At 38.5% G+C, this 72,089-nt stretch overlaps 1 protein-coding gene across 1 annotated transcript; it reads left to right on the top strand.

Annotated features, from left to right (window-relative positions):
- The first annotated feature begins 604 nt into the window (after nucleotides 1-604).
- Nucleotides 605-43,430, top strand: LOC110366412 (major histocompatibility complex class I-related gene protein). Its single transcript, XM_036134351.1, has 6 exons — nucleotides 605-730; nucleotides 14,131-14,406; nucleotides 16,731-17,030; nucleotides 40,790-40,894; nucleotides 41,518-41,587; nucleotides 43,065-43,430. The coding sequence occupies exons 1-5, from the start codon at nucleotides 682-684 to the stop codon at nucleotides 41,565-41,567; spliced, it is 780 nt and encodes a 259-aa protein (XP_035990244.1). The 5' UTR covers nucleotides 605-681; the 3' UTR covers nucleotides 41,568-41,587; nucleotides 43,065-43,430.
- The last annotated feature ends 28,659 nt before the right edge of the window (nucleotides 43,431-72,089 follow it).

Raw genomic sequence — 72,089 nt, forward strand, 5'->3', positions numbered from 1 at the left:
CAAGGAGTCAGAGTTCTGCCCTCAGCACGTCCAGGAGCGGCCAGTCGCAGAGTGCGAGCCGAACCAGGGGCCGAGCCGCAGCGTCAAAATAAAGACTGATATTATTTTTGTACTCACTTGTTTTCGGGTATTTCTTGGGTCCTCCTAAATTCATCACAGTGCATTAATTTTGAAATTCCACATCAGATGTTGTTGAACTTTGGCAAGCAACATCTGGAGGTGTTCTACTGTCATTCTGTTGTGAATGCAGTAACCGGAACCATTTTTGTTTAAATAATTATGGGAAATAAAGGAAAAGTAAATGAATGAATAAATTCTCAGAAAAGGAACATCCAAATGACCACATAAAACAGTAATAAAAATAAAATATTATCTTTTGTACATACCCATATTCACATGCCATATTGTAAAAATACATAAAAAAATATTTTTAGAACATAGAAGGGCAATAATGAAATCAACTTACTCCAGTCAAGAGATCTAAAACGTTTTGCTTTTATTGTGAAAGGTCAAATCAAGCCGTAATTCATGGTGTTTGAGTCACTTAAAAAAGCCCAGTGTGGGATGGCTTCACTTTCGTTTTGGAAGTGGAGGCTGACCTGACGGCACCAGCAGAACCGCACTCTGTCACGGACAAACTGGGATTAACAAACTCATCGGCTGCTGTGTCCACAGAACAAGATGATTAAGCTGTTATTGCTTTACCTCTTCTGTAAGGCATCATCAGCAGGTAACATCAGACTTTTTAAGATCTTACTGCCTAACACTGTTTTTGAACAGTAGTGTTTGTCATCAGGAATTTGGAAGTAGGCGTTATGATGTACAAAAGCGAGTGATTTAATGGTATTTCATGTCTCCAAAGAGAACCACGCTCTGAAGATTTTCATCACCTTTACTTCGGACCTCTTGAACTTCTCGGAGTTTCAATATTTAGTGATGCTTGATAATAATCCGATCGTTTATTGCGATGGGAGCAACAAGATACTGGATCTGAAGTATGCCTGGCTGAAGAAATTCCTCCACGACGAACCTGCGCTAAACCATGATTCCCAGTACGATTGTTTTGAACGTGGGCCGAACATAGCTAAATCCCTTGAGAGTGATTTTAAGAAGGATTTAAATCAGCCAGAAGAAGGTAATTAAAATGTATCTAATATGATTTTAAGAAACGTTTTTTTGTGCCTTTTTGAAGCACAAGATACTATATCTTATTACTGAAAGTAAAAAATGAATACATGGTTGGGTGTTTTAATTTAAATTGGGATGATGACGATTTTAGGTTATTTCTATGCAGTAGGATCCTTAGAAATAAGGAAATGATCATCATGAGTTCCCACAGCTAATCTCGCCAGCCAGATTGATAATGTGTAGCACGTGTTCCCGTGTGTGTTTGTGGATGCACAAATATGGTGATAATTCATCTGGCAGGCAGGGTTATTATAAAGCTGAGCTATGTATCAAACTTTTCTCTAGCAATGCAATTCACTGTGATTGCTCCTAATAAGACCCAATTAGTCTCATTTAAATTCTAATACAACATACTGCTTTTGTTTGTAATCAATATCACATGAAAATCCAGATAAAACAACACATAGACCCTAAAGAGGCGATTTATATGCTCATATAAATGGTCAGAGATCATGGAGTTTGTGTGTGTGTGTGTGTGTGTGTGTGTGTGTGTGTGTGTGTGTGTGTGTGTGTGTGTGTGTGTGTGTGTGTGTGTGTGTGTGTGTAAAATATCCAATTGATATTTTTAAAAATCATTATATCAAGGCAATGAAGGATTCATCACTTCAAATCTTATTTCTTACTATCTTATTAATATACTTATTTTTAGGCCCGAGTAGCTAAGCGCTGCGAAGGCCCATTGTAATTCTATTGTTTATTATTCTTTTTCTGCCCCAATAAGAAATGCCTGTTCGGAGAATTAAATACAAGCACATACAGACCTAATCAACTTGAAACTGTGTCAGAAGGCAGAGAACATGTTCGTTTTGCTTTGTTTGGAGCACAGATACTTGTTGGAGGCAGTTGTGGTAGCGGCTTGGTGAAATGCAGTGTCATCCCATAGCCATACGTTTGGTTATAAATTCCACATGGATCATTGGATCTGCACCAAAAGCTGTGTGATCGATCCTAGTCCAGCCCCACACGGGAATCCACCCAATCATTTGGTGGGCATGGCCTAATTCCTCCATAGCACCCCCTAAAAGCACTAAAACAATCACCCACACATTCATCATCAGATTTGCTTTAAACTGGATATGAATGATGTTTGTCAACCTACTAACTGTTGTATTGGATTACAATAGTATTTGGATTTATGGCGCCCCCTAGGATACTTACAAGGCTGTGGCTGTGTCTTATTCCGAATACTTCCAAGGCAAGGCAAAGGCAAGGCAAAGGCAAGGCAAATTTATTTATATAGCACAATTCAGTACAGAGACAATGCAAAGTGCTTTACATGATTAAAATATAGGAATAAAAGCAAGTAGGGATATAATGTAAAAAAAAACAAAAGAAAAAGAAAAAAAAACATTTGAAAACAGTAAAACAGTTTAACTTGAACATTCAAAGGCAATTTTAAACAAATGTGTTTTTAATCTCGATTTAAAGGAACTCAGGCTTTCAGCACTTTTACAGTTTTCTGGACGTTTGTTCCAGATAAGTGGAGCATAGGAACTAAATGCTGCTTCTCCGTGTTTGGTTTGTGTTCTAGGTATGCAGAGTAGGCTGGAGCCAGAAGACCTGAGTGGTCTGGAGGGTTTATATGCTCTGTGATGTATTTAGGTGCTAAGCCATTCAGGGATTTATAGACTAACAGAAGTATTTTAAAGTCTATTCTCTGAGATACAGGGAGCCAGTGTAATGACTTTAGAACTGGAGTGATGTGCTCTACTTTCTTAGTCTTAGTGAGGATGCAGGCAGCAGGTTCTGGATCAGCTGCAGCTGTCTGATCCACTTTTTAGGCAGACCTGTGAAAACACCGTTGCAGTAATCAATTCTACTAAAAATAAATGCATGGATTAGTTTTTCCAGATCCTGCTGAGACATTAGTCCTTTAATCCTGGAAATGTTCCTCAGGTGATAAAAAGCCGACCTTGTAATTGTCTTTAGATGCTTTTGAAGGTTCAGGTCTGAGTCCATCACTACTCCCAGATTTCGGGCCTGATTAGTGGTTTTTAGCTGAAGTGACTGAAGCTGTGTGCTAACTTTTGATCTCTCCTCCAAACATTGGTCCAAATGTTATTATTTCTGTTTTGTTTTTATTCAATTGAAGAAAATTTTGGCACATCCACGTATGGATTTCTTCTAGGCATTTACTCAGTGCTTGAACTGGTTTATAGTCACCTGGTGACATGGTGATGTAAAGCTGTGTGTCGTCTGCATAGTTATGGTAGCTGATGTTGTTATTTTTTATTATCTGAGCTAGGGGGAGCATGTAGATATTGAAGAGGAGGGGACCCAGGATGGACCCTTGGGGAACCCCACATGTGATTTTTGTCGTCTGAGATGTAAAGTTACCTACTGACACAAAAAAGTCCCTGTCCTTTAAGTAGGATTTAAACCAGTGGAGTGCTGTACCAGAGAGGCCGACCCAGTTCTCCAGGCGCTCTAACAGAATGGAGTGATCGACAGTATCAAATGCTGCACTGAGGTCCAATAATACCAGCACGGTGGTTCTTCCACAGTCTGTATTTATATGGATGTCATTAAACACCTTAATAAGGGCGGTCCCTGTACTGTGGTGAGCACGGAAGCCAGACTGGAATACGTCAAAGCGGCTGGTCGTTGTTAAGAAGGTGTTTAATTGTTGAAATACAGCTTTTTCAATAATCTTACTGATAAAGGGGAGGTTTGAGATGGGCCTGTAGTTCTGGAGTAGTAGTTTGTCTAAATTGTTATTTTTCAGCAGTGGTTTGATAATTGCTGTTTTTAGGGACTGGGGGAAAACACCTGACAGAAGGGACGTGTTTATTATCTGGGTCAAATCAGACGCTATGCCAGGTAAAACTTTTTTAAAGAGAGCTGTGGGTAGAACATCAAGGCAGCTGGAGGAGGAACTTAACTGCTGAATGATCTGCTCTAACCTTTTGTGGTTTATTTTGCTGAAATGGGACATTTTGTCAGAAATAGTTCCAGCTGAATAAAGCATTGGTTCTGGTGTTGATATGGTAGTACAAAGTGATCCTCTAATTTTTAGGATTTTTTCAGTAAAGAAGTTAGCAAATTCATTGCAGGCCCTGGTGGAGTGGAGTTCGGAAGTCACAGACACAGGAGGATTTGTTAGCCTGTCAACTGTGGAAAATAAGACACGAGCATTATTAATGTTTTTCTTGATGATCTCTGAGAAGAAAGATTCCCTAGCATTTTTCAGTTGTAAGTTATATCTGTAAAGTCTCTCTTTATAGATGTCGTAGTGAACCTGGAGTCTGTTTTTTCTCCACCTGCGCTCAGCTTTCCGACATTCCTTTTTTTCACCTCTAACTGCTGGAGCATTTCTCCAAGGAGATTTATTCTTCCCGGAAAGAACTTTTACTTTAACTGGAGCAATGCAGTCAATGATGTCTGAGACTTTAGAATGAAAGTTATCTACTAGCTCATCTACTGAGTTGCAGCCCAAGGTTGAAGTATCAGAGTAAGCTTGAATAAAAGTTTCCGCGGCATTGTCCTTAAAGGTGCGTTTTCTTACGATGTCCCTTTGGCTAAATGAGTCACTGGAAATGATGCTTTCAAAGGTAACAGAAAAGTGATCAGATAGGGCAACATCAGTTACATTGACCTGTGAAATTTTTAGACCTTTAGTGATGATCAAGTCTAAAATATGTCCCTGTTTGTGTGTTGGCTGTTTAACATGTTGACTTAAACCAAAGTTTCTAAGTGTGTCACACAGTTCTTTTGCACTTCTGTCTTCAGGGTTGTCAACGTGAAAGTTGAAGTCTCCCACAATAATTAAACAGTCATAATCAACACATATCACAGACAGCAGGTCACTAAAATCATTTAAAAAGTTTGATGTGGACTTAGGAGGCCTGTACACATTCAGAAACATAGTTCGTACCGGGCTCTTTACCTGGAGAGCCAAATGTTCAAAAGAGTCAAATTTTTCCAAAAATACCTTTTTACATTTTAGTGAATCATTAAACAATGTTGCTACTCCTCCACCTTTCCTTTGCTGTTTGCTCTAGCTGCTTCACTAAATTCATGCAGCCATGTTTCTGTTAAAAACATTACATCAAGATTATTGTCAATAATGAAGTCATTAATTAAAAGGGATTTTCCTGACAGAGATCTAATATTTAATAAACCCAGTTTATATGACTTAGTGGTTGATGATGTCTCTGTGACAGGTTGCATCTGACAGTTTATGATTTTTAAGTATTTGTTCCTGTTTATCCTTTTGTTTTTCTTATTTCTGCCACGTATTATCACAGATATTCCATAATCTCCGGCGAAAGGCCCCGGCTGATGCTGGGAACTGTCATGTCTGATAAACGTGTGGCCAGGGGCCAATCTGTATCACAGCGAAGTAATTTGGAGTTCCTCAGTACCAGAGTGTTCTGTGATATGTGGAGGAGGAGGATCTGAGGCTCTGAGGCCTTTGGAGAATCCTGGTTTATTCACAGCAGAATGGCTATGTGGAGAGGATGTCATCTGTAGGCCAATCTTAAATACTTTGTTCATGTTATGAGAAAATTCCAGAAAAGGAACTTCTGGGCTTTGTGGAGAAGAAGGGGAGGCGGGTCCAGTCTGGACCGGTGTTTGTGACGATGGAGGTTCTTGGTCCTCTCTTTGTCCTGCTGAGATCTGGGATGAATCGTCCTGTAGCTCTGACAACGCCTCATTCTGTGTCATCTTTCTGGCCATCTTTATCTTGGCTTGTTCGGGCTGCACTGGGCTTATCTTTTGTTTAGGCACTGGATGTACTTTGTTTTGGAACAAAGCTGATGACGCATGGTTCACAGAATAGAAGATGTTTGAAATCAGCCGTTTTGCACCTGACCTATTTAGAGAGAAACGATCTCTGTTGAACAGATGTCTTCTTTCCCAAAAGATGTTAAAGTTGTCTATGATGGTTACAGTTGTTTCTTTGCATGTTTTTTCCAGCCATTTGTTTAGCATCAGAATTCTGAAAAAAATCTCGTCTCCACAGTTAACGGGCGCGTGAGGCCCGCTAAGAAAAACCTTGACATTCAGGCCATCAACAATGTTCAACAAACGAATGTAATCCTCTTTTAATACTTCTGATTTTCTTATCCGGTTGACGTCCTTCAGGGCTTCAGCTTGTATTATGAGTTTTTCCAAGGTCAGACGTTTTTTCAAGTCCCTTGGAAGGTCTGTCTGAAGGATGTCTGTTAAATCAGACACCAGGCCACTGTTCAGATCGTTATAAATCAACACCTCTGTGTTTTTCTTTTCCATCAGTGCACTGCTGATGTGCACTGACCACTTACTGCTGTAGTGCCCACTTTCGACCGTTAGTAGTGTTCCAAAAGGAACACTTATGTTAAAACGCTTACCGGAAATGACGGGATCACGTGACGAACGCAACACACGTGAACGCAAATTTTCAGCCCGCCAAAAATAAATGCCGGTGTTTGTTTACAAACAACAATCGTTTAAATTCAAAGCATGTGGAAAATACATCGCCTCCGACGTCAATGCAGGATCCTCCAAATATTGGCTGAACATGAGGTATGTTCATGTATTTTACAAATACCTATGGGTTTTTGTAAAAGGGGACATGTAAGTGATGCATTAGACGAGAGGACAATGCCTCGTATTACCACCATTACTTACATGTATATGATTGCGGTGTCGCAGCTCCGGCTGTCTCGACTGAATTGTCCGCCATTATTTTCAAAATGGGAACATCTACCCGACGTCCCTAGCCCCTCCTTTTCCGCTTTGTAGTCAAGATGGCGTCCGTTTAGTGCGAGTAGTGTCCATCGTTACACACTGCATTTTGTGCCCGTTTTTAGGGGGTCATCCGGGTACCTTCAGTGCACTGACTTTTTGTGTTATCTACATTATATACTATAATTACTGCTCCCAGCCTGTTCTAAGGCCTTGCATGGATGGCGAGGATCTGGATAATAACACATTATAAAATTGGGAGATTAGATGTCTTTCCCCACCACCCGGTTTTAAAGAGTTTGTCAAATTCATTAGGTATTATATTCTCTAGAGTGAGCATGTATTTTTGGACATATGCCCTGACCTGTAGGTATATAAAATTATTGTGTTTATGGAGACCAAATTTGGCCTGAAGTTGAGAGAAAGAAGCAAAATTACCACCCATCAACAGGTCACCAATCGTCCCGATGCCTAAATCTTTCCATTGTGTATAACCTCAATCTAAAGTGAAAGGAACACATGTGGGATTATTTGCTATTGGCAATAAGGTGGATATAAATTCAATACCTAACTGTGATTTTATCTGTTTCTAAATACGTATAGTACTGTGGATAATCCGGTTATTGTTGTATGCCAAGGTATCTTTATTTGTTGGTGACAGAATAAGAGCACCAATTTCATGAGGGCTGCAATCTTCCTTTTCCTTTGTGATCCACATGGATTGTGTAAGATTACGATCTAGCCAAATTGTAATAATTCAAAGCGTACAAGAATAATAGTAAAATAAAAAATTTGGGAGGGCCAGTTTTTTGGTATTAGTATTATAGTGGCTTCTCTCATTGTAGGCGGTAGCATATTATCTGAATTTGCTTGGGTGTACATTTTTAGCAAATAAGGTGATAAAAGGTCACTAAATTCTTTATAAAATTCCCCAGGATATCCATCAGGACCCGCCATTTTCCCCCTTTTTAGTGATTTAATAGCAACCTGAATATCTATGCATGAGAGGTTTGCATTCGGAGAGCTTTTGTCATCCTGAGTTAAAGATTGGAGATTACAACTATCTAAAAACTTCTGTATAGTTAAGTTGTCTTTTTCTGCGTTGGAAGAATACAATGATTCATAAAACTGTTTAAATCTATGATTAATGTCTTTGTGTGAGGTTAAAATTTCTCCATTTTCTGATTTAATTTTATTGATTGTACGATCACTTTCCAGTTTCCTTGTAATGATTAGTGAGGAGATGAACCCTGTTTTCAGCCAAAGACAATCTTCATGCTTTTAAGGTGTTTATTGAAAGACAGGTGAGGAGAGGGGACAAGGCAGGCAAACTGAACAGGGTCCAAAAAAAGGGGTAAAGCAGACATCTAGACACTCTTGATGGGAAACAGGCGAACAGAACTGGGCAAAGCAAACAGATCAGGTTTACAAACAGGCAGGATCAAGGTGCTGGGGTCCGTTCTTCGTACGTTGCTTAAAACATCCAAGATCAAATGACACATCCAAGATGATTTCATTCGGCTAATCCTGATCCGGCTAATTGGGTTCTTCGAACACACCTGTTGTTTACGATTAGTATGGCTGGATTGAGTTATCTGAGATAACTGCACGTTCATGCGTTTGTTTAAAAGGGGAAATGTATCGATAGTAGAAACATTGATCAGCAACGCTGCTATTGGCTGTTCAGCATGGCCAAAGAACGCCCACAGTTTTATTAATGCGTAAATACTGTCCATGGTAGATGTTTCTATCACTTTCTACAGTATGAATTTTTGCATTTTAATAATCTCATATTTACTTTGTTCTTTTATGTCAGAGCCTCCACGGGACCCACTAGAACATGGGGACAACTAAAAGTGAAATACAATAATATTCTAAAAAATGGTTGTCACGTTCTGTTCTGGTTTATGTTTAAGGTATTTTGCCCTCCTTCCTTAGGTTCTCTGGTTGCTTTGAGTTTTGTCTTGTCTAGGTTCTTGTTTACTGTTAGTTTATCCTGTTTTGTCATCAGTTTTAGTCTTAGCTTTATTTTCTGTTTTAGGTTTGTACATCAGGGTTGTTTTGTTCTTTATTAGATTGTGTGTAGTTTGTTTCTGTCCACTTGTCTTGTCAGCTATTTAGATTTGTCTGTTCTTGTTTTGAGCCTCAGCACTGATGTCTGGTCTAATTACTTATTCTGCACACCTGCCTAACTCCATCCCTGCTGCAATCACTTCTCATCGGTTTCACCTGCTTCCACCTCCATATAAACTGTTGAGACCAGACATCAGTGCCAGGTCGTCTGTTTGAGTATGGGTGAGTCTCCTCCTGCAAGTTTCTGTTTATTGGTTTACTTTTGGATTTTTGACCCCTTGTCCCCAGAGATCTGAGCCACCCTGTTCCTGCCTGTTCCTGCCTTGTCTGCCCAACTGGACTGTTTGTCTCTCTGCCCTTTTTGGTTTTTGGATTTTGTTAATAAATATTATTTTACCGAACCTCTGCTGGTCTAATTGAATTCTGCGTCCTCTGCTCTGATTCATGACAATGGTAGCCTTTAATTATTATACTTTATTTTAAAAAGGCACTTGTTATGTCAAGAGATCCAAATTTCAGTGTCATTCCTTAGACACGGGAAGTAAAGGACACGTGCAAACTGGGAATTTTAACAAAAAAAAAAATCTTTATCCATAAAAAATGAAAATTTTCCTTTTCCAAGTCATCCACAGTTTACACGGTAAAACTGTATTGCTCCGTGGCTAAATAATCCATCCATAGTTTTTTCTAATACAATATATGGCTCGACAGGAAGCAAGCCTTTCAAAGTAAACTAAACTTCACAATAAAATGGCCTGAACCATTCATCTTACTGAATAGGATAAAAATAAAAAGCAAACCATCATACAAATAACTTAAATATTTTAGATTTATGGCTCCAACACCACTTTTTCCTCTTTAAAAACCAATGTTAAATGATGTTTGTCTGTTTATAACAGCCACCAAGAAAAATCTCTCTACAATTACACTGTCGCGCTGCGCTAAAGGATCCTGTCTATTGCGCAATATGCGATTAATTTGAAAAACTCTGCAAATTATTCTTGCATCTTCCGCAACAGGTTGCAGTCGTAAAAATGGACATGGCTACGGCAGACTTCTCCATCTCCTCCGCTTATACAGCCGTGATCTAATCTTGTTTACATGAAATAAGCCTGCTCTCGAGCAGGCTTAAGCTGGCGCACATGTTGCTATGACAACAAGTACAGGATGTCTTTCGAAGAACCGAACGATCCAAGATCAGGCCAAATCGTCAACAATTAAATCCTGCTAACTGAGTTAGCGACGTACGAAGAACGGACCCCTGGGAGCTCTTACTAAAAGCGTAACCGAAAACAAGAGATGCACATAGGGGAGAACAGATGACGAAGCATAAGCGAAGTCCCGTCAACAAACAGAAAACTGAAGGAGGTTTAAATAAGTGGGCGGACAGGTAAGTAGGGAGGGAATAATTAACCAAAACCAGATGGAAGTGATTAAGGGCGCAGAAAGGGGCTAGAAAATAAACCTTAGATGAAACAGAACAAAATAAAGCACATAACTAAAATCAGAACTAATCCAGGGACCAGATAACTAACCCAATAAAGAGACTAAACCAGAATCCAAAACAGAAATAAACCAAGAGGCAGAAATGAGCTACTTAAGCAAATAATAAACATAAACCAGAACAGAACATTACATTCCTTAATTGTCTAGCTAACAATTTATGAGGTTTCTTGGTGAGGGTTTCTTGTCACGCCCTGCAGAGGAGGACAGAGAGAAACCCAAACCTGCACCTAGACCTGAGAATGTGACAAGAATGCTCAGCCATATGCAGCACACACTGCTCATTGGGTCCCTTTGCCCGTATTTCAAAAGTAGAATGTGGAACTAAACTGAATTGAGGAAAACAACATAACCTGTGACTGAGCCTACAGACTGGTGCGCACCAAGGGTGCCTGTTCCGTGGAAAAATGGAAAAGTTCACATCTGTGTGGATTTAATTATATTAAATGAAGGTGTAAAGTGAGAGAGATACTTTCTCCCAACTGCAGAGGAGATCACAGCAAAATTGAGTGGGGCAATAATATTTTCATCATTAGATGCAGCCTCTGGGTTTTGGCAAATTCCTCTTCATCCAGAAAGCATTAAGTTACCCATGGAGCCTGGCCAGGCAAAGCCTAAAGAGGAGACATGGTTCCCCCTTCCAGTAGGCTCACCACCTATGGGAGGGGCCAAAGGGGTCGGGTGCAATGTGAAATGGGTGGCAGTCGAGGGCAGGGACCTTGGCATTCCGATTCTCGGCTGTAGAAGCTGGCTCATGGGACGTGGAATGTCACTTCTCTGGTGGGGAAGGAGCCTGACCTAATGTGCGTGGTTGAGAGGTTCCGACTAGAGATAGTCGGACTCACCTAGACGCGTGCCTCTGGCTCTGGAACTAGTCTTCTTGGGAGGGGTTGAATGTTCCTCCACTCTGGAGTTGCCCCTGGTGAGAGGCACCGAGCTGGAGTGGGTATACTGGTTGCCCCTCATCTCGGTGCCTGCATCTTGGGGTTCACCCCGGTGAATGAGAGGGTGGCCTTCCTCCGCATACATGTGGGGGGACGGGTTCTGACTGTTGTTTGTGCTTATGCGGCAAACAGCAGTTCGGATTACCCACCCTTTTTGGAGTCCTTGGAGGGGGTACTGGAGAGTGCCCCTCCTGGGGACTCCCTCATTTTGCTGGGCGACTTCAATGCTCACATGGGCAATGACGGTGGGACCTGGAGGGGCGTGGTTGGGAGGAACGACCCACCTGATCTGAACTCGAGAGGTGACTTTCATAGGAACAGAGGTGTTTTTGGACTTCTGTGCTCATCATGGATTGACCGTAGTTCAATGATTGACTTTGTTCTTGTTTCATCTGATCTGTGGCCGTATGTCTTGGACATTTGGGTGAAGATAGGGGCGGAGCTTTCTACCCCTGCGGGAGAGCTTTGAACACGTCCCAAGGGAGGGACATGTTCACCTCTATTGTTGAGGCGGCTAGTCGAAGCTGTTGCTGCAATGTTGTCAGTGCAGCAACCCTCAAACACGCTGGTGGACACCGGTGGTGAGGGAAGCCGTCAATAGGACTCCTGAAGAAGAAGTCCTATAGGGCTTTATTGGCCTGTGGGACTGCTTTGCGACCAGGCTGCTCGGCTGGTCGCAAAGCAAAAACTCGGGAGTGGGAAGAGTTCGGAGAGGCCATGGTGAAATACTTCCGTACGGCTTCAAAGCGATTCTGGTCCACTATCCGGCGTCTCGGGCTGGGGAAGCAGTGCAGTACCAACATTGTTTATAATGGGGGTGGTGTGCTGCTGACCTCGTCTCGGAACGTCGTGCGTCAGTGCAGAGGAGATTCCAGATGTATTAAGGGCTGACATTCTTGATCGCATACATCCGTGATTGCATACATGATGGACATCAATGTTTAATAAAGTGCCAAGCGCAGGCTAACACATCTGTATGATGGCCAGGCATCTCTTCAGAAATCAAAGTCAAAGTTCAGTCTTGTCGGTGTACCAAAAAGAACCTTTCATCTCAACTTCTCTACCAGATCCACCTTGGCAAGGACTTGTCATAGATCTGTGTGAGCACAATAAGCACACATATCTAGTAGTTTCAGACTATTTCTCTCTCAACTGCCTCACAGGTTATCTTAAAACTGAAGGCAGTGTTTGATAGGTTTGGCTGCCCAGACAAAGTCGTGTCTGACAATGGGTCCCAGTTCTCATGTCAGGAGTTTAGGGAGTTTGTGAGAGAATTGGATTTTATGCATATCACTTCAAGCCCTCATAATCCCCAAGGCAATGGACATGCAGAAAGAGGAGTTCAGACAGCAAAAAGAATCTTAAAACAGAAAGATCTTTAGTGGCCCTTATGTGTTTCCATTTAACGCCCTCCACCTACACAGGAGTAAGCCCAGTAGAGCTGGTCATGGGTCGAAAAATCAAACAACTCCTCCTACATTGGATCCAAACCTTCAGCCTAGGTGGCCGGATCTGGAAAATATCAGAACTAAGGATACTGAGGAAAAACGGAAACAGGCCTTCTATTTTAATCAGCGTCATGGTGTGAGACCCCTCCCATCATTAGAGCCAGGTGATCCTATTCTTATTAAACTGGACCATCAGAAATCCTGTTCTACACCTGCTGTTGTCACTGGAGAAAGCACCACACCTCCCTCTTACACCGTTGAGACATCCAGGGTAGAGAAACAGTGGTGCAATTGTCATTGTTTGCAACTTTTGTCTGCAGCACCAACCGTTTTGGACACTCTTGCTGATGAAGAAAGTAAGCAAGGGGATCTCAGGCAATAGACGGACTTTGCAGTCCTGTCAATCCTTGATGACAAAACAACGGTCATGCAGAAAGCACTGTTGTATACTTGGTCCGGAAGACTAAGTACACCTGTTGAAAGACTTAATCTGTGAAAGATAAATTTAAGAAATGTCACCTGTTTATTGTACTGCATTAGCTTCTCTGTTTCATTGTAATGTAAGTGTAGCCACCCATTTAGAGAATTGGGAGAATTTAGCTACGAACCATGTTTATTGGATTAAAGTTCTTAAGGTCGGATTAAAGCTCAATTGAGAAAGTTTGAGCTAATTAATGACACTGTTATCTTGAAAGGAGAAGCTGTCACATAATGTGTACTTTGAAAAGGATTACTGTGCCTTTAAGAGATTGGTTGATATTTACTGCTGTGTACACTTTACGGCAGAATGTCATGAGGATAAATGCCATGTGTTCTCAACCACTGGCTGGTTAGTAAAAGTTGTTAAAATAATAATAATAATACATTTGTGAATTCCAAATCTGTGCAAACAGTGAATTCATTATACCGCTGGTGGCGACCTGCGGAACAGCAGGTGAGTAATGAGGAGGTGCATAGGTAGCGATGCTGTTCCCTGCAGTTGTGACACAGGTCGAGGCGTTGCTGACATGCAAGGGCACTGGTGGGGTTCATTCATGTAGGTTTTGGTGAGCTAATGAACACTTGAAATAAAAAAACTCCCACATTAAACCTTCAAAGGTTTTGCAAGTTAACCTATTTATAATTTAAAAAATTTTCAATAATAGTGTTAGCCTTTCTATTTAAATAAAATGCTACATTTAGTAGTTAACAGTAAATTTATGACAGGTTCAGCAAATCACACTGAAATTTTGTAATGGTTCTGAGTGTAATTATTCACTACAATGTTGTTTATCTGTGTCAATTTCTCTCTGTTTTGTTTTCAGGAGTCCATATTTTACAAGGGATAGTTTCCTGTGTCTGGGATGAGGAGACTCAGAAGGTTTCTTTTGATTCTCTAGTAGGTTATGATGGAGAAGATTTTCTTGCTCTGGATTTGGAGACACTGACAGTGATCCCTTTACAACCACGAGCCATCCCAGTTAAACAGACATGGGAGACTTATAAAGTTGGAAAGATGATCGTTAAAATGATTGCCCTGGATATCTCTGTGGTTTTTAAGCTATTATTGGACAAAGGGAAGAGCTTTTTGCTAAGAACAGGTATGACAATATCAAATTTTTCTACAATATCCAATGGTCAAATCATGATGATGATCACTTAGGCCACGCCCCCTGACAACAGGAAGCGTCATGTTTTGCTGTAAACAGTCGCTATGTTACCCCTCTGAGCTAATCAACAGGAAACTGTGTCCAGAGACAGAAGACATGTTGGTGTGTTGTGGATTCCAGCCCCAAGTGGATTCGATGCAGCAGGGGGACGTGGCAGTGTGGCGAAGTCACCTCAAACGCAGCAGCTATAAGTTTGGCTCTGAATTCCACAGTTTTTGGCCGAGCTGCATAAAACTCACTTGGGTGCATCCTTATCTACAGGAATCCACAACAAACGTTGGTGGGCGTGACCTAATGCCTAAACGGCGCCACCTAGCAATTTTCAAAGGACCCTTTGCTATTCACTTACTTCATTGTAGAGACATGAAATTTGGTACAGTTATAGAACTCAACAAGATGCTCAGAATTTACAATTAATGTCATAGTGCAAGTATCACAGGAAGTTGGCCATTTTAGGTTGAAGGTCTGATTTTGACCCAATTTTTGACGTTTACAGCATTGATATTTGATCGAACTCCTCCTAGGGACTTTGAGTGAGCGGCTTGAAACTCGGTCAGTCTGATCATAAGGTATGCCCAATTAAAAGTTATCAAAACGGTGAGTTTTTGAGCATGCTGAAGGGGTGTTAGCAGGGGTCAAAGTTAACCTATTCGCCATTAAACACAAAACTCACAGAGGCACCAAACTTTCTGTGATTGATCATCATTGGGTGTCCTACAAAACCCAATGATCAAATTATGACATAATTTAGGCCACGCCCCCTGACAACAGTAAGTGTCATGTTTTGCTGTAAACGGTCGCTATGTTACTCCTCTGAGCTAATCAACATGAAACTGTGTCCAGAGACAGAAGACATGTTGGTGTGTTGTGGATTCCAGCCCCAAGTGATTTCGATGGAGCAGAGGGGCGTGGCAAAGTCATGTCAAACGCCTCTGCCATACGTTTGGCTCTGAATTCCACAGTTTTGGGCCGAGGTGCTTAAAACTCACTTGGATGTATCTTTATCCACCCCCGACAGGAATCCATAACAAACTTTGGTGGACGTGACCTAATTTCTCTATAGCACCACCTAGAATATTTTAAATGATCAGCCCCAAGCCGAATTCGGCCCGCCGAAGGATTTAGTCCAAATGCATTATCATTATTCAACGGCTGTATCTCTTCGCTGCATCGACCGATCTGCACCAGATTTTTTGTGAGTCATGGAGGAGCGCTGGCCAACGCGTTGGTGTGAATCGCCCCGTTGGACGGGCGGGGAAAATGCGTAACAGCTTCTGCGGTGGCGGGCGGCCAGTGGTGCGCGAACCCTAGCGGTGGCCGGAGCGGCGCTTGGCTGCGAGGGCCGATCGACGCTGCTTGCGGCTTTAATTTTATTTTATTTTTTTGTCTGCACCATCAAAACCAAGTCAAATTCCTTGTAAGTGTAAACCTACTTGGCGATTAAACTTGATTCTAAAAATTTATTTTTTACAGTGTCACTGCCTGCTTTGAACTGTAAGTGATTGCTAAAATTTGTATTTGATGTCAAGGTTTTTTAATTTATGTTTGTCAGGATTTGTCTTTGATGAACCCAGAACCACACACACAGGACTAAAGTTGAGGAGTTTTATTGACAGGTTTGATGGGATGGTGGATGATGTAACCAGTGATCCAGGAATACACAGGAACAGGGGTGCAGATGAAAGCAGGAGCTGACGCCCCGGAGTGAGAGACTAAAAGGCCCACGACATGTCCACAGCTTCTCTGAGACGACAGGCAGACTTCAGAGTTACGAGAGACAGCTGGCAGGGTACAGAGCTTTACAGAGTTAGCTGGCAGGACTAACCTTAAATGAGAAAACACAAAAGCAGGGTTCCAAAGGCACACAGGTGACTGGCATGGAGAGGGTGTAGAATGATGACGGACCGGCAAAGAAGTGACAGCAGAGTGAGGCTTAAGTAGGGAGGCTGGCAGGTGAAGCGAGTCTGGCTAATTAGTGGCTGGCAGGTGTGACTAACTACAGCGGGAGTGAAGGGAAGACTGAGTGGGAGTGGTAAGAGGAAACAGAACTAACCATAACAAAAGTCAGAACCTAACTAAACCCAGACAGGAGGAAGAACTGAAAAATAGTAAATAAAAACCCAAATCAAAACTGAACCCTGACAATGTTCATCATCATTTCCAATTATGTTCCTATCAACTGGATTTTCAAATCTGTTGCTTGTATATCAACCCTTTTTGACTCCTTCCTTATTTTCTATTTTCTCCATTCCCAGAGCAACCCTCATTGTCGCTGCTGCAGAAGTCTCCTTCCTCTCCAGTCAGCTGCCACGCTACAGGTTTCTTTCCCAGCAGAGCCCTCATGTTCTGGAGGAAGGATGGGGAAGAGATTCATGAGAATGTGGATCATGAAGAGATCCTTCCAAACGATGATGGAACATTCCAGATGAGGATTTACCTGGACATTTCCTCGATCAGTCCTGAAGACTGGAGGAGGTACGACTGTGTGTTTCAGCTTATTGGCAAAGAGGAAAAAATCATCAATCTGGATGGAGCAACTCTAAGAACCAATAGAGGTAAGCCTAAATATGTGCCTGATGCTTTTTGTTGTTTATTTTTATGTTAATGTGTCACACATTTACACACTAGGTCTGCCACATTACTCAAAAAGCAAAGTTTAGATAAATGTCTCATTTATTTCAAATCAATTCATCCAGCCACTATCTGTGCTCGCTCATCCCTGAAAGGGAGGTGCATATTGCATCCAGTAGTTATTTATTTACATGGACATAATTAATTTGAATAAAGGGCCAATCAAAAAATAAATGCATAGTCGAGCGCACACAGGACACATAAATAAGCAGTGAATGATATATATTTACTTATTTTTTAACAACACGTAAATAATGCCAGAGAGGACCCAAAATATATACTTTCACAAGTGGAGCATTACTGATTTGACTATAGTGCTCCCCTTGATATGTAAGCAAAAAAAATACTGTATATTATTTTGGGCTAATTTCAAATTCAATTGACACAGAAATGGAAAGGTAAAAGAGAAAGTAAGGCATAAATATAGCAGAGGAAAAAGAGAGTGTAAGGCAAGGCAAATTTATTTGTATAGCACATTTCGGTACAAAAACAATGCAAAGTGCTTTACATGATTAAAACATAGGAAAATAAAACAGAATGAAAGCAAGTTGGAATAAAATGTAGAAACAAAATAAAACATGGGAAAATAGAAATTAAAAGCAAATATTAAACAGTTGGACTAAAAAGTTGAACTAATGATAAACCTATAACTTCCGTCACTGTTCTGTATTTGTGAATCCTATTGTGTTTGAGGATTAAATATAATTAATTATTTCTATAGGCTTTTATTCATTAAAACAGTTTAACTAGTCGAAGGCAATCCTAAACAAATGTGTTTTTAATCTAAAATGTAAAAGTGCTGAACTTAGGCATTCAGCACTTTTACATTTTTCTGGAAGTTTGTTCCAGATCAGTGGAGCATGAGTTCTAGGTATGCAGAGTAGGCTGGAGCCAGAAGTGTGGTCTGGAGGGTCGATACACTGATAACAAGTCTGTGTTGTATTTACGTGCTAAGCCATTCAGTGATTTATAGACTAGCAAGATGATTTTAAAGTCTATTCTCTGAGATCCAGGAAGCCAGTGTAAGGACTTTAGAACTGGGGTGATGTTCTCTACTTTCTTAGTCCCCCTCTTAGGGGAGGGGGGCACTGTAACAAAGCTTGGAGTGATCTCCTCTCCTGTGGCCAGGCCAAGCTAAGAGAAACGTTGATCTGAAGTAGCCCGCTGCAACCTGCACAGGCCCTCAAATGAAGAAGCGACGGCAGGGAGACCGAGCGGAGGACCCCCTTCCCCAGCCCAACTGCACCCCCTTCCAAGAACAGTGTAAAGCTTGCCCAAGCCTTGTATCCCAAACGACGAGCATTTTCCCTTTTGGGCTAGCCGCCTGCCCGCCGTGCTAAAGGACCAGCTTCGTCCTGCTTCAACTGCTTCCAACTGGATGCCCAAAGTGAACCGAACTGGCACAGACAGGATTGGCAGAGTTTGGCAGGGAAAGTCAAATGGTTTATTCAAAAGTTTTTTAGCTGTTTTGTTTTAAGCTTTGACCGAAGTAAATTTCCTGGAGCTAACAGGCTAGCTTCTGCTAGTATTCTGGAAACCAAGTCTTGCTGATATGTTTGAGTGTGATTTACACTTATAACATGCTTTATTTCCTTAAGGGTTTTATACACTGATGGGATATTAGATAAATTAAATGTTTGTTTTGTTCAGTCTACTCATTACCACCAAATTTTACTTAAAAGTCTTTTTAAATTAGTGCCGAATGTTCGCTAGCATAGCGCTAGTTAGCCCCTCTTAATAGCTTACGGCTACCACCAAGTAAACATAACTACGGTTCGTTTTAAACATAATGCTTGTTTTAGTTTCGCTCCACCATTGTTCGATAATACTGAGCATTATTACAGCATTAATAGGGAACATTAATGTCGACTTAATGGTGCTTATGTAACGTTTGGCTTGAACTCAAGCTAATGTAAATATTGACCACAGGACGTGCCCCGACACGTCATTCCCGGTCAATCGTTATTTTGGTTGTTTAATCCTAAATTGACGATTCGAGTCTTAATCCTTTCCAGTGGAAATAATTACATTAATATAATTGAGTGTCTTGATTTTTACTGAGCAAATCATTCTTTAAAATGTTATTTTCTCGTATGTTTAACTCAGGATTTGTACAGTGAATGGGTTGAAACACATTAAATGTGATGAACCGAAACTGAGGACCCAGAATTCAGCCAGACAAACAGATATCGTAAAAGACATTTTATTGTGAGGTAAACTGCAGCTTGTCGATAAGCGGGCACAGAGTTCAAACCAGGATGTCAGAGTCAGGCAGAATGAACAAGGGGAATAATCAGAATCCGAAGTCCAGAGCAGAATCCGGGAGCAGAGTCGGGGCACAGAAACAGGTCCGGTAACAGGCAGGCAATCAGGTCCAACAGTGTTGTTTTCTTTTTCTACTCCTCCGAAGCACAAATAATTAACAAACTTCCATCTATTAGAAATTTTGCCAACTCTACTTCTCCAAGCTTCTTTTTAAACTCCCTAGACAATGCCCCCAATCCCACTTTTGTAATTTCATTTCCTTCCTTAAAATTTTGGCTTCTCTTGTTCTCTTACTTCTTTCCTGCCAACTATATAACTACTCTCATCTGAGCTGACTTGCCCAAGCTTTGTTTCCTATGATTAGAATTTAAAAAGACACTAAATTTAAAAAGCTCGACTTTAAATAAATATTAATAATAATATAATATTAATATCCCATCAGTGTTTACAACTCTTGTGGACATAAAGATTGTGATAACCATAAAACACACTCGAATTACATCGGCGATGGCATGGTATCAACATGCTAATGGGAGTGTTGTTGCTCAGCCCCTTGTGTTTAAAACACCATGTGGACACATTACACAAGCTTTCCAAACAAACTTTTTAACTCTCCCTGCTCATCCTCTGCCAAACCTGTCATTGATCCAGTAATCTGTTCTACATTAGATGTTAATAGCGGGTGATCTGTCTTGTCTGGATGATGTCACAGCTAACAGAACACCAGACCAGGTGTACCCACTATAAGGAAAAAAAGAGAGAGAGCAAAAAGTTAAAAGCAGAAAGAAAAAAAAAGCAGAAAGACAACAGTCATTTCAATGCAATGCAATGCAAAACTGGAGAACAGTAGAAGTCAGTAGATGTTATGTTGTATGCTGACACTCAGTTTCAGGCAGCAATTACAGACCAGTAGTGGGTTCAAAAAGGGTTTATTGAAAAAACAATAATAAGCAGCCAATCACAGGGGAAGGAAGTTCAGTTCCACACTAGGAGAGGGAAGAGTTGTTAGTGCACGGCTGGATTAGATTGTAGGTGGTACAGGTGGGTCTGCTTACTTGTTCCAGTAGTGAGAAAAACGTTGGAGGGTGGACAGACAGGTGACGGGTCAGAGGAGCCTTCAGAATAGCATCAGCGAGCTGGGCAGACGGAGAAGAGAAGGAGGGGCAATCCGCTGGTTCCAGCGTGCGGCCCAGATGAGGTCCAGATAAACCACTCACAAGAGGGGCAATCCACAAGGAGGAACTGTGAGAGGAAAAAGTCAAAGGGTTAGTCTTTTCAGAGGGTTGAAGCTCAATCTAAGCTCGGAGAGCACTTCAGGGGCCTGGTTACCACAGGATGTGATTAGACCATCTGGCGTCTGCTTCTTCTTCTTCTTCTTTTAGGTTTTTTTTGCGGTTGGCAAACAACTTATAGGTGCATTACCGCCACCTTCCAGACTGGAGTATAGATTAGATGTCCTATCACTATAATCTTCCCATAAAACCTGATTTCCTAAGATAACTAAAAATGCTATTAAATACTACATCTTCAGAGGACCTTTGCAGCAGATTTTTAATATCTAAAATTACTTTATTTCTTTTTAACTCTCTGACTAATATCTCTCTTTCCCGATTGTACTTATCACAATCTAGAAAAATATGCTGCACTGTTTCTAACTCTCCTCATTAATTACACAACCCTGTACTATGTTTATTAATTATTTTCAAAGTACTATTTAGCCCCGTATGCCCAAACCTTAATCTGGATATAATATCCTCTTCTTTTCTATTCCTATTACCTTCCCTACATTCCCCTACTTTTCTTTGAATGTTATAGTAAAATCTTGCCTTTTCTTCTCTATCCCATAATTCCTGCCACTTCTTTTTAAAATATATTTTACTAATATTCTTGACCTCATTTCTACTTATTTTGATATTTACCTCAACATTATCCCTTTTTGCTGCACTCTTAGCAAATTGATCCGCCAATTCATTTCCTACTATCCCAATATGAGCAGGAATCCAAATTAACTTAACCCTAGATCCATATTTTTTAATTTTAAAAATTGATTGGTTAATATTCAATATGATATCTTGTCTCGTTTCTGAGTTTTGTTCTAAGATACTTATTAATGCACTGCTTGAATCTGAACAAATCAATATTTCCTTCTTCCTTGTTTCCTCACACCACTCTAGAGCCATTAATATAGCCACTAGCTCACCTGTATAAACTGTCATTCTATCTGTTATTCTTTTATTTTTCATAATGTTTAAGTCCGGAATTATAAATGCTATTCCAATTTTATCATTTAACATTTTAGAAGCATCTGTAAATACTTGTAAATATTCAGCATATTCTTTATTTATATACTTTTCCACCTCTTTATTTTCTATTTGTCTGCCTTTTCCCAATAAGTTTAAATCAACTTCAGGTTTTCCACTTACCCAAGGTGGAGTATTTGGAATACACATCACAGGACTAATTAAATAATGATTTATTCCTAACTCACTTATCTCATTATTTATAATCCATCCAAAACTATTGATTCTCTTTTTTTTTATTTTTTCCTGACATGGTTGTAACATAACATTTGGAGGAAAGTTTTCCTTATGCCCTTTTACATTTGCCCAATAATTTATGGCTAGTTGTTTTCTTCTAAGTTCTAGTGGCATCTCCCCCATTTCAACTTGTAAAGCTGATACTGGGGTTGTTTTCATTGCTCCACAACAAGTTCTTAAAGCCTGATATTGTATTCTATCTATTTCTTTTAGTAAACTATTAGAAGCTGAATTATATACAATACATCCGTAATCAATTACTGATCTAATTAGTCCTATATATATTGTTTTTAATACCTTCCTATCAGCTCCCCAATCTTTACCTCTTAAACATCTCATTATATTTAGGATTTTTTTACTTTTCTCAATTATTTTTTTTATATGCATCTTCCACGTAAGTTTTTTGTCAAACCAAATTCCTAAATATTTAATCTGATCTATGCTTTCTACATCATTCTCATATAATTTAAGATTTACATTTGTATTTATTTTCCTATTAGTAAAAGTAATGAACTTAGATTTAGATATTGAAATTCTAAAACCCCATTCTAAAGCCCAATCTTCTACATTATGTATTGCCTCTTGCATTTTCTTATTTATAAATGTTAGATTTTTCCCCCTTTTCCAGATAAGGCCATCATCTGCAAATAATGATACTCCAAAATATTTATCTATTTTACTAAAAATATCATCAATCATTATAACAAATAACATAGGACTTATTATACTTCCTTGAGGAGTACCGTTTTCAATTTGATGTTTTGAACTTACTTCACTACCTATTTTAACTTTTATATTTCTTCCAGTTAAAAATTTTTTTATCCATCTATAAATTTTACCCCTTAAACCTATTTGTTTTATTTTAATCAATAATCCTTCTTTCCACAACATATCATATGCTTTTTCTATATCCAAAAAGATTGCTATTAAGACCTCTTTATTCACCTGTGCCCTCCTAATTTCATGTTCTAAATATAGTATAGGATCTATTGTACTTCTTCCTTTCCTAAACCCAAACTGATATGGTTTAATCTTCTCCTTGGATTCCAGAAAATATATTAATCTGTTATTTACCATCTTTTCCATCACCTTACCAATACATGATGTTAATGCTATCGGCCTGTTACCTGACTCCGCCAGATAGATTTGCTCCGCATATCCATCTGGAAACCTTCCGTTGAAGTAATTTTGGGAAGGGGCGAAAATACTGGTTAGCTGATTGGCCTATGTTGGTGATAGACGGGCCAAATAAACCAATCAGATTCGTCGTCGCTCGTAACAGAGTGACGACGAAAACACAACCACAAGCCAAGCTACTCTTGCTGCTGCAGGTAAAGGCTCGTTAGCTCAGCAAAGAAATACTCTGTAATTCCGATAAAACTTGCTCGATAGCCACGCTAACGCTAGTTTCATCGGCTGAAACCGCCATGTTCTTTAGACTGAACTGTCGCGCTTCCCGTTGCGTCACAGCTCATCCCGCCTCAAAGCCAACGCTGATTGGACGTTCATTTGGTGAACGGCTCCAAATTTTCTTTAACGGAGAGTAGCCAGACTGATCTGCGAGTGAAACCTTGAAAGCTCGCGAGATCAGGATGGTCTCACGAGGCTAATCGGCCTGTAACTCTCAGCTAAATGTGGATCTTTGCCAGGTTTACAAATGGGAATAATTATAGCTTCTTTCCATTTATCCGGTAAAATTCCTTCCTCCCATATCTTATTATACATTTCTAGTAATATCTTCTTACTTTTTTCACTAAGATTATTCAACATAATATAATTAACTTGATCCTCCCCAGGTGTTGATTTATTAGAATTTTTTAATGCTCTATTTAATTCCATTAAAGAGAATTTCATATTCATAATATTCTCATCATCTTCATCATTACACAGCAGCTCACTGTGATTTTTTAATGTCGTTTCCCGTCCTTTTTTTTCAGTATTACTAAGATTCTCCATACTATGTATCTTAGTAAATGCTCTTGCTAACAATTCAGCTTTATTCTTATTATCTATTATAGTGTTACCATTATCTTTTATTACTGGAAAGAAGTACTCTTTTGATTTACCTGACATTTTTTTAATGGTATTCCATACCCTGTCTAATGCCGTATTTTTCCCCAATGACTCGCAATATTTTCTCCAATAATCTCTCTTAGCATTTCTTATGATTTTCCTGACTTCTGCTTGTTTTCTCTTATAATTAATTAGATTTTGGAAGCAAATATATTTTTTCAGATTTTTATAGGCCTTGTTTCTTGATTTAATTGCCATTGAACACTCTAGAGTCCACCAAGGAACTATCTTCTTCTTTTTAACCCCTTTACTTCTAGGAATGACTTTTTTTGCTGCATGAACAATACTATTACTAATTTCTAAATTTAAATCATTTATTGGTTTATTTATATCTATCTTTACCATACCCCCTTCACTTATTATTTTATAATTTTCCCAATTTGTATCCCCAAATCTCCATTTCCCTTGACTTTCTACCTGCTCTTCTTCTATATCCATTTCTACTTCAACAAAAATTGGGTAATGATCACTTCCTATAGTGTTATTTTTATATACTTTCCAGCTACAACTATCTGCCAAAGATTGTGATACCAGTGTCAGATCAATGGCTGATTATTTACCTCTTATCAAATCTACCCTAGTGCCTACACCATTATTTAACACTACCATTTCTATTTCCTCAATCAATTCTTCTAAGATTCCACCATTATAATCATCTTGTTCTCCCCACAAAGTACTATGTGCATTAAAATCCCCACACCAAATTATTTTCCCTCTCCGGTGTCTAAGGATCGTTTCAAGTTTTGCTTTCTCTATTTTCTTACAAGGATTATAATAGTTTATTATTTTAATGACATCATTATTTGTCCAAACTTTAACCGCATTTAGTTCTAGATCCGTATTTATTTGCATTTGAATAAATTTTATGTTTTCCTTTATAAATATAGCACATCCTCCTCCTCCACTTCCATTTATTCTATCTTTACGTAAAACTGCATAACCATGAATACTGAATTGCAATGTTGATTTAAGCCATGTTTCTTGAATACATATTATGTCTGGTTTTGTACTTAATTTGTTAATGAACCCTTTAAATTCCTGTCCGTTAGCTATTAAACTTCGAGCGTTCCATTGTAGTATTAGAATTATGTAGTGATTTGAGGGCCTTCATTTTCAGATGGTCCTTCTCCACATCTAAGTTCATCCTGAATTTTTTCCCATGACAGATCATTGACATTAAAGAATTTTGTTGCTGCCTTTACTATAATTTTTATTTGTTCAGTCTTAGTCCTTACTTGTTCTGAACAATTAATGATATATGCTAGAAATGGAATCAGTTTTTCTAACGTGACATTTTTTTGAGTATCTTCTGTCTCCTTTCTCCTTTCTAACTTTGTTTTGTTAGCATTTCCCGTACTTTTCACCTCTTTCACTGCTTCAGCATAAGTAATTTTTTTATCAGTTTTAATTTTCTGAACTTCAGTTGCTTCTTTCCTCACCACACAACCTGCATAAGCTGCAGTATGATTACCTCCACAGTTACAACATTTAACTGGGTTCTCTCCACATTCCCCATAAGGGTGTTCACCTCCACATCTACCACACCTTTGTTTTCCTCTACATACATTTGCAATGTGACCATATCTTTGGCACTTATAGCACCTGAGAGGTGGTGGAATATAAGTTCTTACACTGAAACTCATGTATCCAATCATCACTTTATCAGGTTTAACTTCATCTTTGAATTCCAGTAACACAGATGTACTATCCACTCTTTCCCCATTTCTAAAAGCCTGTAATCGTTTTATGTCTGAAATCTCTCCTCCTTTTATTATTCTCTTTAGTTCTTCCAAGTTTTCTCCTATCGGGATCCCTGATATTACTCCTTTTGTTCCTCTTTCTTCCCCCACTACCTTCCTTTCCACCACTTCTTTTTTACACACTACTTGGAGTTTTAATGCCTTATTCTTTTGTTCAGCATTCTTACAGATTATAAGAAGGCTCCCATCCCTTAAAACTTTAGCCATTTTCATATCTCCGACAACTTTCTTTAGTCCATTTGATAAATTGATCGGACTCACCCCAATCATATCTTGTCCTGTTTTAAATTTTAATATAACCTTGAATTCTTCCATCATTTTTTTCTTCCTCACCTCAACATTTTCTTCCTCATCTTCCAAAGATCTTTTACCTATATTTAGTCCTTTTTTACTCTTGTCTCTCCCTCCTCCCCCTTTTCTATTTTCTACTAACGCCCAACCTGTATCCATATTTTCATCTTCTGAACATCCTCCACTACAACTAGCCATCTTAATCTACTCACAGTCCAGATTATGCCAAAACCGCCTTAGAATTTGACTTTTTACTCGCCAGAAATCGCTTAAACTCTTCCACTCTTAGAAATCCGCGTTCTCCAATCTCGCACACCTGCCAACACCTGGCGTCTGCTTCTTCTTCTTCTTCTTCTTTCCTTTTGTTGGCGGATTGCAAACAACTTATAGGTGCATACCGCCACCTACTGTACATGAGTGTGTAACTCTGTGGCTCAACCTACTATATTCTATTTTTTAATTTTGTGTTATGTAAAAATAAAAACAATGCTTTATTAATTACCATATTTTCCTCTATATCTCCATCTCGCCCTAATATTCCTTTAATACTCCATTCTCTCCCATTTTCCATAATTACTTTCCTCATCCTCTCTCTTTCCGTTGCATATTTAATGCATTTCATCAGAACATGATCCACATTTTCTTTTGCTCCACAACCCTCACATATATCATCATTTCTCTTCCCTAATATATATAAAAACTCATTCAGATATGTGTGTCCAGTTCTTAATCTAGTAAAAATGATCTCTTCCCTTCTGCTTCTTTCTCCATAATTTTTAATTATTACAGATTTTTGAATCCTATATAATCTTCTTCCTTTCTCATCTTCATCCCATATTTTTTGCCACATTTCTGTTTCTTTCTTTTTAATTATTGATTTCCCTTCCCCTTTCCCAAATGTAATCTCTACTACATTTTGCTTTACTAAAGCCTTTTAGCTAGCTTGTCTGCTTTTTCATTTCCTATCACCCCTTCATGTGCCGGTACCCAACAGAACTTAACATCTATTCCATATCTAAATAACCTAAATAAACTCTGATATATTTCTAAAACAAGGTCTTTCCTATTATTTCCTCCTGAGTGAATACTTTCTATTGCAGCTTTTGAATCTGTACAAATTACCACTCTATCCGGTCTAACCTCCTCCACCCACTGTAAACTAAAAATAATTGCAACCATTTCTGCTGTGTATATAGATAAAAGGTCTGTTAATCTTTCACATTTACATATATTAAACTCTGGAATGTATATCCCTATTCCCACATTTCCCTTTGAATTTTTTGAACCATCTGTGTATATTTTTAAATAACTATAATACCATTGTCTAATATATATGCTAGTTTTAACCCCAACTTCATTATGTTTCCATTCTCTTTTCATTTCATGTATTTTAAGGTTAACTTTGGTTTCTGGAAACAACCATGGTGGCACAGCACTAATTGGATTATTTTTTGCAAATGTCTTATTATCTAACTCATATATTTTTGCCCATTTATTCACATTCCAGCCAAAACCCTTTCTTGTAAATTTGGAATATTCCCAACAGTTCTTTATAATGCTTGTTGCTAAATTTTCTTGACTACTACTTTTAACTCTGATCCAATATGAAAGTGATATTTTGACCCGTCTCATTTCCAAAGGAGTTTCTCCAGCCTCTACCAAAAGAGCATTAATAGGGGTAGTCTTAGTTCCTCCAGTAACTATTCGTAATGCCCTAAATTGTAATTTGTCTACTATTTGTAATGATGATTTAGCTGCTGCTCCATATACCATACATCCATAATCTATTGCTGATCTCATAAGTGCCCTGTAAATATTCAATAGTGACTGCTTATCAGCCCCCCAATCATTCCCAGCCACGGCTTTGATGAGATTTATTACTTTCTTACATTTTGTTTCTAAATGTTTAATATGTATTTTCCAATTATATGAACTATCTAACCATAATCCTAAATATTTGAATTCTGCTACTCTTTTTATAGGTTGATCATATAATTTTATTTCTCCTATATCAATATTTCTTTTATTACTGAAAATCATATAACAAGATTTACTCACTGACAATTTAAATCCCCATTCATATGACCATTTTTCTATTTTATTTACAACTCTCTTTATATTTTTTACTATGTGCGAAACATTCCTTCCCCTCATCCATATGGCTCCATCATCTGCATATAGTGCTGATTTAATGCATTTATCTATATTTAAGAATATATCATTAATCATAATATTAAAAAGTAAAGGACTAATTACACTCCCTTGAGGAGTGCCGTTTTCTACTTTAAAATCTCTTGAATAATTATCACCAACTTTAACTCTAATTTTCCTATCTGCAAAGAAACTTGCTATCCAATTATACATTCTTCCACCTATTCCCATATTTCCCAACTTAATCAGTAAACCTTCCCTCCACATTGAATCATATGCTTTTTCTATATCAAAGAATACTGCTATTATCAATTCCTTCATTTTTAATCCTTTTTCTATATCATTAGTAATTCTCACTAGTGCATCCATTGTAGACCTTCCTGTTCTAAATCCACATTGATAATTACTGAATATCTGCCTCTGCTCTAAAATAAACCCTAATCTCTTAACTAATATTTTCTCCATCCACTTACATAAGTGAGATGTCAATGCTATTGGTCTATAATTATTTGGGTCTGAAGTATCTTTTCCTGGTTTATTAAATGGGAGGATTATTGCAATTTTCCATTTCTTTGGAACTTCACCTTCTCTCCAAATTTTATTAAAAAGTCGTAGAATTAATTTTAACGTTGCTTCCGGTAATCTTCTAAACATTGCATAACAAAGATTATCATCTCCTGGAGCTGAATATCCAGTATCTTTAATAACTGTTTTTATTTCATTCATGCTTATTTCTTCATCTAATGCTGATACAAATCTATCTTTCTTTTTGTATATATCATTAAATTCTTTGAGTTTTTGTTCTTTTTGATTCCTATGTATATTTCCTAAGTGCTCCCCACTATGCACTGCTGCAAATGCCTCACCCAAAATGTCTGCCTTATCTTTATTTAACACCACAATTTCTTGACCACTAACCAGTGCTGGAATTCTAACTTGATTTCTTTTCCCACCCATTTTCTTAAACATTGACCAAACATTTTGTAGTTTAACTTCTGCTCCTATAGATGAACAATAATTTCTCCATGTTTCCTTCTTAGCCTCTTTAATTATTTTACGAGCCTCTGCCCTTTTCTTCTTATATTTAATAAGATTTTCTCCTGTCAAATTTTTCTGTAGAGTTTTAAAAGCTTTATTTCGTTCTTTAATCACTCTGCTACAATCCTCATTCCACCATGGCACAATTTTTGTTTTTCCTTTAATAATTGCTTTTGGAATACTTATTTCTGCAGCATTTAGTATATGATCCGTTACCTGTTTAGTGCACTCATCTATATTTCCTTTTAATGTCACTAAATGACTAGTTTGCTCACATACTGTTCTAAACATTTGCCATTTTGCTTTACTAAAGCACCATCTTGTGATTTTAATTTCATCTTGTCTAAATAAATTATCTTTAATAATTGTGCTAACAGGGAAATGATCACTTCCTATTGTAGACTCTCCCCTCACACCCCATTCACAAGAACTTACTATTGAACTGGATACTAATGTTAGATCAAGACATGACATAGTTCCTTTATGTATATCAATTCTTGTTCCCTGTCCATTATTAAGACACACCAGTGACCTTTCATCCATCATTTCCTCTACTATTTTACCATTATTGTCCGTCTGTCTGCTTCCCCATAGGCCATTATGTGCATTGAAATCCCCACACCAAACTTCTCTTCTTGTTATTGATCCTAAAATGTTATTAAACACCTCACTGTCTAACCTTTTACATGGATTATAATAGTTGAGAATCCTAATATTACCAATTTTTTCTAAATTATATAATTCTACACTTACACATTCATACTGACCAGGTACTTGATATTCTTTAAATGCCAATCCATCTTTAATGAAAGTTGCACAACCTCCTCCATTACTATTGTTACTCCTATCTCTTCTGACTGAACTGTACCCTGGAATTTTATAATCTAAAGATGGTTTTAGCCAAGTTTCCTGTATGCAAATAACATCTGGAACTGTTTCTAATTTGTGTACATATTTTTTAAGTTCTTGACCATTTACTATAAGACTTCTAGCATTCCATTGTAGAATATGAATTACCATTTTTTTTTATTTTTTATTTATTTTTTTTTTTTTTTTATTCCTTTTCTTGATCATTTCCAGCTGAACTCAGAAGTTTATGAATTTGATCTGCTTGAATCTCTTTCATGTCCAGAAACCTTCCTGCTGCTTCTACAATCGTTTTGATTTTATCACTTTTCTTTTTCATTTGCACTGTAACATTAATAATGTGACAAATAAATGCCACAAAATTATCTTTTTTCACCATCATTGTATTCTCATCAACATTACATTTGTGCTTACATACATTACGTTCAGCTGTTGAACTAACATTGATTTGCTTCTGTTTTCTTTGTGAATCATTATTTTCCTGATTTAAATCTCCTTGATTAAGTTCTTTATTTCCCAAGTTATTTGTACTTTCTTTTCTAACTTTCTTTAATGCCTCAGCATATGACACCTTCTCTGTTATTTTTATTCTTTGTGCTTGCCTTGCTTCTCTTTGTACTATACACCCTCCATATGCTGCACTATGTTCTCCTCCACAATTACAACATTTCACTTTAGCGTCTTTATCACACTTTCCATACTCATGCGACCCTCCACATCTTGCACACCTCATTTTCCCTTTACACTCCTTTGCTACATGACCCATTCTCTGACAAACAAAACACCTTATTGGATTTGGAATGTATTCTCTCACCCTGTAATTTATGTATCCTATCTGTACCGATTCCGGCACAACATCCTCAAACATCAATATTATTGCCATTGTGTCTTTAACTACTCCTTCTCTTTTGTGTTTTATCCTTGTTACTTCCATAACTTTGCCTCCTTTTATTTCTTGTTTGATTTCTTCAACTGTCATGTCTAGTGGAACTCCTGTAATCACTCCTCTTAATCTTGCAGCTGCACCAGGGATGAATGTTTTGACTCTTTCACCTACCAAGGTTGTCATTTTGAGAATCTGTTCTTGTTGTTTTTTGCTAGTAGCAAAAATTAATATCTTTCGGTTATTCATTATCCTGGCTGAATTAATTTGTCCAATTTCTTTCTCTATTGCTTTTGTTAGTTTTATCGGATGAAGATGTCCTCCCTCTTGTTTAAACTCTACTGTGACTTTCCACTCCTCTTCCCCATTTCCTCTCTCTCCCTGTACTTGTTTTTCCTGACTTTTTATTGTTTTTGTCTTTTTACTTCTTTCCTCTCTAACCTCACTCCCATCTGACCAACTTCTATCTCTTTCCTGTCTTTGTCTTATTTCTCTCTTTCTCCTAGACGACCTAGACATCATCCATTCCATTTCTTCTCCACTATTTCCACCTGATGTAGAAGCCATAAAGTTACATTCAATGTACAGTTTATGCAATCCGCCAGAAATAATCAACTCCTACCGACTTTCACTCTGCTCACAATCTCCCCGCTTCTTCTTCGTCTTTCTCCTTCTCCAACTCCAACCGACGGCGTCTGCTTCATACTCTGGCTCTTCTTTTAAACCCTCACCAATTACCTGATGAGGCACAGCTGAGGATCCAACCTGCCTGTCACACCCTGAGGAAGGAGGAGGTGACGCAAAACACTACAGGTAGACATGGAACATGACAGTAGAGTGAGAAAAATAGACCCTGATGTCCTCCAGTATCCTAAGCCTATAGTAGCATAACTATAGAGGTAGCTCAGGGTAACATGAGCCACTCTAACTATGAGCTTTGTCAAAAAGGAAAGTTTTAAAATGTGTCTTAAAAGTAGACGGGGTGTCTGCCTCACGGACCAAAGCTGGGAGTTGGTTCCACAGGAGAGGAGCCTGATAGCTAAAGGATCTGCCTCCCATTCTACTTTTAGAGACTCTAGGAACCACCAGCAGACCTGCAGTCTGAGAGCGAAGTGCTCTGTTAGGAACATACAGGGTAATCAGAGCTCTGATATATGATGGAGCTTGATTATTAAGGGCTTTATATGTTAGAAGAAGAATTTTAAATTCTATTCTTGATTTAACAGGAAGCCAATGAAGGGAAGCTAAAATTGGAGAAATATGATCCCTCTTGTTGATTTTCATCAGAACTCTTGCTGCAGCATTTTGGATCAGCTGAAGGCTTTGAACTGCAATTCCTGATAGCAAAGAATTACAATAGTCCAGCCTTGAAGTAACAAATGCATGGACTAGTTTTTCAGCATCACCCCTGGACAGAATGTTTCTAATTTTGGCAATATTCCTGAGGTGTAAAAAGGAAACTCTGGAAACCTGTTTTTTTTTTTTTTCCCAGTGTCCTGTCTAGCAATGTGGCAATAGGAATTGATGTCTCAATGCCAGATAGAGCTCGACAGAGTTTGCTTTTACAAGTGGAGCGAACAGCTTTCGCCATAGTGCTCTACTTGATTTATGCTTGTAAATAGCTTTATTGTGATTCCTGCAAGGAGAATTTCAAATGATATGGACATTACAATGGGAGAGTAAATGAAGAACAAGAAGTGAAAGAGAAAGAAAAGAAAAAGAAAAAAAAGAGTTGAGGTGAAAGAAAGAAGAGATAAAAGGGAGAGAATGATAAAACCTTCTTTGTCTGCTCCGTCACCTGGAAAGAGAGATGCAAAAAGAACAGCACAACCAACAGACATAAAGCAACAGATACAATCGAATAACCTCTAGATGCCATTGCTAAATCATATATTTTATTATGTAAGCTGACATGTGTAATGTGATACTTGAAAAAAGAAAGTGAAAGAACATAAATAAATAAATAAATTATAAGATTACTGTATATAAGTGAACATTTAATACCTGGGACCCAGCACCTGTGGGAGTTTGTGAGAGTGCACTAGTTTAGGTGAAAATTATCCAGAAGGAAATAGCTTGATAGTGGTTGTGGAGAACCAAAGGCCCGCCTTCCCCGAGCACAGAGGCAGGAGTCAGGGGACCCATAACCCCCCCCCCCCCCCCCCACACACACCCGTAGATTTAATCCCTCCCCAACACTAACGTTCAAACAACTCACCATACAATCGACAGTAGACATCCAGGCTGGGTAGGTCCCTACTCCCCCTCCTTCCCGCTCACTCCCCCTCCTTCCCGCTCACTCCCCCTCCTTCCCGCTCCCCCCACTAGCAGAGTGCCTATCCAATGCAGGAGAAGAGCATCTGCCCTGAGATGTTAATGACCATGCTCCCCTACCAGCTCAACAGGCCCCAAGGCCCCCCAGCGCACCCGAGGCCCCGTGCAGGGGCGGACACCCGGGCGCGCCGGCCCACACCAAAAGCGGCACACCCCCCGGAACCGGAACCCCAGAGGCCCCGCCGGGGCCCCCGCCCGAGGGCGGCGCGCCCCAGGGACCCCAGACCCCCAGACCCACCCCGGCCCCAGCCAGCGGCAGCACAGCTACCAGGTCAGTAACCCACGTCCGTCAACACGCAGCTCCCAAAAAGCGCCGCAAGCGGCTGCTGTAGGCCACCCGTAGGCCTCCCATGCTCCTCCCAGATGGGGGCAACAGACCCCGGAGTCAGATCCACCAGGCGCCCTACTCCAAGTGCCCCCAGAGCCCCAGGAACCCCTCCATCCAGCCACTGCGCCCTGCAGGTAACAACCCACCGCCCCCTATTCCACTAAGTGATGGTGTTGATCAGAGGAGCCCAAAGAGACCAATCAGATGTGGAAGCAGATGCTGTCTCTAGATTAATATGATCCAACAAAAGATCTCTATACTGATTGATAGTGAGATTTTCTTTACTTTTCCAATTCATGAGGATAGTTTTCTTTGCAATACATAAAGCAGTGAAAACCATGTAAACTATTTCTTTTTTCAGAGGACTTTCCTCAAAATTACAGAGCAAGCAAACTAATGGGGAAGGTGTAATTTTACAGCTCAAGCACTTTGATAAGTCCTTACATATCTGTGTCCAGAACCTCTGGACTGGTGTGCATAACCATAACGCATGAAAATAATTATCAGGATGATTGCCTATGCAGTGTGGACAGATATTAGTTTGGGCCAACCCCATCTTGAATAATCTTTGTCCTGTGTAGTGTACTCTGTGAATGACTTTGTATTGTATTAGTTGTAAGTTGGTGTTTCTAGTCAATTTGAAAGTTCTTAGACATATTTGAGCCCAGAAATTTTGTTCAAAGGTGCCTGATAAATCCTTTTCCCATTTCATAATAGGAAGAGATATCGAATCATCTATTTTAGTCAGTGTCCTGTATGATTTAGACAGTAGTTTGGGGGTGGGGGGGGGGGTAAATCTAGGAACTGTAATATATTAGTTGGGATTTGTAAACCACCATTAATATGCTTATATTTATTTTTAATTATAGATTTAAGTTGTTCATATTCCAAGAATTTATTTTTACTAATGCCATATTGCATATTTCGTTTAGCAAAATTTATGAACTCGGTTCCGTCAAGTAGATGTTCCAGATATTTAATACCTTTATTCTTCCAGTATGTAAAGTTTATCATTTTGTAATTTTGTAGGATATCTGGGTTATTCCAGATATGTGTACGACTGCATGGGATAAGGGATGACTTTGTCATTTTAAGGAACTCCCACCATGCTGTCAGAGTAGAACTAATGTTGATATTTTTGAAGCATGTATGCCGTTTAATATTTGAGCTAATAAACGGCAGATCTGAAATCATGATATTATTGCACATTTCCTGTTCTATATCTAACCAAGGCTCATCTAAAATACTATTTTTATCCATTTAGAGATGTATTGTAGCCTATAGTTATGGAAGTTAGGCAAATCTAATCCTCCCCTGTCTTTAGTCTTCTGTATTGTCTTTAAGCTAATACGTGGGGGTTTATCTTTCCAAAGAAATTTAAAAATGGCAGAGTCTAGAGGTTTAAACCAGTCAGATGATGGTTTATTGGGGATCATTGAAAATAAATAATTAATTCTAGGTAGGACCATCATTTTTATTGAAGCTACCCTACCCATAAGTGTGATTGGAAGCGATTTCCATCTTTCAAGGTCCTCTTCTATCCTGTTTAAAAGTGGGGCATGGTTAAGTTTAAGTAAATCCGTTAATTTAGACGACACAGTAATACCTCAATATTTAATATTTCCTGATTGCATTTGTAAATCTAGGGAGTTTTCGGGAGAGCAATTAATTGACAGTACCGTAGATTTAGACCAGTTTAACGAGTAATCTGATACTTTAGAGAAAGATTCTAGTATTCTAATTACTTGTAAAAGAGAATTATTTGAATGCTGGAGATAAAGTAATACATCATCCGCGTACAGACTAATCTTATGCTCTATTTTCATGCATTTTATTCCTTTTACAGCTTTTGTTTGTCTGATTGTTGCTGCTAGAGGTTCTATAAAGATGGCAAAAAGTGATGGAGAAAGAGGGCATCCTTGCCTGGTGCCCCTCTGTAGACAAAAACTGGAAGATATTTGATTATTTGTCCTGACACAGGCTGTTGGAGAATTGTATAGAATTTTTAACCAGTTTATGAATAAATCGGCAAAACCGAATTTATGAAGAGTAGCGAATAAAAATTTCCAATTTACTCTATCAAATGCTTTTTCTGCATCTAAAGACAATATATTGGTTTTAATGTTTTTACTGTAGGAATAATCAATTAAATTAAGTAATCGGCGTGTATTTGTGGATGACTGCCTTCCTCTGATGAAACCAGTTTGATCTGGATGTATTATGAGAGGAGTTACTTTGTCTAATCTTTTTGCAAAAGCTTTACAGATTATCTTAATATCCACATTAATTAAGGATATGGGACGATAACTAGTGGGCAACACAGGATCTTTGTCTGGCTTGAGCAGAAGGCTGATGGTGGCAGAATTCATATTAGCTGGAAATCTACCTTTTTCCTGTATTCCCTGCAACATTCTGCTTCCTGACTTATTGCCATGTCCAAAATTTTATATTCGAAGTCTTTGTATTAGAAATCTATTTTGCTTTTCAATATAGTGGTTTAGTTCTAATTTTACTTCACGGATTTTACCTAACTTTCCTTCTTCTTGAGAGGATTCTAGTAACTTAAGTTTTTCTTCTAATTCCTGAATCTTTTTGTTTTCTTTTTTCTTTTTATTAGATGAGAAAGAAATTATTTTACCTCTCATCACTGCTTTTCCAGCTTCCCACAATATCGATGCCGATGTACCTGGTTGATCATTGTATTCTAAGTATGAAGCCCACTGATTGATGAATTTCATAAATTCTTCATCCTTAAGCAGTGATGTATTAAATCTCCAGCTTTTGTTTTGTGGGGTTATTTTTTTATTAATTAAGGTGAGAGTAACAGGAGCGTGATCACTGATAGCAATAGGATGAATTACCGTCTCTGAAACAACCGACAGCAGTGAGCTACTTATTAGAAAGTAGTCCAGACGAGAGTACGAATGGTGAACATTTGAGAAAAAAGTGTATTCTTTACTATTAGGATGAAGAGAACGCCATGCATCGCAAAGACCAAAATCACTCATGTATTGTTTGATTACACTTACTGACTGCCAACTACGCTGAGTCTCTGTTTTATTCAACCTGTCTATATCGTTATTTAAACCAAAGTTGAAGTCACCTCCTATAATTAGTGAATAATCCCCGTGTTTTGAAAGTGCAAGGAAGAATTGGTGGAAAAAAGAGGGGTTATCAACATTTGGACCATATATACTGACAATACATAGCTTCTGGTTATGGATAGCTATTTTTATTATTATGTATCTACCTTCAGGATCTATAGTTTTATCTAATATTTTAAAACTAACGTTTTTGTGGATTAAGATTGCTACACCTCTCTGTCTAGAGTTATAGCCGGCCGCAAACACATCAGGGAACTCAGGTGAATTAAACTCACTTGCATTTGTAGCTGATTTGTGGGTTTCTTGCAATAAGACAACATCTGCCTTTAATCCAGAGAAGACGGCTCACCCGCTACTACCATCTAATGTAGAACAGATTACTAGATCAATGTGTGCTTCTGTGCTTTTTGTTTTTCTTGTTGTGTCTCTGTTCTGTCTTCTGTAACCCCAGTCGGTCGAGGCAAATGACCGTTCATACTGAGCCCGGTTCTGCCGGAGGTTTTTCCTTCCCGTTAATGGGTGGTTTTTCTTCCCACTGTCGCTTCATGCTTGCTCAGTATGAGGGATTGCAGCAAAGCCATGTACAATGCAGATGACTCTTTCTGTGGCTCTACGCTTCCCCAGGAGTGAATGCTGCTTGTCGGGACTTTGATGCAATCAACTAGTTTCCTTATATAGGACATTTTTGACCAATCTGTATAATCTGACCCAATCTGTATAATATGATTGAACATGACTTTGTAAAGTGCCTTGAGATGACATGTTTCATGATTTGGCGCTATTTAAATAAAATTGAATTGAATTGAATTGAATCTAGTAAGCTGGTTAATGATCTTCATTTTTTTCTCTCTGGTGCCAGCCCCATGCACATTCCATGTCAAAAACTTTACATCCGCCATAGATGTGAGTGAGAAGTTAGAAGGTGCATGCCCTTGAGAAAATAGTTATACATAGACCCAGGTAGCATCATATGATGTGCTTGTGATTGATTGATGATCAGGAAGGAAGCAGACAAATAAAATAGAAATACACAAAAAAATAAAAAAGTGCAAAGAGTAATTGAGTGTGAAAAGGGATAAACCATAGCCCGTGCCTTGTGTACCCGACCGTGAACAACAACCATACCAACGTGCTCTTGAGCAGTGCGTTTTTTTTTATTTATCACCGTGTACCGATCTGTGCGCCTCTTTTATTTATTTATTTTATTTATTTATTTTAAGTCATTGAAACATGCTTTAAGTCCACCTGTGGTGTAACTAATAAAGCCAAGGGGTGATCTTCTGATCCCTGAACAACTGTCCATTAATATAAAGTCTGTCAACCGATATGGTGGCTTTAACGCCGTCCATCATATATTTTTTCCTGATTGGGAACGGTACTCGCCTGCGATCTAGGATTTCCTTAGGAAACTGATCATTAACACTAAAGTCTGTCCCTCTCAGTTCCCTGCCACAACTTCTAACAAATTCTTTTTGTTTATAATGCTCAAATTTAGCTATGATCGGGCGAGGACGGGTTTTGTCGGGTTTCTTACCTTCGAGCCGGTGGACTCGATGAAAAGTGATGTTTTTTACCTGATCCGCCGGGATTTTTAGCTTCTGCTGGAGAAAGTTCCGGACCGTTTCTTCGGCTAACTCTCCCTGCTGCTCCTGGATGCCTGCAAAGACGAGATTATCTCTCATACTTCGCGACTGTATGTCCAGAATGGATTCCTTCATTTTCTTATTTTCGCCAGAAAGCTGGATAATCCCTTCGGTCAGCTCTGTAACCTTCCCCCTCAGCGCGTCATTCTCCGCGGCCATAGCTGTTAGCTGGGCTTGGCTAAACTCCATCGACTCTCTCAGAGACTGAAACTCCTTATGTAGAACCTCTACCAAGCCGAGACGCGCGTCAAGGCTGGTAAGCTTCTTGTCAGTGGATTCCAAGATGTCACTGAAGTTCCTGTCGGGAGACAGAGTAGATGAAGATGACGCACTGGTGGAATTAGAACGAGTGCGCTTAAGTGACGGTGTGCTAGCAGCCGTAGGCTTCTGGGCCTTCCCCATCACGATGCTATCAAAACACTCGTCCAGGTAGCACTCCAGGCTCGTCACGGTCTCTTCGTCCAGTTTGTTCCCTCGTAAAAGTTGTAAATGTTTGGGCTTTTACTTTGTATTATTTTCAGTTATTGGTTCGTTCTTACCTTAGCTTGTTTGATTTGAATTACATGAACGCCTCCATTTTACTTACGCACAGCTCTCGCGAGATCTCAGCCGCTCATCTCCGTTCATCTTACCAAAACCGAATATGGGATTTTAAATGACATGTCTTGGTCGAAAACAACACAAAGATTTTTTACTTTATTACCAGAGGCCAAGTTAATGCCATCCAGATTAAGTGATTGATTAAGAACTTTTTTTTTTGAGGACTCTGGTCCAAAGATTACAACTTCTGTCTTGTCAGAATTTAAATGCAGGAAATTTAAAGCTTTTGATGTCATCTAGACATGCCTGCAGTCGAAGTGATTGATGGAATTCATCAGGATTAATGGATAAATATAGCTGAGTGTCATCAGCATAACAGTGGAAATTATTCCATGCTGGCTGATAATTAAGAATCTGTTATCGGTGTCAGGGAGAGCTTGCTCATTGCTGGGCTGCTGGTCACTGTGCATGTTGGTTCTGTTGCCTCTCCACATATCACGTGGATTATTGTTGCTTAGGTCGTCCTTGATGTGGTGGTTGTATCTTTGCATTGCTTTTTTCAGTTCACTTCTAGCCCTGCAGGGACCGCACCAACCTGTCCAACCATGGTTTCTGGTTAGGAAACACTCCAGCATCAGTGCAGAAGTGAATATGGGAAAGCACAGATGATGTGTAGTTTTCTTAGCCAGCGTCTTCTTTAAACACTTTCCAGTCTGTGCTTTCAAAACAGTCCCATAGAGCTGAGCAGGTGTCCTCTGTCCAAAGCTGAATGTTTTTGATCACATGTCTGGTTATGCAGATCTGTGGTTCGTAGGCAGGGATAAGTAGATGATGATTATGGCCTGATTCTGTACTGCGGGGAACAGGGATGGAGGAAAGGAGGATGGAGGGAACATTGCTGAACTGATAGTTGGTCTCTTGGTGTTTCTTTGATGAGGTTATTCTTGATGTTTTCGTGCGCTGCGGAAGGCAGAAATCTTCATCATGGGAGCCTTGCCCCCTCCATCAGCAAAAGCAAGTAGCCAGATCATAAAGTGCCAAATGAAAACGCTGATTATAATATGTTTAATAAGAAAAAAAACATTCCTGTTGTTATGTTATTACTTATAACACAACATGGAACGGGAGTGACTGGGTAACAGGGTTGTAAGCCTCATAATTTAATTTATCCGCATGAACATAGAAAGTGACTTCCACTGATATGTGGTCTGATGAACCAAAGTTAGGAGCTGCAGCAGCTTTTTATGCTCCTGGTTTCCCCAGCATTTAACATGAGATGCTTTTGCTGGCACCGGTTTGGATTCACTGTCTGTACTGTGACTCGTCTTCATCTGTGATGAGACCGACTATGGCAGAGTCATCAGAGAACCTTTGAAGAATAAATAAGAAATGCCTTTATTGTAAAAAAAAAAAAAAAAAAAAAGGCGTTACAGTGGCAAAGACACAGAGTTACATACAATTAATAGTAAAGGGAAAAAAACATAACATAAGCTCTGATCTAGGGTGCCAATGTGTGGAGCTGATGGAGAAGTATGTGGTGTTTAGAGGGTGAACAGAAACGTGTCCCATAATGTAGACCATGTATTTATATTAGTGCATTCTGTCACATTTAATTCTTTAAATCTATAGGGATATTTCCAGGTAATGTGGAGAGACAGGGAAAGAGGTTTTAGTGTTCAGTATTACTAGAATTATTCACCTTGAAATAACAGTGATAGACTGGCGACCTCTCCAGGGTGTACCACAACTTAATTTATTACAGAACTCAGAATTTAACATCAGAATTAAAAAATATGGAAACTGACAAATGCAAAAGCTCTGTAAAGTTGTAATAATTCGTTTTTATTTTGTTTTGTCTTTGTTCACCAGAGAGCCCCAGCAACATAACCCTCCCCATCATAGCTGCTGGGATTACTTTGGTTCTTGTTTCCATCGCCGCTGCTGTTGGATATGTGGTTAACAAAAAGAAAATAGGTGAGCAACTTGAATTTTGTGTTTAGTATGACATGTTTTTGACGCCTTCTTCCATTTTTTAAATCTTTAACTAGTTTTAGGCTACAGAGCCACCGACTAAGGAGATTGTGATTAAATGGTAGTAATTAAAGGAACCGTGTAATAAGAACAGAAGCAATATAAAAAATAAAGGAATACGCAGTAATTTGTTAAACGTTACATCAATTTCTATAAATGTTTTACAGATTGAGATACACTACGATTATCCTGTAAGAAATGTTTTGTTTTACTGTCTTTCAGATAATTGTATAGTACATATATTTAAAAGGATAGTGAGGATTTTGTAGGTGTATGTAAAATCGCTACCAGTAATACTTCCCTGACAGATTTCGTATTGTTATCTTATAAAATGTCAGTGAGGTGTATCTGATCAGATAGACTCCCATGTTAGCTGATTTTAGTAACTTAAAACAAGTCAACCTGAAAATGTTTGCAATTTGTTTACTGCAGATTAGGGAACTTTTTTTGTTTACAGATAAGGGAACTTCACTTGAACTTCTTCAATACTTTAACTTCCTTTTTTGCTTTGAACTATTTTAGGGTTCTTTACTCTCTATTTACCCTGACTCTTTCTGACCTTTCAGCTCACGAGAATGGCATTGAACTCACTGAGACGCTGAATCCAGAGATCTGAAGAATAATCCATTGCTTGATGTGAGAATTCACTATATTTATTCACGTGAAGTTCTGTCAGTACAGTTTTTTTGTTGCTGTTGCTGTTAATAATTACGTCATGTAGAAAGGGGTTAAGATACAGCGATACTGAGTAAGTGAAACCAGATTTTTATCTTTGCTAAAATCTGTTTGTCTTAAACCACAAACCTCATTCAAGTTAAGACTTGTTTCCCACCATTGTTATCAGCTGCTCAGATCTGTGTTTAAAAGCAAATCACACCTTCCAAGTGTTGACACGATAGCAGTGAAATGACATCTTTGATAGTAAAAGGTTGTACTGCAAGGACTTTCTACTCTGGCTCATCTCCTGATTATTTTCCTGATGCAAGCTTACTTAGGAACTGCTTTCTGTTTGTCTGCAGACAGAAATTATTTAAGCACAACTAATACATGTTTTTGTAGAAAGATATTTTGCTATTTTGGATTCAAATAAAAAAGTCAATCAATCTGAATGTAATACAAGGCAAAAATAATATAAACAATGCCCTAAGTTTTCAGGCTAATAAAATTTTTTTAAAAATAAATTCAAAATATATGTAAGCATGTTAATAAAGTTTATGGTAACATTTAGTTGCAAGGACAAAAAAAATCGCATCACAATATAAAAACAAGAAGTAAAAATGATTCATAGCCTCACAAATGAACAGCTTTATAAAACAATTGGTTGAATATCTCTTATATGATTATTTGGAGGTGCATCAAGGAGTCCTGGAACAGTTGTTATAAAGTGCCTTGGCAAAGAATGATGATTGCTTTAACATTTATGAAACTTTAATGTATATGTTTTTAGAAAAGAATGACACTTTTACTTAAGACTCTTTAGATTAGAACTAGGATAATACATAAATGCAATGGATGCCAGCTAGTTGAACTACCATTTGTTTTTTCATGGCTTTTGTCGTAGTTTTAGGGTATTTTCTGACTTGCATGCAAAGATCTATCAGGAGACAAATATAAAAATGTAATAAGTTTATTGGGAAGCAGGATGGGTGGATGATGGAGTATGTGAAGTAATCTGGGATCTTGATAAAGTAGATACTGTGAAGGAGAGGTAAAAGGTGCAGCAGGACATGAAGGTTGAGATTGGTAGTTGTCTTACTGTGGTGGATTGAAGGTGAGAGTCAGGAAGAAGTGAACAGGGTCTGAAAGGTGTGATCAGTGTCCAAAATTAAGTTTCTGATTAACCGGCCAGGTTGGCCGGTAGATGTAAAAAAAACAACTGGCCAAGCATATGTTTTACTGGCCAAAATACTAAATTATTTCACACATATATACACCTCACTTTAAGCACATAATATGTTTTATAATATGGTATTATGTCAGAAGAGAAAAGAGAAGAAGTCAAACATTAAATAGTAAGAAGAAAAACACTTAATCATTAGATTCCTAATTCCTGATTTAATTCATTAAAATCTAATCAGACTCCTCGCTCTCTACTTTTGGTGCTTTCACACAGTTCATGAAGTCTGGCCTCCTGCTCCTGCCACAGTCCTTGTGCCTTCTCCACCGACTTGATGCCTACAAACTTTGATTCAGTTTTGCCCTGGTGACTGAATCTGACATAAACTACATCCTACTCCTTCACAGAACTGTCTTTGGAGCCATCTGTGGTAATGGAGAGAAATTTTGTGTTCTTTTCTCTCCACCTCTGCTATATAGTTCATAAAGACTTTGGCCTGCTTTTCATTCCTGTACGTTGATCCCACAGCAATGCCCTTTTTGTTCCTCCAAACTGCACAAAAGAACAAAAAGTCTAATAAAAATAAATATACAATCATGTTGTTCAATTCAATCGGTAGCTTGGTATTTCTATTGAAAAGTCTACTTTGTATTATATAGTTACCTGAATAAGATGAGTCTGATTGAGAAGACCTCGCTTTTCACATTATTTTTTTTTATAAAACAAAACAACCTATATTCAGGTCAAAACAGTAATAAGCCACCTCTCTGAATGTTATTAAATATAATTTTTGAAGAAGCAAGTTTTATTTACTTTAACATCCACTTGAAGTCATAAAATGGCCTTGCTTTCTTGCCAATGGCATGAAACAGTAGTTTCATTTTGGTACATGTTTGCTCCAACATGGCCATGAGCGCAGTCACTGAGGATGTCTCGAGCAGAGGCTCAGGTTGAGCTCGGCACACTGACACACAGACTGTGTGGCGTTTACTCTGTTCGTGTTCACGGATGGCTCCATTGTTGTATTGCTCAACACAAACGAGTTGTTTCTGTTCTTATCATTAGCATAATGGTGACACACAGAACAGCTCATTAGCATAGCCTCGTAATGATAGTGCAGCCAGTTTCTTATGAGGCGGCCATCTCCGAACCACCATTTTTCACTAAACTTCCTGTTTGGGGCTGTAGGTCGGGCTTGTTTATCCTTCACATTGCTGCGCTTTCTTTTGAAAGGCTGACTGACTCCTGCTAAATACCGCCACATATTCCCGCTACGTAATTAGCCTGAGTTAAACGCTAGTTCTTGGCAAATGGAAATGATGTAGTTGCTCTCGTTCTCGAGTCACATGTGCGAGTGTGTGCGTGCACCACGCGTTTGTCATACGAGCTGACAGCAGAGGAACATGAAGAAGCATCCACCAAAATGATGACTGAAAAACATGACTTATGTGGTACAAACATTTATTCAATTCAATTCAATTCAATTTTATTTATATAGCGCCAAATCATGAAACATGTCATCTCAAGGCACTTTACAAAGTCAAGTTCAATCATATTATACAGATTGGGTCAGATTATACAGATTGGTCAAAAATGTCCTATATAAGGAAACCAGTTGATTGCATCAAAGTCCCGACAAGCAGCATTCACTCCTGGGGAACCATAGAGCCACAGGGAGAGTCGTCTGCATTGTACATGGCTTTGCTGCAATCCCTCATACTGAGCAAGCATGAAGCGACAGTGGGAAGAAAAACCACCCATTAGCGGGAAGGAAAAACCTCCGGCAGAACCGGGCTCAGTATGAACGGTCATCTGCCTCGACCGACTGGGGTTACAGAAGACAGAACAGAGACACAACAAGAGAAACAAAAAAGCACAGAAGCACACATTGATCCAGTAATCTGTTCTACATTAGATGGTAGTAGCGGGTGAGCCGTCTTCTCTGGATGATGTCACAGTTAACAGAACGCCAGACCAGGTGTACCTACTATGAAGATAAGAGAGAGAACAGAAAGTTAAAGCAGAAATGACAACACATAATGCATAATTGAAGAACAGTAGAACTCAATAGAGTGAGAAAATTAGATCCTGATATACTCCAGTAGCCTAAGCCTATAGCAGTAAAACTATAAAGGTAGCTGAGAGTAACATGAGCCACTAGTTATAATTTTTGTCAAAAAGAAAAGTTTTAAGCCTAGTCTTAAAAGTAGACAGGGTGTCTACCTCACGGACCAAAACTGGTCCGTGAGGCATAAAAATGTATGCGACATGTGGCAACAAGTCCTCTGATTTACTCGGCAAGCGGAACATTTTCTCGAATTTGGCATCTGGCGAGTGTTCATTTCAGAACCTGTGCTGCGTTCCGGGTGTGTGCAAGCCTTGGAGACGCATTCCAGAGTGGTGTCTTAAATGTTGGCATTGTATGACCGGCAGCCAGCTCCTCTAGAGTTCCAGCAGATTAATAAATGCAAAAGAGTCTGCAGGAGCACACTGCTCACCCTGCCCTCCACAAAACCTGCCGCTCCAAGGAGAAAAAAAAGAACAAACAAACACAAATAATATAAATATGGGTATGTCTGAGAAAAAAATAAATATATATATATATATATAAAGAAAACAGAAACTGAACATCTGTCAGGCATGTAGCCACAAACCACAAAAGCACATATTGAATAGTGCAAGTATGTGTAACAGTAGAAAGTGTTGCAATAGTGAATTAAGCATATAATAGTGTAGATAGTACAGTTACCCAGATCCCTGACTGCTTTGTTCATTGTTACTGGTCTGGCCTCTGTTAACAGTTCTGATTTAATCACTAAAACCATGAAGTTTACAAGTTTCTAGTTGGACCTGATCAAGACGGAGATAAAAAGGAAATAAACGTTGGTTTATTGTGTTGATCTGAATTAAACAGCATCTATACAAGCACTAAAATAGTGGCCTGTATTTATGTTTTCTCCCCTTTATTCTGATACCCTCAGATAAAATCCAGTGAACCTTCTCACTCTCAGGAAACACGGGGAGGAGGTTGTGGAGATGTTTAAACCAGGTTTATAAATATTGCTTAAGTCTTAAACAGCTCAGTGCAACCCATCATCTGGAAAAGAAAAGAGGATGACACAACTGCAAACCTACCAACATATTAGCCATCTAGTTAAGGTGACAGGCTGGGTAGCCAGAAAACAACCAAGAGGCCCACTGTAACTTTGGAGGAGCTGCAGAGATCCATAGTTCAGGTGGGGGAATTTCTCCAGTAAAAATGTTGCTCATTCATTACCAAAACTCTGGTTGTTTTGAAAAGGTGGCCAGATAATAAGCCAAGACGATGGAAACAGGAACCAAGATGAACAAGGAGCTCTCCTCAAATAAGACCAAAACTGAATATTCTGAACTACATGCTTGACACCATGGGTAGTGGAAAAACAGCACTGCACCACTCCAAATGCACCACCCCAATACTAAAGCATGGGAGCATCAAGCATCCTCCTCTTCAGGGACAGGGAGGTTGGTCAGCCACAATGGGAAGATGGAGGAAGCTAGAATGCTGTTAGAATGGCCCAGTCAAAGTCCAGACCTAAATCCCATTCAAGAACCTGGCCAAACTTAATGTTCAGAGAGAGGAATGAAGAAAACCATGTAATATTTTTCTTCCTTTTCACAGTTGGTTCATCACACAAAATCCCACTACAATACATTTTCTTTTGCAAGACATTGTACTTTACTAACATGTACATGATGGTACTTTTATTGATACCTAATCATTTTATCTGAAGTGTATAAATTACCTGGTTGCAGATTTTCTTGTTGCCTTTTTGTAATGTTTCAGCAGCACTTATACATTAAACGCAAGTATGAAAAATCTCCTGCAGGTAAAATGTGTCTGAGTGAAAGTGAGCCACCCAAATGCAGATAAATAATTAAATAATTAACACATTTTAATGATTAATTGGTTGATGCACATATTTGGGAAATGCAAGCAGTCCTTTTCAGTCTTGTCTTGGGAAAATGGTCTTTCAATTATTTATTAGCATTTTGAGTAGCATAAATGAAATAGTGTTCATATCACTGGGGAAGATTTTTTTTGCACTTTGTCCACTTTCTCTTTCGACTGTTTTTGATGAACCTGACTGCTTTCAGTTTTTGTATGTCATAAAACAACAAGTAGAAACACGTCGTCTGACAGTTACCATCTGCAGATATTCATGTTTTTACATGCCTGTGTATACTACAAGCATTACTACATAACAGTTCAAGAGTTATGCTCCATAAATCTCTTCAGTATTTTTTATCTCAAAGTATAATGCCTGGACAAAAAAAGTAACCACCAAAGAAAAAAAAGGCCACACACTGTAATATTTTATTGTAACACTTTTAGCTTTTATTACAACACACATTCACTGTGGCGCTGTTTCGATAAGCTTCTGCAATGTCACAAGAATTATTTCCACCCACTGCTACATTAATTTTTCACCAGGATCTTGCATTGATGATGGTAGACTCTGCCCACTGTGCAAAGCCTTCTCCTGCACATCCCAAAGATTCTCAATGGGGTTAAGGTCTGGACTCTGTGGTGGCCAATCCATGTGTGAAAATTATGTCTCATGCTCCCTGAACCAATCTTTCACATTTCAAGCCCGATGAATCTTGGCGTTGTCATCTTGGAATACGCCCGTGCCAACAGGGGAGAAAACATCCACGGATAGAATAACCTGGTCATTCAGTATATTCAGATAGTCAACTGACCTCATTCTTTGATCACATACTGTTGCCGAACTGCAGAAATCCCAAATCATAGCACTGCCCCTATAGACTTGTACAGTAGGCACTTGGCATGATGGGTGCATCACTTACGCCACATGTTTTTCCCTAGAAGACGATGGGTCCTGCGTTGGACAATTCTTAACCGAATTTTGGTAGTTTGGTTTCTAATCTGACTCTCGCCAGATGAATTTCTTTCCGTAGAGCTCCACACATCTATTTCGGATAGCTTCATTGGAGAGGAATTTCAGAAAGAGGGACCTTATCAAAAATCCTTGCATATAGTTGGATAAACCACTTGTCCGTCATCTTGACTGACGTGCTACTTCAACCACTCACATCGAAACCGACCTGCGACGCTGACAAGAGCAACGCAGGGAAAACCAAAACAGAACAGCCGCCATCATGGATGTAGCGCAATATCGGTAAATGGCCAATGTCGGTGTTCTTTTAAAGAATTACCCGTATTTTTAAATTAACATTTATTTAAAATTTTCTCATAATCCTGATGAACCGACTGCACAGATGAAGTTTGGGGGTGTACTTCCTCGCCTAAAATCATCTTAAAACAACTTTTTGTGATAAATTAAGGTTATAAAATACATAGGTTTGGTAACCCGTTATTACCTACTTCAGTTTTTTTTACTGCATGCAACTTCACCCCTTCAACAAGCCCTGAGAAACCAGAGAAGTACTAGGCTGGTTGGGGGACCCTGGGAAAGTAAAACCCAGGTAAATGTGTATGGAAACGCTACCTGTGATTTTCAAAGCCCAAGGCTTTTGAGTGGCAATGGAAATGGGGCTTTTGTTACCGCTTGCTTTCTCGCTGTGAGCCAGCATTGTTGTCTGAATCTAAACGTCACATCTACAAAAATCCCACCCGGTCTTTTTATACAAGAGTAGACTGTTTTTCCAGATTTGGTAGGATTCCTTTAGATGTGTAGAGCCCAATTTCTCTCTAACTTCCTAACTTCCTCTGTATTAAACCAGAGAGACAGTTTCCTGTGAATAAATACCTCCTATTTGAAAGGGTTATGTTGTCTCAATGTACAATGCAATGAGGAAGTAATTTTCCCATTGATGAAGGGGAAAAATAGAGATAAAAGGGGAAGATTTTAGTTTCTGTATTTTTTTGGTTGACTCTCTAAACTACATCATGTAACATAGCCTTTTATCAAAGTTGTCCAACAGGCTGTGCAGCTTTTATTGTTCGTTTTGTATGAGGTTGTATCAAGTTTCTACTAAAAAATGAGCTGTTCTTCCTCTTGGCTCTGTTTCAGTTTCTCTTGACTGCTTTTTAAAAAAAAAAAAAAAAAAAGCTGCATAACTTTAACTGTCGATTTAGCTTATAATAACTACTTTCTGTTTAAAGCTCAACTACTGTAAAAACCAATTTATTAACCAATTGCATTAAAATGTTTATTGCTATAAAATGTGAAAAATAAAGATTTTACAATAAAATCTGTTTTTCACTAAGCTGTGTAATCTGGTCAAACCAAAGTTTTGAAGCCTAATTTATTTGTTCTAAGCACCTAATATGCTATTATTCTCTTCCCCTTTCTCCCAACTCATCACCATATTGCCACAGCTTATCTTTCACATCCTGTCAGGCACATTCTACATTAATCAACAGGGTTCCTAACTTTCAAACTCTCTCAGTCCCCGAGAACATAGTTTAACTGAGGCATGCACACTTTGTCACAGATAGGATTCTCATTTCCAAGGGGAGTTGGGTGTATTCCCGCTTTTTAAGTGCAATAGTGTTTTAGTCATGCATGTCATCAAGTTTTATGGAGGCCATTTAATGAACCAGTCATCTGATTTGGCTGTGTTGAAGCAAGAAAACATCTAAAATGGGCAGCACACTGGCCCTTGTATCCTGAACTTGGACACCTCAGGTGTAGAATGGCAGAATAAATCAGATTTTAAGCATTATTGTTTGGTTATGCATCCTCAAAAGTTTTTGTGGAAAAATGAATGGTTGCACAGCCAGATGTTAGACCTAGATGATTTATTAGGAAGGGTGAAGAAACCCTATAAGCTTGAAGTAAATAGACTTTTCCTCACATTTTCCAATTAAACAGACATTTTCAATGAGCTAGAGAAATGTGATTAGGAAATGTAATATCACAGATTCTGTTTGTCCTAGGCTGCCCTCTGCTGTACAACTGAAAAAAGTAGTAGTAGTAGACGAGAATAAAAATTGGTAATAATAAAAATGTAGACTACATACACAAAAAGGTTAAAGGTGAGGTAATATATAAGTTAATTTTGTTTGCTGTTCGCTAAAGTGAATTATGAATAATTCCTGAAGTGTCCTTGAGATCTTCAATGCTGTCAGCATTTCTCTTATCATTACAGCAAGAATTTCAATGATTTCTTTGAATCTTTTTCTGCAACAAGTCGGACAATGTTATCCTGTAGGTTGGAGAGTGTTTGCTCTATTCTCCCTTTTTTCAACAGAGGTGTGCTTGGCGCCATCTCAAGGAGAGGAGCATACGTATGCATCTCATTTCCTTTCATACTGTCCATACAGTTTTTAGATAACTCTTCTTTTTTTGTGTGAATGGCAGAGATTTACTTGCCTTTTTTGCTTGTTCTCTTAGTCTGTTGTCAGCCATCGAATGCTGCAATTGTTTATCGCCGTCCCTGTTACGTGAACCTCGGCAGGTTAACCATCTGACCTCCCTTATTTTTCAGCACCTCGGCTTCCAAAAGTCCAGTGGAAGCTGTTTTTTATAATCTCAGCCTGTGTTGTGTCATTAGAGCTTGACTAAAGTGGTTTGCATTAAACAAAAACTCATTTTTTAAGGTAAGAGATTAATTTGAAGCAGCTACCAATACATTTCGCTGACTTTCTTGCCAGCCATCTTGCCCATCCTCCCTGTTCCAATCGATTTATTTCCCCATGTCCTCCAGAGCTGACATCCTCTGTTTGGCTAATTCATGAAGGATCCATCTGTGGATCCACTGCGGACTTGGCCAGAAACAAAATGTCCAGAATGCTTTGCGAAAATAAATAAATATCGTCATCGCAGGAGCTGTCCCCCTCTACAAGTAACTGGCTTCAGTTCGGGTCTCACAAAGAGCTGATCTGCCGCATTTTATATTGGAATGTTGCCTTATTCGATCTGCAATCTCATTACACTGTCGTAAACTGTATGCAATGAAATTTCGTTCTGTATGCAGTCTGTACATACAAAATGACAATAAAAGTCTAAGTCACATCTGTAGTGCACTGATCAATGTCAAAGGCAGATGTGTCAAGTATTTGTCATAGAAGGAGGAATAGAGTAGAGTGACGTGAGAATAGCTGTAGCATAGATGCCTTCTACCTGTATAGGTACAGTAAAACTTGGGCCAACTAAGCCTTTAAGGAAAGTGGCCTTCACTCGTTTCTCAGTTTTGATGCTCTTGGAATGTCTCTTAACCTCAGGGACACCAGCCCGTTCCACTACTGGGCTCCGTAGTAGTTTCCCGATTTCTTTCTGAATTTGATCAGGTGTTTGTTGACTTTTGGAAGGTTTTCAACTCCATCACGTTCTCTATATAGTGTGCACCTTCTCCACACCAATAACAAAATATTCCAGGTTGAACTGAGTTTGTACTTTGTCTCTGTGGAGGTGCATTTCTTTTGAACTTGCATTTGATTAGCTGTTCAGGTTTATAATCTTTTGTGTCCAATTGAGCTACTGCTCCCGCAACGGTTACAACTTTGAAATTGCTCATTTCAGCTTGTATTGCACTCAATTTACTTCTGAGTCGCTCCACTTCAGGATCAGTTTTGGGTTCCGGTGCAGTGTTAATGTCTGAAGTATCAGTTTTTGTCATTGCTGCGCTTCTAACATCATTCCTGTCTTGCAACATGTCTTCTTCTTCTCTAACATATTTTAACAGTTCGTTAAAAAAGGTGGTCTTAGTCTGTAGGTCATGCGTATGTACATTGCAATTATGTCCTGTGAAAGTGAACCTCTTACAAATTGTACACTTCCTTTTCTAAAAATGCAGAGCAGCAATCTGTCAAGCCTGAGTAGATATAATGATAGCATTTCTCCTTCACTTTGGAATGTTTGTCTAAACTTAACATTCACAAAGATGTAAACAACTGTTTAGAACCCAACATATAAATCCCTGTTTAGATCTAATTCTTAGAGAGACCAAGAATGTTCTGATGGGATGTAGAACTCGTGAATGAGTTTCATAAATAAAACAGTGAGCTGGGCAAGATCTGAGGTTGAGCTGAGTTCTTTTAAGTGATATAATAACAGAAAGATATTCTCAGTGTGGTCAGTTTGCCCTCTCTGTCCCACAGTTGAAGGTTTTATACAGTAAGCTTATAATGGGATGTCGTGGCTCAACTCAAACCAGCATGCTGGAAAAGCCAAACAAGCGTGGGATGAAGATTAAGTCAACAACAGTCACTGGAAGAACCGGTTAACAACTGATTGCTTTTCATGGTTGAAAATATGGTTGCGTTACGGAATTACTTTTCTGGACAGGAAAGCTAAGCTGACATGACATGACACGCAGACATTTTATGTTTATGTTGTGGCAACTTGTATGGCTGCTTTCTGTCCTTTTTCTGCTGCCTGTATTCATCCTTCTCTCAGTTAAAAATCTAATTATTAAATTATTAGCTCTATGGTTTATATTAAGGTAAGGATAGTTGAGATGTTGGCAGCTTAACCAAATATTTTATATAAAAAGTCTCACATAAGTCATTTTTCAAGTATTGGCTGAATTTCCAATCCTTTCACTAAAAGTTTTTAGCAACTGAGAAGAGTTTTGGCGCCCTCTGGGGGAGGAAATATTCATCACATTGTGGCTCAGGTTTACTTACACTTCATAAGTTACTAAAATGTATTTATACTACAGAACATCAAAACCTTAAAGGGACACTACATTTCTCCTCACAGCTTCCCTCAGTGTCTCTCTCTTCCAGAAGACCCCCTCCTTTCCATTTTCTGCCCCGCAGCAGGTTTCCACCCCAACAGAGCTGTGATGTTCTGGAGGAAGGATGGAGAGGAGCTTCATGAAGGTGTGGCTGTTAAGATACAAATAATAAAGTACATATTGGGTGTAAATATTGTCCTAAAACCAATATTATAAACAGAGAAAGATGCTAAATACCTAGTAGAGACTTTGAATATACACCACTGTAAATATACGGGAACATTTTTGAGATAAGAGCTAAACTCTTTGTGAATAAAATAACTTACTAATTAAAATTATAGATGTTTAGAAATTGTCCGCTTTAGTTTCCTGAAATAGGCTTAAATATTTAGCTGTGCTTTTTAAATGTGTGCGAATGCATGAATAGTTTATATTGTATATAGTAGATAAATTATTTTTAGCTCATTGTTGTCATCAGTTGTTGCTGTGACTATTATTAAAAGATCATTTCATTGCTGTTCCAGGACTTCAAACTTGCTGTTGTTAAACCGCTGTTCAACCTTTAAAGGTGTGACAGACAATATGTCTGTTAAGGTCTTTTTTAATTAATAATTTTAATTAATAATTTTAATTTAGGATTCAGGATTTGCAGGATTTTTTACAGCATCACAAACTACTGATTGTGCTGAAGTGTAAATAAATGAGCTAATTGGACAAATTTTACATACAAATGTGTCTATGCAAATATTTTTCCTCCTCCATTCCATTCTTATTTGAACTGTCTCTATTTGCCTTTTTTGATTAATTTAATTTAGTTTATCAGCCAGTTCATCACTGTATAAGAAATAGTTGTTAATAACCTGGTTAAATAACGGGTAATCAATTCTTAAAAAGCTATTTTTATTTTTTCTACATTGGTCTGCCTCAAATGGTGTATTTCTGCGTTTCACCTCTGGAGGGCAGTGTTATTCAGGTTACTGGGTTTTCCCATCTAAAAGATGTCTTTGCTGTTTGTTTATATTTTCTGTCAGTAGCAGATTTTTTAGTATCTACCTTTATTTTAATAAAACACAAATTACACAAACAGTCTATTATTGGTATTTATTTTCATGTGCAACCCAGAGATTTCTGTCTCAATAGTAAATGAACCACCCACTCAATTTTGAAAAACCTTAAATAATAAAATTAATTTTATCATCTTGGTTTATTAAAACTAAGGGTCACAAATCCTGTCACAAATATTTAAACCTAACACCAAAGAAGCGCAGGGCAAGTACCTTATAATTAATTAATTTCTCTATAGTGGCCACCCAAAGAGAAATTAAACGTCTGACGATAAATGTTGACCGTTTTCTTCATAAAAGTAATTAGACACTTATGATATTAGGATTTCCACAATTTTACTTCTGTGGTTGCTGTTATTACTATATTATTATGGTGAAACTGAATCTTTCAGGTGTCTTGCTTCAGTAAAATAGTTTATTTGTATCACCCACTTTGCAACTAATGTCAACCAAATGCAGAAGAAAAGATAAAGATTGTATTACTTTTAGAGGGTGCATATATGTTTATTTTAATTTAATTTTGATCAAAGAACTGACTGCATAATTCCCACCTGATGTTACAGCCACAAGTACAGTTTTATTTCATTTAGCTCCTATGTGACTAGATAGGAGCAGATATTTAGATTTGATGACTTGATGGAAGGAAAACCTGAATCAGTTGGATAAGAATGTCTGTTAACATCAATTTTCAAGTCTGGCCACAGATTCTTATTTGAACAAAAAGTCTGTGCATTGACTGGGCCATTCTACCCCAATTCTAACCTATTTCATTGTAGCTGTGGCAGATATTTAGAGTCGATGACTTGGAGGAAAGAAAACCTCTGCTTCAGTCTAATCTTTTTCGTAGCCACCAACAGATTTTCTAACAGGACTGCTCTAGATTTAGCTGTAACTTAGCTCCATAAATATTTTGATCAACTCTGACCAGCTTCCCTGTCCCTCTTGAAAAAAAGCAAACCCACAGCATGATGCTGCCATCTCTATGTTTCACCCTGTGGATGTTGTAATTGGGTTGATATGCAGTGTCAGTTTTTCTTCACACACATTGATTTGCACATTGGCCAAAAAAATTTTTTGGTCTCACATGACCCATATCTTTTTGCACGCATTTCTTGTGTTTTCTACATAGTGCAAAGTGGACTTCTTAGGACTTTCTTTTAATAGTGACTTATTTTTGTTGCTTCCATGTCTGGGAGCAACACCGTGCTTCCAGACATTCTGGCTCTGAAGCTCCACAACTTGGATTATCCACACCTCTCTGCTCCTGGATCAGTGACTTCCTCACCAACAGGTGGTGAAGATGGGGAACATCTGCTCCACTGATCCCCAACACAGGAACACCACAGGGTTGTGTCCTTAGCCCAGCTCTCTTCACCGTTTTCACCCAGGACTGTTCTTCTGTCCACCCTACAAACAGTGGTGAAGTTTGTGGACGACATCACTGTAGTGGGTCTCATCTCCAACAATGATGAGTTCCACTACAGGGATGAGGTCAGCAATCTCACACAGTGGTGCTCCAGGAACAACCTGATCCTGAACACCAGTGAAACCAAGGAGGTAATAATAGACTACAGGAGATCCAGGAGGACTGAACACGCTCCTCTCTATATACAGGAGGAGATGGTGGAGCGTGTAGACATCATCTCTGACTTCTCCTGTACTTTGAAAACCTCCCACCTGGTGAAGAAGAGCCACCGAAGGCTCTTCTTCCTCAGGAAACTGAAATTTCATTCCATTAAACTGCTAAATAACTTCTATAGAGAAAAAAAGGGGGCATCTACATGCTCCCCTTAGCTCAGATCATAAAAAACAACAACATCAGCTACCATAACTATGCAGACGACACACAGCTCTACATCACCATGTCACCAGGTGACTATGAACCAGTTCAGGCACTAAATAAATGTTTAGAAGAAATCAATGCCTGGATGTGCCAAAATTTTCTTCAATTGAATAAAAACAAAACTGAAGTAATAATATTTGGACCAATACAGGAGAGATCAAAAGTTAACACACAGCTTCAGCTGCTTCAGCTAAAAACCACTAATCAGGCCCGAATCTGGGAGTAGTAATGGACTCAGACCTGAACCTCCAAAAGAAACTAAAGACAATTACAAGGTCGGCTTTCTATCACCTGAAGAACATTTCCAGGATTAAAGGACTGATGTCTCAGCAAGATCTGGAAAAACTAATCCATGTGTTTATATTTAGTAGAATTGATTAATGCAACGGTGTTTTCACAGGTTTGCCTAAAAAGTGGATCTGGCAGCTGCAGCTGATCCAGAACGATGCTGCCCGCGTCCTCACTAAGACTAAGAAAGTAGAGCACATAACACCAGTTCTAAAGTCCTTCCATGGCTCCCTGTATCTCAGAGAATAGACTTTAAAATACTTCTGTTGGTCTATAAATCCCTCAATGGCTTAGCACCTAAATACATCACAGACTTGTTATCAGTGTATCAACCCTCCAGACCATTCAGGTTTTCTGGCTCCAGCCTGCTCTGCAGAACCAGAACCAGACATGGAGAAGCAACATTTAGTTCCTATGCTCCACTGATCTGGAACAAACTCCCAGAAAACTGTAAAAGTGCTGAAAGCCTGAGTTCCTTTAAATAATTAGTTTACTTTGTATTACAACTGTTTTTACTTGTTTGCCTTTAATTTTTATTTTCCCATGTTCTATTTTGTTTCTGCATTTTATTCCTGTTTGCTTTTATTCTGTTTTATTTTCCAATATTTTAATCATGTAAAGCACTTTGCATTGTCTCTGTACTGAAATGTGCTATATAAATAAATTTGCCTTGCCTTGCCTTGCCTTGCCATAGAGAATGCCTTGTGTCTCAGCATAACTGTATGGTGAAGGAGAATAAGGCCCCTCTCCTGCCAGGTAAATGCTTGAGAAGGATTAAATCCAAGACAAATCAACTTAGAAACAGTTTATTTGTAAGAGATGTGAGGGCTATCGCCCCGATTGGAGAATGTTGTTCTATATTTGTTTACGCTGCAGCCACATAAACAGTCGAGCGTAGCAGTAGTTAAAAGTCCAAAAACACTACATGACCGTAACTCCAACAGGCGCTCGCGGTCAAGTACTGATTGGCTGGGTAGATGAGAGGTTTCTAGCGAGTTTGCCGGCATTTTTATGAAAAATGTCGAGAGTTAGTCGGAGCTGTACGTGCAGCGGCAGTGTGGTCTCCATATGGCCTCCACAGAGCTTGATGACATCCGTCCGTCCGTCCATCCGTTTTCTTACGCTTATCCGGGGTTGGGTCACGGGGGTAGCAGCTTCAGTAGGGAGGCCCAGACGTCCCTCTCCCCAGCCACTTGGGCCAGCTTCTCCAGGGGAATCCCTAGGCGTTCCCAGACCTGCAGAGAGACATAGTCCCTCCAGCATGCTTGATGACATGCATAGCTAAAACGCTATTGAACCTAAAAAAGTGGGAATACACCCGACTCCCCTTTGAAATGAGATTCCCATCTGGGACGAAGTTTGCACGCCTCCAAACTGGGCCAAGACTCAGCAAGCTATTTGCTTGGGGACTGAGGGAGTGTGAGAGTTTTGAACGCTGTTGATTAATATAAAATGTGCCAGTCAGGATGTGAAAGAAATGCTGTGGTAATATATTGATGAGTTGGGAGAGAGAGGAAGAGGATAATAGTATAACTTGTAATGTAGAACAAACAAATTAGGCCTCAGAACTTTTGGTTTGACCAGATGTTATTGGAAAATTATCCTAAAGTCACTACGGCCTGACGCTACTTCGGAAATGTGAGCACTGGAGACAAGAGAGTGGCTGCTCCATGGTCCTGCTGATTGCCAAGGCCAAATGCTTGCGTTTTGTTGTGCACATAATGAATGTCCGGAAAGACTGTTTCTGATTTGTCTCACGGAAAGGCCGCTGTTGGGTATGAGGGAGAGCCGAAAGCGAAGAGGAACACAAACAGGGCAGACGGGCTGGCGGCCAGACCACGGGGTGCGATTTCTTCCATCTGTGTTATCTCCGCTCTGTTTCTCGATAAAAGTGCTGAACCTTCATCACTTCACCGTTTCCTTGTTCAATAAGTCTAGGAAGTCAATTATTGTTTAAAATTCCAACCATGCCAGATCACACTGATTAGTGGGAAAACACAATTTATTGTATGATCCTTCCTGCCTGCAGCTACTGAGTGTTGAAAGACTCACCTTGTTCGGTATGTGGTTCTGTGCAGCAGAGGTATGTTGTTGCTGTTCTTATCTTCCTCCTGCAGGGAGCGACAGGTGGACGCCAGCTACAGGTGTTTTCCATCTACGCAAATTAGGAGTAATGAGGCCAGCATTTTCCCAACTAATTCCTTATTCTTCTCTTCTCAGTCCCACCCGGGTCAACATGAACCAGTCCTCTGGAAGTCCCAAATCCCATGAGACTTCCTGGCACTCCAGTCAGTTGTTGCTTCTCCTTACCCGCTTGCATCCTTCAGTTACCATCTGGCCTGTGCACCCTTCACCATGGATCGTAACATAATTTACCGCATCTGTGCTTATCATGGACAACTGCAGCCAGACTCACTCTCTCTGTTCCATCATCCTCCACTCTTCCAATAAGTCACCCTTTACTGCACCATCTAACCAGCCTGTGAGTTGGTGGCGCTCACCTCTCCTCTCACATCCCTTTAGTTTATAACCAGAGCCTTTCTAGTCAGCCAGATCCATCCTTCCCTTCAATAAACCTTTCAAACTGTACGCTGTCTCATGTGTTTCTTGCTTTCAGGTCATCATTGACAATAATAAAAATCTAACATGCCTCAGATAAATTAAAATACAAAAAAAAAGTTTCAAGAGAAAATAAATCCACGAAACAATGATGCAGTTTAAATTAATATTTGTAAAAATGTAATTGTTCATATTTTATAGCAACAAATATTTCAATGGAATGTGTTAAGAAATTGGTTATTACAATTTCAAATGGAAAGTAGTTATTATAATCTATAGCTAGTAATGAAGCTATGCAGCTTTTGTTTTTTAAAAGGCCATTCAAGAGAAACTGAGATTGGAGCCAAAAGGAAGAGCAACACATTTTTAAAATGAAATACAAAAACAACTAAAGTTACCAAGCCGGTTGGACAACTATGATAAAAGGTTGTGTTACATGATGTAGTTTAGAGAATCAACCAAAAAAAAAAAATACAGAGCCTACAATCCTCAGTTTTTGTAACACCATGACAGAAAACTGTTACATATGCTCATAATAGTGACAAATGTTTTTGCTCTTAACAAGGTTGTTAACTAAACCTACCGAAATTATAAAAACTGGAGCAAAATACATTTTAGTTAACTGAAATAAAAATAAAAACCTTGTCAAAAACCTGAATCTACACACACTGCACACAGTCGACACATATTGAATACATTCACAGAAACTAATGCACATCCAGGTAACACCGTTATAGAATGCGGTTAGTCAGAGTTGACGCTATATTTCAATCAGCAAATCCTCTCTACTAGCTTTAACTAAAACTACTTAACAAAATTAAGATTAAAGCAACTAAGGAACTATGTACACATAAAAGAACATAGTTGAAAACCATCATCATACGAATGATTCAGTGAATCTTGGGTTCACTGCAGAGATAAGATAGAGAACCAAAGTTCATCTGAAGGAATATAGAATAAGGTTAAATTCGGTCTCAAACAGCCATACAATTGACAGTTGAAATTATAATTTCCAGTTTCTGTGTTTCATAAGTGACCAAGGTATAAGTGGGAAGTCCAGTAATTTCTGATAATGGACACCTTGTCGGACATTATCCCTTACATATATTAAATGCAAAAATAATATCATTTTATTAGTCCTGATAATTATATTGTTATCCACCTCAATATTGGGAGAGACGATGTACATACAATTATGCACAGAACTTCTGGCTGAACAATGGTTTGTGGCAGAAGTTCCCGCCATAATTCGCACAAGGCATTATGTGGGTAAGGAATGAAAAGCTGTCGGATCTTGTGGCGTTTGTGAAAAAGTCAGAATTTGCGGCGTTCAACTCCGTCTCCATAATAACCGGCACGTAAGCTGTTGGTGGGTTAGTTGTTCGTGCAGGACTGAATTCATAAGTATTTCACATTTTGTTCTTTTACTGCTTTGGCGTAGCTGGTTGCTAGCAAAGCCCATTGGCTCATTCCTGTGGCTCCCAGGGGCTTCGGCTTTGTGGCTGTTAGGGGATTTCTCAGGACCCGTCTCTCCTCTTCCCTGGGATGGGGGAGTTTCCCTGTGTTGGTCCCTCTTGGGCACCCACTGAGGGTCCCTTCGGACATGTGGGGTTCTGGTTCCCCTGGCGTCTGGTTCGGTGCTCTGGGGGTCGGGTCTTTGGCTCTTCACAACCACTAGTGAGCATTTTTCTCCTGGATAAACCTTACACACAGAAGTGCACTCTCACAAACACCTACAGGTGCTTGGATCCAGGTACTTATAGATTCACTTCTGTATAGAAAACTCCTATTATTATCTTCAACTGTCACATTATACACTTTGTATTAAATAATACTGTATATTCTTTAATGATGGTATCAGAGTGTTGCTTGTTTGTACCTGTACTTTATCATTTGCTGTTCTTTTTATATCTCTCTTTGTGAAGAACCAGACTCAGAGTATGCTGTATTGCTCTCTCCCTTTTCTCTCCTCTTTCTCTTTCACCTTTTCTACCTTTTGGCATTTTGTCTCATCTGTTATTCTCCTTTTTCCCCCTTTTCTACCTTCCTGTATCAGTGTCCATTAAACATGGACTAGTCCAAGCATAAATTCTATCAAAGCTTCTTGCAAATAAAAATAAAGCATAGCACTATGGCAAATGCGGTACGGCTCCACTTGTGAAAGAAAAATCTGTTAAGCTCTTTATGGCATTAAGACAACAATTCTATTTGCCACATTGCCAGAGAGGATAAACAAAAAAGAAGCTTGCTGTTCTCAAAGTACTGTACCCACATATGTTAATGGAAAGTTGAGTGGAAGGAAAAACAATGGTAAGCAATACGGAAAACTGCAACCTAGGCAAGATTGTGAATCAAAGCCCAAAGATGAATTTTAATATGTTTTACATGATATGGATTGCAGCGGCATGCTTCCCTCTGCTGACATGTTTTATAGCATTACTGATATCAGGATGTTTTAGGTGCCCACACTGTCAAAGTTCCAATACATGCTTTAATGACCATGTTCCTGAAGCAGGTATCATTGTGATTGATTGGCCAGCACCTGGCGTGACCTAAACCCCACAGAGAATCTATGGAGTATTGTCAAGAAGAAGATCAGAGACAGAACAGGTTCAGTGAAGGCAAACCAGCAATATGGGCTTCTTTGAAACCATTGTTTGCAATATATTACATTGTCTTAATTTCCTAATTCACAGGATCAATACTGAAGGCTGCTTCTGCACGTCTTGTTCTGATTCCTGGAACAGTGAGTAGGTGTGATTCATATGAGCAAGGGTCACATGGTTTAACATTGCAGAAGATCCGAGATGTAGTTAGGGTTCTGACCAGAAAGTGCTTAGACCATTAATGACATTTTAACTCTACTTTCTGAATAATAGGTAGCCAATGTAAGTACTTCAAAACTGGACTAATATTATGATAGTACTTTTGTAAGGACTTTAGGGGCTAAAGGAGATACAACTGCCATTACACCCTTACTTTTCTCTTACACAAAACATACTCCTGGACCAGTGCTTCTGTGTTCTTTTTGTCTCTGCTCGTTCTTCTAAAAACCCCATTTGGTTTAGGCAGATGGCTGTCCACACTGGTTCTGGTTCTGCTGGAGGTTCTCCTCCCTGTTAAAGGGGAGTTTTCCTCTCCACTGTCGCTTCATGCATGCTCAGTATGAGGGATTGCTGCAAAGCCATCAACAATGCAGACGACTGTTCACTGTGGCTCTACGCTCTTTCAGGAGGAGTGAATGCCGCTTTATATATATATATATATATATATATATATATATATATATATATATATATATATATATATATATATATATATATATATATAATACATAAATATATAAAAGAAACCTGTAATATTTGTGCTTAAATTATTTCTGTCTGCAGACAAACAGCAGTTTCTTATTAGGCTTGCATCAAGAAATGAGTACACACACCAGAGTAAAAAGCCATTGTAATACAAACTCTTTGTCTTCTTATTATGCACGGTTTAATTTTGATACTGTTGGGTCACCACATAAAAGGTTTGTTTAGCTTATGAGAGCACATCTGGGCCCTGTTTCAGGAAGAATAGCCGGTCTACCCTGAGTAGAAAGCAGCTACTCTGAGTAGTTCTACTACTCACTGCCATAATCAGCATTTTCCCTTTGTAAAACAGTTGATATCAATCAGGTAACTAAACTCAAAGTCCAATCAACCGAGTTAGGTGTTAGCACGACCATGAAAGAAGCCAGATGGAATGCAGATAATGTGATTCACCAATGCAATAGCAGGAAATAAGACTAAACTCATGGTTAGCCCAACAACTCTGCTTGGTAGCAGCACTCTTTGGGTTGTTTCACAGTGTAATTTGTTGTCATAATTTGACTCAGAGTAATGGCTTCTGAGGTTTCTGAAACAGAAAAGGCAGGGTATGCAGTAATTTACCACAGAAATTACTTTAAATATCTACTAACCCAGCTTTGTGAAACGGTAACCTGACTCTTGCCAGATGGATTTTGTTCCACCACCTGTCCGTCCTCTTTTCTGATATGCTTCTTCAACCACTCACATCGAATCCCACATCAAAACTGAAACCATCTTTTCACTAAAAAAGGCCTTCAAAGCCATTCTCTGCTGTTTTTTACAGAATTAATATTTTGTAGTTTGGGCAACACTGATTAATTAGCAGCATCAATGTGACAAGATTGCTCTAATGAAAACGGGGAATATCTCTGTTGGAGGGTTTGGTTTGTTTTGCCCTAACTGCAACGGCGACAGGGCAGGAAAGACGCATTCGGCTCTGCAATTCTACTACGTCGGGACAGTGTCAGGAATAGGTAAATACCATTACACTTTTTCACTCCGTCATGTTACAGTGAAAATGGGGACATTTCCAGGATAGCTTTTGCCAGGGTCAGATCCTCCAAAACGGGCACTCGGGGACCGGGCGCTCACCCTTGCTTCTTCACTGCGAGCCTCCATTGTTGTTTGAATCCAAACAGTTTCTTCTCTGATACGTCACATGTATGAAAATTTCACTAGGCGATCCTGATTGGTTCGCCCATTTTATGTGGTATTGAAATCCTTCCCAATGGCAGTGATTCCTGAGTCCTGATGGATCTGTGAAGCTCTGTTGAACTAAATCCACGTGACGAGAGTCAGGTTATAAAAAGTGATTTAAGTCTGCATAAAATCTTTAACAGCCACCTTCAAGTGAATAGTTTTACCTGCTCTGAACTGAAACCATCAGTAGATTAAACAAGTTTGACTTAAACTGGATCTATGGTTTGATAAATAGCTTTTGGCAAAGATAGAAATTTGGTTTCACTTAGTACAAGGTGGGTTAACTCCTTCTAATGTGATGTTGTATTAAAAAATATCAATATTTTGTAGAAAGAATTTATCATTATTTCAAACACAAGGCAATGGATTGTTCATCAGGTCTCTGAAATCAGTTCAAAGTGAGTCTCGTCAGCTGAAAGGTCAGAGAGAGTGGTGGTAAATTCCCTTATCAAATACAACATTCAAAAATGGATGAAGGCATCAATAATATATTATCTCAAACACAAAATCCAAGTCACTTACCTCTGTTCCTTTTATAGACCACTATTGTCCTAAAACCAATATTATAGAGTAATATACTAAATACCTAGTAGAGACTTTGAAGATGCATCATTGTAAATATACAGAAAGTTTAACTGTTGATCTAAACTCTTTATGTATTAAATAAATTACATGTAAATTACAGATGTTTAGAAATTGTCAGCTTAAATTTTCTGAAATAGGCCTAAATATTTAACTGTTTTTTTTATTGTGTGCCAATGCGTATTGATGTAAATGTTTTTGAATAGTTTATATTGTATATAGTACATACATTGTTTTCAGCTAATTGTTATTGGTTGTCATTGGTCATTGATTATTGGTTATCATTGGTTGTTGCTGTTAATAAAAGATAACTTTATTTCTGTTTCAGGACTTCAAACATGGCGTTGTTACACAGCTGTTCAACCTTTAAAGATGTGACAGAAAATAGGTCTGTTTAGGTTGTGTTTTATTTAATAATTTTCATATAGGATATCCATCCATCCATCCATCCATCCTCTTCTGCTTATCCGGGGTCGGGTCGCGGGGATAGCAGCTTCAGTAGGGAGGCCCAGACGTCCCTCTCCCCGGCCACTTGGGCCAGCTCCTCAGGAGGAATCCCAAGGCGTTCCCAGACCAGCAGAGAGACATAGTCCCTCCAGCGTGTCCTGGGACATTTTACCCGACCAGGAGAAGGCACTCTACCCTTTTCCGGCTCAAGGCCATGGTCTCAGATTTGGAAGCACTGATCTTCATCCCGGCTGCATCACACTCTGCTGCGAACCGCTTCAGTGAGAGCTGTAGATCACGCCCTGATGAAACCATAGGACCACGTCATCTGCGAATAGCAGAGACGCAATCCTATACCCAGCCATACAAAAGCTCAAAATAAAATCTGTTCCTGTTTTGCCTGCCTGGTTATTGGACCTGATCTGTTGCTGGACGTCAGATTCTGTTTATTCCTAGACTGCCTTGCCCGTGAGCCCGACCCAAGCCTGCCCATAAGAGCCTAGCCTGTTTAACCCTGTAATTCTCAGTTGTTATTTACCCGGACTCTGTGTGGTCTGTTCCCTCGGTTTCTCCAGTCTGGACTGCCACTGAAACTCTTCATCTCCCTTGGACACGTTTCCCGGTCTGTGTCTGCTTCCAGCAGTTCATCCTGTCTGTTTCCCCTCTGGACTCACCGTAAGCCGGTCTCAGTTTGATTCAGTCTTATACTTTGTTTTGTACATCTGCCAAATAAACCTTCTTGACTTCTCCCCTTTGTCTGGCTGAATATTGGGTTTAATTTCAAGATTCATTACAGGATGTGCAATTTTTCTAAAACAAGGGATACAATTATGACTCTTAGACAAAGGTAAAACTCTTGTGTGTATTGCGGTAGAAATCTGGACAAAAAAAGGGAAAAATTAAAATAATATTTTTTAGATAAAATTACAATATGGTGTGGAGATTTCAATGCCAACAGTTCAATATGGGATTATGAGACTGATGAAAATGGACTAGTTCTTGAGGAAATAATGGAATCTAAAAATCTAGTGTGCATTAATAATGGAGAAGGAACAAGATTAAATATCAGGACTGGTACAGAATCCACTATTGATCTGACAATAGTTTCTGACTCGCTGGCAGGATTGTGTTTTTGGAATGTTAATTAAAATACAGCTATATGAAATGATCATTTTCCTATAACGATTAAATTTGGATTTAATATACAAGATGATCTTGAAAGCTTGTATAATTAGTCATTTAGCAGTGCAGATTGGGAGAAATATAAGAAAATAACTAAAGATAGAATTAAGGAAATGAGTCTTGATATTGATTCATTAAATAAAATGTTTTTTTTTTATTTAATTATAGAAGCTGTTCAATAATCAGTTCCAAAGAAAGGAGGGACACACAAAAAGAAGATTGTTCCATGGTGGACAACAGAATGTGACCAGGTTATTAAATCTTTAAAAATTTAAAAAAAGAATCAGAATTTTCAACATTTAATTTGATAAAAGAAGATACAAGCTATAGTAAAAAGGTTTATAAGAAATACAAAATGAGAATATTGGAGAAAGTATTGTAATTCATCAGGAAGAGAAACAGAACAACGGCAGTTACCAATGAAGAAAAAGCAACAATATTGGCACAAAAAAAAGTAATATTAGTGAAACATGGAAAAAGGGTAGAGCTACAACTTTATTAAAAAAAGAACATATGGAAAAGGAAAAAAAGGGAAAAAATCATGATAAACCAAGAAGAAGGAAATGGTGTTACTATCAGTTTTTCTATAGCGGAGTTAAGACCAGCCCTGAGGAAAGTTGAGATGTCAACCCCAGGGAGTGATCAAATGTGTTATATAATGAATAATAATAATAAAAAATAAACTAAGTGAATATTCAAAATTGATATTATTAGACATTTATAATAGAATATGAGATTATGGAAAACTGCCTAGAAGTTGGAAAGAGACTATAGTGGTTCCAATACCAAAAAAGTAAAGATAGCTCAAAACCAGAAAACTATAGACCAATTCCATTAACACTATGTTTGAGTAAAATTATGGGGAAAATGGTAAATGAAAAATTAATTTAGTTTTTTGAATCCACGGGGTACTTGTCCAAACATCAAAGTGGTTTCAGAAGAGGAAGAAGGAACACCATGGATCCAATTCTATGTTTACAACATGAGGTAATCAAAGAAAAAGTAAATAAAGAAAGTGTTTTGGCAGTATTTTTAGATATAGAAAAGGCTTATGACGTGGAAAGAAGGATTAATGATCAAATTGAGAAAAATGGGCATTTGTGGAAGAATTATTGGAAAAAGAGCTTTTTAACACAACAAATAATACAGGCAAGAATTGATAACATTCTTTATAGGAAAAATTAAATAGAAAATGGAACCACAAGTCAGTATTATAAGTCCTTTATTATTTTCAATCATGATAAATGATGCATTTAAAGAAATATAAAATAAATTAGGCTTTGTGTGCTGATGATGAAGTTATTTGGAAGCATGGAAGGAATATAAAATGTATTGTAGGGAAATTCCAGAAAGCAGTTCACAAGATTGAACAATAGTCTTTCAAATGGTGTTTTAATTTTCAGTTGATAAAACAAAAGTATTGCCTTTTACTCAGAAAAGAAATTGAGAAGTAAAACCGAAGTTATATAATCAGGAACTAGAGAGAGTAAAATAATCTAAATTGTTAGGAGTGTGGTTCGATGAAAAACTATTGTGGAAAGTGCCCATAACTAAGGTTATTGAAAAAAATTAAAAAGATGCTTAATATAATGAGATGTTTAGTGGGATATAAATGGGGACCAGATAGACAAGCTATAGAATTAATTTATATAAATCTAATCAGGTCTACAACTGATTATGGTAGTATAGTGTATGTATCAGCATCGGAGACAGTATTAAAAAAACTGGATACCATCCGATATCAAGCTTTGAGTTTCATAACGGGAGCAATTAGGACAACTTCAACATCAGCTTTACAGGTGGAGGTGGGTGAATATCCGTTAGCACTGTGAAGGATTCAACTGTCATTAAATTACTGGGTTCATTTGCAAGGACACAATAAAAATCATCCTACAGAGGTAACGTAACATCCCTGCAGTGAGAAAGAAAGAGCTGATAATAGGTCATTTGCAGTGGCGGCTGGTGCTAAAAAAACTGAGGTGGGTGCACACAAACAAACAAATGAAAAACAAACAAAACAAATCTTAAAAAATAGCACTATTTGAACATGAATTTTGCCCTCCTTTCCTTCTGCCCAGCAAATTTCTCAATTATATTCTTGTTAAAGTCAGTCATCTCTGTGACTAGTCTTTTCTCTATTGACAACATGGCCAATGCATTCAGCCTGTCCTGAGTCATTGAGTTTCTCAGAAAAGTCTTGATTCTTTTCAGAGTTGAAAAGCACCTTTCAGCTTCTGCTGTGGTCATGGGTGTGGTGATGAGGATCTTCAAGAGCGTGACAGTTTCTGAAAAGACTTCTTCTAGATTGTTTTCCTGATTTTAATAACATTTGCTGCCATTTTTAAGGCTGTGTTATGAAATGTGTTACAGCATTTTTGTGGGACAAGATTATACAAAATTCAGTAACCAAATGTTTTATTCCCCATTACCCATAAACTTCAGTACAACTTAAATAATAAAATATCTTGCTGACAAACATTATATTAACATACCTACACAGCATAGACACAACTAAAGGTATTTCTAACTACAAAGCACATCTTCCTAATATATTAAATAACATTACTATAAACCAGTGTAACAGTGATTTTTCACAACAACTCACCTCTGCAGCAATCCTTTCATGGTCTTCTACACTGAGTGTCCAACACTTCTTCACTGGCTGACTACTACCTACACTGCTTTGTCCAACCATGGAGTGGAGAGATCACTTGCCTGCTGCTGAATTTGTAAATTAAGACGATCCGGTCCAAGCTCCTTTATCCTGTTTTTTTCTTCAGGTAAACGCTTTGTAAAAGCATTTTTTTGTAAAGACAAAACAGAATTTTCTCTCATTTTGAAACTACTCCACTTTGCAAACGTAAACGTGAATCGACTTAACGAACTGCAGCTGCGCTATGAGTCGAATCGGGGATTGTCCAATCACACAATGTTTTTTAAAAAATTAGCCAGTACTGACACTCTACCAGTAATGACACAACAGAATAGGTGTGTCCGGGACGCAGAGCGGTGCGCCCTGTGGAAAACCCTAAATAACCAATTAAAAGTCAGCCTCAGATCACGTGCTTGCCCAAGTTGCTGCGCCTACATTCACTCCCATTAGAACGGCGCCCTGCACATAGGATAGGAAGTGTGCACAATGTGAGCAATTAAATAGAATTACGTATTTCCTATTTTAATAAATTCTAACATGTCTATTGGACACACAGTATGAATAAATACATTTCTAAGTACTTTGCAGTTCAGAAATTATTTATTATCTAAACGATTTAAAGGGGGCGGCGCCCGAGCGCCCCCTACTGGCCAGCCGCCACTGGTCATTTGGTTGGACAATCATTCAGAAAGCAACAGAGTTACAAATAAATAATGTAAGCATTAGTCCAATAGTGTCATTTTCAATAATACCACCATGGATTTTACTTGATGCTACTGTAGATTTAATCATTTTGGAAAGGAAAAACAGAGATAAAATGTATACGTATAATTCCACAACATTGCAGATAAAACAGTTTTACAATTATGTTAAAAGTTATACAGATGCATCACAAAATCAATTAGGACAAATAGGAGTAGCCATAGAAAAAAATGGAAGGAAGAGATTACAGGAAAGGATAATAACTAGACTACGGTTGGGACATACAGGACTTAATTCAACATTATAGTTAATAGGAAAACATCAAACAGGAAGATGCGATGTCTGTGGAGAGAATTAAACAATAGAACATGTAATGTATACCTGTAGAAAATATCAGAGACAGAGAGTTCTTATGATTGAAGTTATTAGGTCATGTTTCGTTATTTATTGGTGACAGGTTTAGTGAAAAGAATATAGTTTTGTTTTGTTTTTTTGAGTATGTCTGTCCTGATCCACACTCCTTACTGGTTGGTAGCTGTAAAGCACCACATAGTTGTTTGGCAATCGCCATTAAAATTAAGAAGTCCAAAGGCAGAAATGAACAAAAACCCAAATCATAACATAAAGTGCTATATTGTGAAAAGTGGAGCAGAGTTGAGTAAGTCTAGCAATATGCAGATATTATATGTGGGTGGTTGTTGGGAGGGAGATGGCAGCAAGGTCTACATGGCTCCTCCTGTGTGTAACACTCTCAAAGCTTTAACATGGAAGCTGTTCTTCTGTCTTGTGCTCCAACTCCTAATGCTCCACACGTTATACAAATTTGGAAAACCAGAATACTAGGCTGAGAAATAAGAATACTCAGCCCAGAGTACTAGGCTGAGAAATAAGTATGATATTATCAAGTTACCCACTAATGACAAACCAACAATAATCATGATTCTTTCAATGGAGATGCAGAAATATAAATGCGTGGACTCAAAGATTTTCACAACTCACTGGAGACACTTTTGTGTACCATCCAAAACTACTGGTAAAACCAATCATTCAAACATCATGCTTCCATATGTGAGTACTTCCCATAAATACCAGTCTTTGTCTGCTAGGCCAAAGCTAGCTTAAAGTGGATTTAGTGGGAAACTCTTGTGCAGTATGACAATTTCATATCTGAAATAAAGTGATTTATGGAAACTTTTTATCACACATTAATGGAGAATAAGTATCATACAGTCTTTAATGGATTTGCCTGATTTTCATGAAAGAAGTTATCCAAAGTTAGCCACTTCGATAAAACTGACTAAAAATATAGATTTTGAAGGGCATTAATTTTGAAATTCCACATCAGACGTTGGTGAACTTTGGCAAGCAACATCTGGAGGAGTTCTACTGTCACTCCGTATTGAATGCAGTAACTGGAACCCTTTTTTTAAAATAATTATGGAAAATAAAGGAAAAATAAATGAATGAATAAATTCTCAAAAGAGGAACATCCAAATGCCCCCATAAAACAGTAACAAATATATATATAAAAAAATTTTTCCCCCATATCCATATTCACATGCCATATTCTAAAAATACATAAAAAATATATTTTTAGAACATAGAAGGGAAAGAATGAAATCAACTCTCTCCAGTCAGTAAATGTAAAAGTTTTGCCTTTATTGTGAAAGGTCCAAGCAAGCATTACTACCGTAATTCATGGTGTTTGCGTCACCTACAAAGCCCAGTGCGGGCTGGCGTCACTTTCGTAATCGAAGTGGAGGCTGACCTGACGGCACCAGCAGAACCGCACTCTGTCACGGACAAACTGGGATTAACAAACTCATCGGCTGCTGTGTCGATAGAAAAAGATGATCAGGTTGTTATTGCTTTACCTCTTCTGTAAGGCATCAGCAGCAGGTAATTTTTCTGTCTTACTGCCTTACGCTGTCTTTGAACAGTAATGATTGTTATTATCAGGAATTTGGAAGTAGATATTATGTACAAAGCGAGTGATTTAAAGTCATTTCATGTCTCCAAAGAGAACCACGCGCTGAAGATGGTCATCACCATGACTTCAGGATTCTTGAACTTCCCGGAGTATCAATATTCAATGATAGTTAATAATAATCCAGTCCTTAATTGCGATGGGAGCAACAAAATACTGGATGTGAAGTATGCCTGGTTGAAGAAATTCCTCCTCGACGAACCTGAGCTGAACCATGGTATCCAGTACGATTGTTTTGAAAATTCGCCGGCCAAAACTAAATCCATTATGAGTGGTTTGAAGAAGGATTTAAATCAATCAGAAGAAGGTGATTAAAATATATCTAACATGCTTTTAAGAAATGTTTGTGTGTCTTTTTAAAGCACAAATTACTAAATCTTATCACTAAAAAAAATTAAAATGTCGTAATTTAAATTTTAGGCTATTTCTACTCAGTAGAAATAAAGCAATTATCATCACACGTTCATACAGCTAACCTTGCCAGTCAGACTAATAATGTGTAGTAGATGTTCCCGTGTGTGTTTGTTGATATGCAAATTTGGTGATAATTCATTCTGCAGGCAAGGTTATCATAACTAAGAGCTATGTATTAAAATGTTCTCTAGCAATTCAGTTCATTGTGATAGTTTCTAATTAGACCCAATTAGTGTCATTTAAATCCTAATACAACATACTGCTTTTGTTCTTAATCGATATCACACGCAAATTCAGATAAAACAACATATAGACCCTAAAGAGACTTTTTTTCACAGCTGATCATATAAATGGTCAGCTATATAGATCAAGGTATTATAGATCAAGGCAATAAAAGATTCATCATTTCAAATTTAATTTATTACAATCTTGCTAATATACTTATTTTTATATTATTACATTGTATTTCTATTGTTTATTATTAATTTTCTCCTCTGAACAGAAGCGGCTGTTTGGAGTAATAAATATATTAAAAGACTCACCAAACTTTACCCAAAATGGCCAAACGGCTCCACAGTATGCATCCTGGCATAATTACAAATAGATACAGAAATAAATGAACGACTTAATAGTATAAAACTGCTTGAAAAAGTAGCTAAAAGTGCGAATTTGTGTACAATTAATTGTGAAGATATTTTTTCAACAACTGATCAATTATTCATCTAAAACATATTTGTTAACTTCCACTTTTATTTTTACTTTTCAGTGCCTTTACACTGACTCATTTTTAACCCAATTATTTTCTGTTATAGATTTTTCTTGAAGTCATTATTTTTTTGTTTGTGTATTTATTGCAAGTGGGGTATTTTGTTCTGGATTTCAACTTGTTTCATATTTATTCACACAAACATTTTTCTATGAAGGTTTTATCTTTGTTTCATACTGATTTACACCACTACATCTTTAAAACATGTTTTTGTCAAGATTTGTTTATGGATGAACCCAGAGATAACGGCACACATACAGGACAAAAATTAAGAGTTTATTGAGAGGTAGATGGAGTGGTGGATGATGAAACCAGAGAGGCAGGACTGAACTTGAACAGGGGTGCAGATGAGAGCAGGAGCTGACGGCCCGGAGAAAGTTTTTGGCTGGGTGTATTCTTGCAGACCAGAACCACAGCAGGATGGTTGCACAGATGTGGTAGGATAATTCCACAGTAGCTGGGCTAGACGCAGAGGGCTGGCAGACAATGTCCAGGAGAGTAAGCCTAGATGCAGTATGTAATGCCAATGGCAGGCTGAGGTTACTGGAGCACAGGAGAGACAGGTTATTCCAACAGTTGGTGAGGCTTGGGTCAGAGAGGTGTCTAATTAGTCCAG

Source organism: Fundulus heteroclitus, unplaced genomic scaffold (assembly GCF_011125445.2).
Source record: "Fundulus heteroclitus isolate FHET01 unplaced genomic scaffold, MU-UCD_Fhet_4.1 scaffold_80, whole genome shotgun sequence".
In the NCBI taxonomy this organism is placed as follows: Eukaryota; Metazoa; Chordata; class Actinopteri; order Cyprinodontiformes; family Fundulidae; genus Fundulus; species Fundulus heteroclitus.

Bases quoted from the DNA above. Each gene is read 5' to 3' on its own strand.
- LOC110366412 (XM_036134351.1), top strand. From the start codon at position 682: ATGATTAAGCTGTTATTGCTTTACCTCTTCTGTAAGGCATCATCAGCA. The intron at 14,407-16,730 runs GTATGACAATAT...CTCCATTCCCAG, and splicing joins GAGCTTTTTGCTAAGAACAG to AGCAACCCTCATTGTCGCTG. The intron at 17,031-40,789 runs GTAAGCCTAAAT...TTTGTTCACCAG, and splicing joins AACTCTAAGAACCAATAGAG to AGAGCCCCAGCAACATAACC.